Source organism: Mustela nigripes, chromosome 14 (genome assembly GCF_022355385.1).
Source record: "Mustela nigripes isolate SB6536 chromosome 14, MUSNIG.SB6536, whole genome shotgun sequence".
NCBI lineage: Eukaryota > Metazoa > Chordata > Mammalia > Carnivora > Mustelidae > Mustela > Mustela nigripes.
Window position 1 is genome coordinate 77,664,609 of NC_081570.1, and position 72,089 is coordinate 77,736,697.

The 72,089-nt window shown below is 39.2% G+C and overlaps 1 protein-coding gene across 2 annotated transcripts; it reads left to right on the plus strand.

The window, feature by feature from the left end:
* The first annotated feature begins 32,088 nt into the window (after positions 1–32,088).
* CDC7 (cell division cycle 7) lies at positions 32,089–59,512 on the plus strand. 2 transcript variants are annotated; one of them, XM_059375368.1, is made up of 12 exons: positions 32,089–32,217; positions 32,927–33,121; positions 42,211–42,294; positions 44,591–44,726; positions 47,990–48,083; positions 48,169–48,311; positions 49,166–49,418; positions 50,031–50,126; positions 50,908–51,086; positions 51,916–51,998; positions 54,613–54,762; positions 57,778–59,512. In XM_059375368.1, exons 2-12 carry the CDS (start codon positions 33,007–33,009, stop codon positions 58,161–58,163), a joined length of 1,719 nt encoding a protein of 572 aa, XP_059231351.1. In that variant the 5' UTR covers positions 32,089–32,217; positions 32,927–33,006; the 3' UTR covers positions 58,164–59,512. The 2 variants fall into 2 exon arrangements, with proteins under 2 accessions (XP_059231351.1, XP_059231352.1); XM_059375369.1 differs by having other exon boundaries at positions 32,944–33,121.
* The last annotated feature ends 12,577 nt before the right edge of the window (positions 59,513–72,089 follow it).

Genomic DNA, 72,089 nt, shown 5'->3' on the forward strand with positions numbered 1-72,089 from the left:
CTGATGACTCTGTTTAAAATGTGGTAGCATAATCTCTATGAAGTATTAATGGATTATTTTTCTTTGACACTTTCCCAACTTTTAGCATTCCCCTCCTTCATTGCCTTAGGGAAGGGGTGTTACAGAAGAAAACAGATTTTTAAAAGAACCTCTTCCTAGCTTTTGAGTTTCAAACTCTAGGACCTGAGAAAACTGAACAGATTCTGGCAGTTTTTTGAAAAGAAAAAGAAAAAGAAGAAAGGAAACAAAGATAAAACCTGGCTTCAGGCCTGCAAGGTAGGAGAGGAGACTCTGAAGAGGGAAGCAATAGGAGCTTAAAAGCTTGGGGTTCTTGAGAAAAGGGCATTTGCACTCCATCCCTTAGGTTGAATTGAGACCTGCTGGAGTTACAGAATTCTGGAAAGGTTTTGGAGAGTCAAGAATAGACATAAAGGGCGCCTGAGTGGCTCAGTGGGTTAAGCTGCTGCCTTCAGCTCAGGTCATGATCTCAGGGTCCTGGGATCGAGTCCCACATCGGGCTCTCTGCTCAGCAGGGAGCCTGCTTCCTCCTCTATCTCTCTCTGCCTGCCTCTCTGCCTACTTGTGATCTCGCTCTGTCAAATAAATAAATAAAATCTTTAAAAAAAAAAAAAAAGAATAGACATAAAGTTCTGCAAGTGGCAAGACACGGAGAAGAACAATCACCATAGACAACCTCACCCTCCTGCCCCAATGTGGTGCAGAAACCGTGGAATGCCTTGTGTGTGCTCAAAAGGTCACAGAAGTGACGAATGACCCCCACACCTTATAGAATTTTCCACTGCCCAGCATGTCATGGGAGCACCTGATGGAGAAGCAGAGTAAGTGCTACTACCCAAGAAGGGGGGCCTGGAACCCAAAGGGTTATAAGAATGAGCTTGAGAAGTGAGTCAAGACACAGCCTGCATGGATCACAGACAGAAGACCCAATGGGGTGATGGTAGCTCCAAAGTATATCAGTTTGGCCAAATGACACCAAGGATGTAATGTCTAAGCCCAACCTCACACCCTAGGCCTAGAACCTAAGTACAACCTTGGGAAAGGGGAGGGGCAACCCCTATTTAAATGAATTACGTGTTTGCGATTCGAGGAGAAGACTCAAAACAGAACTTAAATTGAGCTAGAGAAAAAGAAAGACGTTTATCTTTCTTGCACATCTGTATTTATGCATGAGGTTTGAACCCACTACCTATAGAGAAGGACATGCAAGATCACAGAATCATAGTGCAATCTACTCAAAAAGAACAATGGAGGAAGAATATAAACCAGAACAGCCTTGAGTCTAGACCTCCTTTACTCACCCAGTGAATTCAAATAACTCCCCTCCCCACCAACTCCTTTTTTTTTTTTTAACTAATTTATTTATTTCAGAGAGAAAGCATACATGAGAACAAGCAGGAAGAGGGGCAGAGGGAGAAAGAGAGAGATACAATTCTCAAGCAGACTCCCCATTGAGCATGGGCCCAACACAGGACTCAATCCCAGGACCCTGAGATCATGACCTGAGCTGAAACCAAGAGTCAGATGCTTAACCTGAGCCACCTAGGTACCCCTCTTCCACTCCTTTAAAACCCAGATCAATACACTTGGGTTTTGTTGTTGTTTTTGTTTTTAAAATTTATTATTTATTTATTTATTTATTTATTTTCAGCATAACAGTATTCATTGTTTTTGCACCGCACCCAGTGCTCCATGCAATCCGTGCCCTCTCTAATACCCACCATCTGGTTCCCCCACCCCTCGCCGCTTCAAACCCCTCAGCTTGTTTTTCAGAGTCCATAGTCTCTCATGGTTCACCTTCCTTTCCAATTTCCCACAGATTAATACACTTGTTAATATACTCCATTACCAAGTCCTTTCCACTCTGCTTCCTTAACATCATCCCCTTCTTTCTATTTCCACTACCATCTCCTTAGCCCTCATCATTTCTATTTTGCACCAAGATATTAATAACAACAGCAACAACAAGCTAACATTTATTTGGGCATTATGTGGTAGACATTGTACTATATGCTGTATCTCTATTACTTCCTTCAACAGTCATATCACTTTTTCGAAGTAGGATCTATCTTCATCCCCATTTTGCAGATGAGAAAACTGAGGCACAAAGAAGTTAAGTAAGTTATCCACAGCCATACAACTAGAAAATGATGAAGCCAGGCAATCCAGCCCAGGTTTAAATCACTGTCCACACCCCCCCTTTTTTTGTTTCCTCACTGTTCTGCATCAGTGTGTCTCCCTTCCACATTATTACTCGTAATCTTTCGAAACCATAAATCTGAACAGAGTACATCTTAAATAAAATCTCTTAATGACTACCCATTACTTTTAGCATAAAATTAAACTTTTTAGAAAAATGTACAAGAGCTGACATGATTCAGTCCTTGCCTACTTGTCCACTCCATCCCATAGCTGTGTTTCCCTGATAGTAAAAAAAATAGTTACAGTTATTCCCAACCCCAAATGAATGGACAAGACACCCCCTTCACACACACTTACTACAATTCCTATTTATTCCTTTTAAGCATCCACTTATGTGCCTCCTGGTTTTAGAAGCACCTTTTATCATCCTATCCTAAATATATAGTATTAAATTCTAATCACTAACTTTTTTCTCTAATCAGTGATTTTCTATGTTTGGTTTTTTTGCTACCTGCACTGTAAGTGTCCTAAAGTCAAGTCCATATTTTTATTGTTTGAATTGGACCAGAATGTAGGAGGTACCAATACAATTATTAAATGAAATAATCAATCAGAATATCTTTCATATCCTCATCTTTTCTGCCTATCTCAATAACAACTTCATAAATATAAATTGTGCACCTGCTAATTGCCAGGCACTTTGACATATACATTTAAGTTCAATTTTCCCAGCAATAGTGTAAGATAGATGTTATCATTCCAGTTTCAAAGACTAAGAAAACTAAAGCTAAGACATATGTACATATAGAATAGGATGCAAGGGACTCCTGCCCGGCTTAGTTGGTGGAGCATGAGACTCTTGGTCTTCGGGTTGTAAGTTTGAGCCCCGCGTTGGGCATAGAGATTACTTTTTAGAAAAAGAATAGAATGCAATAATAACATAATATTTGGAGGATATTTTGAGAATTAAATATAACACAAGTAAGTACCAAGTACCAGATCCTGAACATAGGAATAATTCAATGACTGGTAATTCATAGAATTTTGTATCAGTGGTAAATGCCAAGGTTTATTAGTGTCTCCTAATTATGTCAGTGCTGCTCTAGATCTACCACAGCTGCTCATAACTTGAAGTTAAAGTTTCGTCTTTCTCTCTGTAGGCTATTGGCTATTACATCCTTTCCTTGGTGTTCATTCTAATTCTTGGTGCTATCCTCAGTTCCCACAAGGTCCACATGTCTCATTTTGAGAGATCATTCCACAAAATGAGACACAGCTCCCCTCTAGAGACTTCTTGACCTCACTTTGGGGAATACATTCTTACATTTTTCCCAGCATTTTAAAACAATTTCCGTCCTGGCTTTAAAAAACTGACTGCTGCCCGCTTCTTGTCATTTGGGAGTTGATAAGTTGCAGCCTTGCCTAAGCACAGTCAAACTAGTACAGCTAGGGAATGCTGGGAGGGAACCAGCTGGCTCTTCTCAGATGAACGATGCAAGACTCCCTCAAATGTCGGTTTCACTTTCCAGCCCCTCTCACTGGCACCTGGAAATGCTCTTGCTCTGTAATACTAATGAGTACCATGTAATATGTCCTTCCCATGGTGGAGTGGGGTTGACTCTGCCCACCACAAATGAGCTGTCCCTTCCAGCATGCCAGTCCCAAACATGCCCAACCCTGGCGGCCTGAACTCCTCCTGACACTCCCTGGATATTATGGTGAGAAGGGAGATGGAGAGGAAAACAATCCAAAGAAAAACCGCAAGGGATCCCACACCAGCTCATACTCACTTAGAAAAGAAGATCTAAATGTGAAGATCGTAGTGTTAGAGGAAAGCACCTCAAAGCCAATTAGTTCACTGGTGATTAAACTTCTTTAGATGTGGGTGAATTCAGGAAAAATGAAAATGTTTACAGGTGTGGCAGGAATGGATTTTCGCAATTTAACCGACACTCTTTACCCCAAATTTCCTTATATCTTGTAACCCTCTCTTCACTCAGGTGGCCAGTAAAATATGAAGCATGCATTGCCTCAAAGAAAAGATGACACAGCAGGTCACAGATAATAATTCTTGGTTTAGGAGTTTCAAAAGCCTAGGCCTAGGTTTAATAACAATATTGTGTCAAACTAAGCATTTTACATGTTTTCTCTTATTTAATCCCCACAGTGATCCTATTATATGGTATAGACAGAATAATGGCCCCTCAAAGTTCTCCACAGATCTTGGAATATGTTAATGCAGCTGAGATTTAGTTAAGGATTTTGAGATGGGGACATTAGCCTGGGTTATTCAGGTGGCTCCAATGTAATCACAAGGGTCCATATAAAAGAGGGGGGTTGGGAAGGAGGGAAGTTCAAGTAATTACTCATACCAGCCAGGATCAGGGAATGTTTGATGACTTCTCTGATTTGGACAAGGTTCGTATCTTATTCTGGCCTAAGTATAGAGGGTCTCGTTTTTGCCTTGATCCCTCCCAGTTGCAGAGTAGCCTTGACTGATGCTGCTGTTTTATGAAATTGTTTATGTTCAACAGGGAAAAGTAATGTTTCCCCAATAGCACCAGGCTAACTCTCAGACCACAGGCCCCATCTTTCTTTCTAATTTTTCATACAGTTTATATAATCACCCATTTCATGTTCCATTCCTTATTTTCCTTCTGTTGGATATGTAAGTTGTTTCCAGATTTTTAGTAAAGCTGGAAATTTAGGCCACAAGTAGGGAGTTCGGTTCTTGCAATTCATGTCAAGAAAATGAAAGACCAGTCACAGCATGGGAGACAATATTTGCAAATAAAATAAAGACCTTGTATATACAAAATACATAAAGAACTCTTAAAACTCAACTATAAGAAACCAACTTAATTTTTAAAAATGAAAAGATTTGAATACTTTTCAAAAGCAGATACACATTTGGCATAAAACACAGGAAAATATGCTCAGTATCACTAGTTATTAGGGAAATGCACAATGAGATACTACTGTATACTTAACAGAATGGCTAAATGAAAAAGACTAACCATACCAAGTGTTGGCAAGAATGTAGCAGAACTAGAACTCTCATATGCAGCTAGTAGCACTTAAAGAGTACAGCTACTTTGGAAAACAGGCTGGCAATTTCTTTCAAAGTTAAATATATACCCACCATGTTATCCAGCCATTCTACTCATAGGTATTTACCCAAAAGAAACAAATATATGTCCCTACAAAGACTTGCATATAAAATGATCATAGCTGTTTTTTTTTTTAAAGATTTTATTTATTTGATAGAGAGAAATCACAAGTAGACGGAGAGGCAGACAGAGAGAGAGAGGGGAAGCAGGCTCCCCGCTGAGCAGAGAGCCCGACGAGGGACTCGACCCCAGGACCCTGAGATCATGACCCGAGCCGAAGGCAGCGGCTTAACCCACTGAGCCACCCAGGTGCCCCGATCATAGCTGTTTTATTTGTAATAGCCAACAACTAGAAAGCACCCATTCGTCCATCAGTGTGTTAATGGATATGCAAATGTGGTACATCCATTCAATGGCATGCTACTAATAATAAGGAATAATACTCGGTAATAAAAAGGAATGAACTTTTGATGTATACAACATGAATTTCAAAATAATTACACTAGATGAAAGAAAAAAGTTCAAGTAATCACTCGTACCAGCCAGGATCAGGGAATGTTTGATGACTAAAACCAAAAAAAGTACACCTATTTGATCCTATTTACATAAAACTCAGGAAATGCAATGAATCTGTAGTGAAAGAAAGCACATCAGCTGTTGGGGGGAGTGGGAAGGAGCGGGAGTGAGTGAAGCCAAAGGGGCTACAGAAGCTTCTGGAGGTAATGGATAGGTTCACTACCTTGTTTGTGGTGATGGCTTTACAGGATATACATATGTCAAAACTCATCAAATTATATACTTTAAATTCATACAATTTATAGTATGTCATTATATCTCAACAAAACTCTTTGATCTTTTTTCAAGATTTAGAGAGAGAAAGAGCATGTACACGAATAGGGGAAGGATCAGAGGGAGAAAGAAAGAGAATCCTGAAGCAGACTCCACACTGAGCACGGAGCCTGATGCAGTGCTCAACCCCAGGACCCCAAGATCACGACCCAAGCCGAAACCAACAATCAGCTGCTCAACCCACTGCGCCACCCAGGTACCCTTCAACAAAACTGTTTTAAAAAGCAGGGGACAAGTAAGGATGGGCTTCAATGAAAGCAGTGATTGTATTCAGAAATCCTATTTCTTTCCCTTTCTCCACTCTACTTTCTGGCCTGGACAACAGAGCTCTCTCCATTGACAGGGAATTTCCAAAAAGACTCAGACCTGAAATGCACCCAAATTGCATATGCACCGGTCATGTGGTTACTTTTCTAACAATCACCAGACCTGGAAACAGAAAGTAGCTATCAGGGCCCTCTGCTGGGGGTGGGGTCATAAATCTTTTCTGATGATTTTCTTGCAAGAATTTTGGAAGTAGGATTACTTTGGGGGAAGGTACCAAAAAATTTAAGGCTTAACATCCTGGAGGAAAAAGAAAATAAAAGCACACCCCAAGAGGTAATTGAGGATGGTTTAATAAAGGACGATTTTCAAAGGGGGTAAGAATTAAGGACTGATGAAAGCCCTGGGGACTGACAAGAGCAAGAAGAGTGGGGTGAGGAGTGGGGAAGCTTTTGCATTTTCCGGACCCAAAGGGCTAATGGAGAGCTGTTCTTAAACCATGTGAGAATGGGAGAGGAAATATGGGGGTAGGGCGTAGGCCTTAGGTAGGGAAGACAGTCCCAACCATATGGGGCCCGGCAGGGAAAGAGCTGGAGAAATAAAACCCCAACCTCTCTCCTTGTGCTCCTCCCCTCTCGCTTCCCAGTTCCCCACCACTGATGTGGCCCAGTCAGTAAAGATCAGCCGCCCAGGGCAGAGAACAGAATGAGGAAAGGTAGACAGTGGATGTAGAGAGAATATCCAATACAGCACTTCTGGCTCAATTGCTTTCCACAAAGCTACTATTTAAAAATTGGTATTTGCCTTTCTTAAAATACTCCTGGGAGGTGATTAATGATGGACTTCCATGCCCTGCTAAGAAACAGCCTCCTGACCAACCCTTGCCCCCACACTGTTTGCCAAGTATGTTTAATATTGTCCTACAACTGAAGTTCTCTGAAAGGCAGGACAGAAGAGCATCTGGCAGAGCCAACAGGGAATGGCTTTTTAAAGGAGTTTTTAAAGGAGCTCCAGTGGCTCAAACCACCTTAACTCCAAAGTCCAGATGCTCTCTTTCTCAAGGCTCCTCACACTTACCAAATTCATGAGCTGAACAGTTCCAACTGGATAAAACTATAACATATCAGGACACTTGGCTGGCTCAGTAGGTACAGCATACGACTCTTGATCTCAGGGTTGTGAATTTGAGCCCCATGTTGGGTGTAGAGATTATTAAAAAAAAAAATTAAAAAATATATGCATACATGTGTACATACATATTTTTGTGCTTATGTGTGTGTGTGTGTGTGTGTGTGTATAATATCAGTTCCCTTACTTTATCGTTAAAAGAAGATGCCACAGAATAAAAGAAGATAGGACATTCCACTTGAGAATGAGCCATATTAGGAAAAAGGAAAAGGAAAGCAACTGAGAAAAGATTGTGACTTCCATGTACAACACAGAGAAATTCCTTTCATTTCCAAGGTTTGGTGTCTGTTATAAAGTTATGTTGGTTGTGGTTTTTATTGGAGTAGCAGAGAGCACCACTGAAGCAGTGACCTTCTTTAGACCAGGCTTGTCTGGTTGTGTCTGCAAATCGCTCAGGCCAAATCCTATCAAATGTGGGGTGTGGAGCCTACTGGTAGAGAATTCATCCTACATAAGAGAGGGTTTCTCAAACTTCAATGTACGTAGGAATCGTGTAGGATTGTTTAAAAATGCAGATCATGAGGGGGCACCTGGGTGGTTCATTCAGTTAAGGGTCCTGGGGTTAGGCTGTATGCTGCATGTCAGGCTTCCCTGCTTCGCCCTCTCCCTCTGCAGTACCCACCCGCCCCTGGCCATGTTCTCTCTTGCTCTCTCTAATAAATAAAATAGTGTGTGTTTGGGTTTTTTTTAAGATTTTATTTATTTGACAGAGAGAGACACAGTGAGAGAGGGAACACAAACAGGGGAAATGGGAGAGGGAGAAGCAGGCTTCCCACTGAACAGTGAGCCTGATGCAGGGCTTGATCCCAGGACTCTGGGATCATGACCTGAACCGAAAGCAGACGCTTAACAACTGAGCCACCCAGGCGCCCCTCACATAAATAAAACCTTTTCTAAAATAATATAAAATAAAATAAAAATGCAAATTCTGATTCAATAGGTCTGAGGTGGGGCTGGAGACCCTGCCTCCTCACCGCCCCTAGTTAAAGCTGCTGCTGTCTGAGTGATGAGCACATGCTGAATAGAAAGGCTCTAAAACAGGGGTGCTGACTCGAAGACCAAGCCAGCAGCAGATGTGTGATGGAGGCGGATACAACATAACATGATGGGGACTAGTGGGAACTGCCGTGAACTGGGGCATGCACTCTGCCTTCAAGCTTTCAGACAGCAATACTCTGCTCTCCCAACAAAGGCAAGTCTGCAGCCGAATTCCACGCCACCAGTTTTCAGCTGCTGCAAAGGGAAAGCCTGGCAGGCAGGCATGGCCTAGTAGCAAAACCTGAATAATAAACAGGAGGACTCTTTCTTGCTTGCTCAGCATTATTTCAGGCTAGCCCCACCATGGACTCAGGTTTCTCTTGTGGAGAACAGACACTGGAACAGTGTATTGAGGTGTTGCATTTAAAAACTTTTGAAAGAGGGGCGCCTGGGTGGCTCAGTGTGTTAAAGCCTCTGCCTTCAGCTCAGGTGATGATCCCAGGATCGTGGGATCGAGTCCTGCATGGAACCCAACATGGAACCCCGCATGGAGCCCCACATGGAGCCCCACATGGAGCTTTCTGCTCAGCGGGAAGCCTGCTTCCTCCTCTCTCTCTGCCTGCTTCTCTGCCTACCTGTGATCTCTGTCTGTCAAATAAGTAAAGAAAATCTTAAAAAAAAAAAAAAAAACTTTCTAAAAGACATTTGGGCACAGTCAGTATATGACTGCTCTTTCTCTCCATATAGTAAAACACACAAGGATCAGAATGGTATTCTCCCCTAACTGCAGTTAGCTGCTACATTGGCACTTTGAAGGTCCTTCTGGAGGCACAGAGGTGGCAGTTTCAGGTTGATACTGTGATTTTCCGATCGAAACAGCAGCCGCCATGCCAGGTGAGGAGATGCGGACAGGAAGGGGGCTGAGGCAGGAGGGAGAAAAGCCACATAGTAACTGAAGTGTGTTCATGAGAAACCTGGGAGAACCCCCCAGAAATAACAGGATGGTGTAGAACGGGCGGTGTCCGGGAGCTAGGAACCTACGTTGGTAGGTAGGACAGACTCAGCCAAACACAGGTTTCACTAGAAAGCATTTCATTTGTCTTAGATGATCATTTGTACCCCTATTATTTTATATTCCACCTTCATTCCCATCTTTTGCAAAAGGCTACACTAGCCCAATTCAATAGAAATATAATATGGGTCACGTATATAATTTTAAATATTCTAGAAGCTATGTTTAAAAAATAAAAACTGCACCTGGGTGGCTCAGTCAGGCCTCTGACTCTTGATTTCGGCTCAGGACATGATCTCAAGGTCATGAAATCAAGCACGCTTCAGGTTCTGTTCCGGCGGTAGAATCTGCTTAAGATTTTCGCTCTCCCTCTGGCCCCCTTCACAATAAGATAAAATTTTAAAGTACAATTTATTTTAGTAATGTATTTAACCCAATATATCAAAAATATTACCATTTCAACATGTATTCAATGTAAAATTTGAGATTTTTTCACCTTTTTTGTACCAAATCTTTAAAATAAGTGTGTGTTTTATTCTTACAGCACATCTTCGACTCAGACTAGCCACATTTTGCGTGTTCAGTAGCCATAAATGGCTGGGGGCTACCATACGGGGCAGCACAGGATTAGACTATCCTATATCTCATCACGTAGTTGAAAAGCTTCATTTCACATGCATACTCTTATTCTATAGGATGATTTCCACAAAACATTAAATATCATATACTTGTATCCTCGAGTTTACTTTAAAATGCACTGTAATATAATTTATATGGTTGTTAATCTATTTCAATAAAAATTCATTCCAGATAATACACTTAGTGGTGACTGGGTGGCTCAGTCCCATAAGCAAAAGACAATTTCAGCTCTGGTCATGATCTCTTGTGAGATCGAGCCCCACATTGGACTTCATGCTGGGTATGGAACCTGCTTAAGATTCTCTCTCTCTTCCTCTGTGACCCCCACATTCTCTCTCTCTCAAAAAAAAAAAAAAGTCATATATTTATTTACTCATCTTCCTCAACTCCAGGTGCTTTAGTGGAGAAAAAAATATTATGGTCTGATCTTGAGCAGCCACAAAACTAAATGTTAACAGCATTAGTTAATGGAACTTAATAAAATTAACACAATTTTGTCTCATTATTTGTACTGTGTTTTTAATTAGAGGTTATTTGAAAATTTAAAAAACTGAAACAAAATGCTGTGTAGCTTTAAAGTGTTTTGGAGAGCAGTGAGGCATTTTAAAATTACCTACCTACTTTAGGTAGAGAGAATATCAAAGTAGTACTTTAAATAAGCTGTACCTAGAGTGATCATAGGCTCTAGTTTTCCAGGAATAATGCCAGTTATACCAGCTGTCCCATCATAATTATTAACGATTCCCCCTTCCACTCTTAAATTACCCCAGTTTGAAAAATTTTGTATAAAGCATTACTAGCAGGTACAACTTATACTTGCATATTTTCTCAAAAAACCCCAAAACCTTCTGTGTTGAGTTTTCCTATGTAAAATCTTATACTCAGGATAAAGAAAGAATAAAAAGCATTTCTATATGTTTTTAACTCTTTATTCCAAAACCATACTCAATAGATTTAATTTACATAGGTGAATTATAGAAAATCATAGAAAAATAGAGCCTCTTTTTTTCTGTTTCTTTTTTTAAAGATTATTTCATTCCTGTAAAATGTTCATTTCTGAACATAGCACTCTTAACAATGTGTTAGTATGCAAGTTTTGCAGAAAAGATGCTATATGGATATAAATTATTCTTCCTGCTACTAAGGTAATATTATTTATTTTTAAATAAAAAAGGGAAATACTTGAAGCAATTTATTTTTTTTAAGATTTTACTTATTTATTTGACAGAGAGAGAGAGATCACAAGTAGGCAGAGAAGCAGGAAGAGAGAAGGGGGAAGCAGGCTCCCTGCTGAGCAGAGAGCCTGATTCAGGGCTTCATCCCAGGACCCCAAGATCATGACCTGAGCCAAAGGCAGAGTCTTTAACCCACTGAGCCACCCAGGCTCCCTCAAAGCAATTTATTTTAAATCACTACAATTCACCTGGAATAATCTGCAACCAGATGGGATAGTCTAATATACTATCAAGATGGGCTTTCAGTTGTCTGGGGGGGCTGCATCTGCAAATGATTTCTCTCTCTCTCTCCCTCAGATTATATAGAAATCTATTTGATTTTCACAGAGAACTCTCAGTATGTAGATTTCCAGATTTTCCTTTTTCCTTCTTCATGTATCACTTTATGGATTCTGTACAAATTTTTTGTCAGTGTCAAAGTTTTTGTTTTGTTGTTCTAGTTAGAAGCATATTATTCTGATATTTATTTATTTATTTATTTATTTATTTATTTTTAAGATTTTATTTATTTATTTGACACACAGAGATCACAAGTAGGCAGAGAGGCAGGCAGAGAGAGAGAGAGGAGGAAGCAGGCTCCCCGATGAGCAGAGAGCCCGATGTGGGGCTCGAACCCAGGACCCTGGGATCATGACCTGAGCTGAAGACAGAGGCTTTAACCCACTGAGCCACCCAGGCACCCCTGATATTTATTTAAAAGGAATTTTTTTGAGGTGTCTAGTTGGCTCAGTCAGTGGAGTATATGGCTCTTGATCTCAGGGTTGTGGTTTCAAACCTTAAAAATAAAACCCTAAAAAAATAAAAATAAATAAAAGGAGTTTCTTCAAGAGGTGTATGATAATAGTCTTTCTTGGGCTATTGTCTCTATTTATTATTCTAATGTTCTTTAAAGTCTTTTCCAAAGGCAAGCTGCCCCTTGTCATTTTTGCTTCTGAAAAAAATCAAAGTATAACCTATCCAAACAAATAAAGAAACAAAATATATGAAATCGTGTCTCCCACCAGTATAAGTTTGGATGGGTTTCCTTGCACCCCTCAGATGAAAAAACTGAGGATTCTCTTGAGTTTCTCAGCTGTTTCTCACTCTGTGTCTGCCATATCCACTTGGACCCACCTCTGAAGTGTCCCATTGGGACTTAGGGGTAAGGAGACTAACATGAACATGAATTTCATGCTTTCTGCTATGCAGTAAGTAATCAAGTCCTTTGTCTCTGACCAAGAAATCTCATGTCTTCTGCCAGCATCCATGAAACTAACTTGAGGGCTAGCAAGTAGGGTAAAATCTGGATTCTTTACAGTTCTTGATAGAGCACCACTTCAAAAACCCTGTCAGCCACACACTTTAGCCACTCCTGCTGCAACTTGTTCCAGGTAGATCTCAGCTAATTTTGTGCAGAAGCACTTTGACAGTGCCTTTCTTCAACTTGGGATACTTCCCTCTACCTATCTGCTTTAGGGAACCTCTGATGCCCCTTTGAAGGACACCCAGAAGATCCCACTCAGCGCTCTGGGATGTGCAACCCAGAAGAGAAGAGAAGGTGACCAATGGGGAACAGAAACCAATGGATAGACACTTGTTTCCTCTTTTAACCCCAAGTAGAAAGTTCTGCAGTACATTTCTACAATGATCCTCTAGGAGGATCATTACAGGCTCATATACCATATACCAGTCACCTATAGGGGTAACCAACCCCTCATCATATCCTTGCCTTGCCTTGTTTCATATCCTCTTTCCTGCCTTGTTTGCCTGCTCCCTGGAAACCCACTGTTTAATAAATGTTATTGGTCTTAAGGAGAACCAAAAGATACTATCTTCATGTCTTGGCTTTAGTAATGATATTTTTCCGTAAGTTAACGTCCAGAATATTTGAAGAGTTATTGTTGCATCAGTGACGGGACTAAGCTATTTAGTGTAAAGAGTGTAAGATCCTGGGTTCTAACTGAATACCGATGCTTTTCAGGAGCATTAAGAAAAATGTTTAGTCCCTCTGTTAATTGCTATTACAGGACTTCCTAATCTCATATTGCAAAAGAGTACATGTAAAATGATAACCACAAAATGGCATGGAAGAGAGAACGGGTATATCCCATGAACACATTAGTTTTTAGAACCGGCTACTCAAGTTTCACTAAAAAAAATTAAATTAAATTAGAAAGGCAGGAAAATTAGAATACTGGTGGTTAAACCAATTTTATAATAAAGCGCTCCCTTTGCTCCAGCAAAATGTAAAGTTTAAGGGAACTTGTCCTACATTTTTCATAGTCATAGTGACTATCCATGGATAAACTGCAGTGGAAATGTGGTGGAAAGAAAGAATTGGCCAGGGGTCTTGCTACAAGGAACTATCTTGTAAAGTTAACTTGCTTTGACAAGTTCCAGATGTGCTGCATCTTATCAGAATTATTGAGATGCTGGAGCCTAGCATAGATCATGGAGATGTGACCTCTTGCTATATAGAAGATGAGTGATTATATAAGCAGTTATCTACTCGTAGCATCTAAAAACAGAATAGGGTTTTTATTTTAATCTTTTTTTTGGTAAGACTGCTGTTTATTTGGGATATTATGCTTTATACTCACATGTAAAAAGGCACTGATTATTTTAATTCCTGAGCCTTTGTTTTTCCTTTTCTTTTATTTTCTGGTTGCCATGCTCAGCCACTTTCTCAGCATGTCCCTCACTATCTTCAGCAATGGCTAGTAGGCAAGGGATCCTCTTCAGCTCCCTCTAGCATATTCTGAGATCACTCTTACCCTTTATGAAGAACTACTATGTTTCCAAAGAGGTGCCATAAAAATAATTTTTTAGAAGTTCATCATGTAACTTATTTTAAGACTTATCTTTGAGAGAGAAAGAGAATGCGCATGTGCAAGTGAGCAGGAAGTGGGGAGGGGAGCAGAGGGAGAGGGAGCAGGGAGCCCAACACAAGGCTCAGTCCCAGGACCCTGAGATCAGGATCAGAGCTGAAGGCAGACGCTGAACTGACTGAGCCACCCAGAGTAACTTATTTTAAATCACTCCAAATTTTAAGACACATGTGATACTCTATCCTTTTCATGTGATTAAGGGGAGAAAATGTATTAGAACATATGAGCAATGACGTAGTAAGACTTGAAACTGTTAAGAAAGATTATAATCACTGCTGTTGAAGGATGTTGAAGTCATTTTACTGGCTTTACCACAATTGCCAGCAATGCAAACACAGGAAGAAAAGACTCGGTGGAATCTTTTACCTTCACTTCAAAAAGGCACTGAGCATTTATTTGCTGGCTTCTCCACCCTCTTGTCAACATTCAACACCCAATTCACTGTCCATCCATAGTTATGCTGTGAACATTCAATGCATGGATTCCCACCATATATCCTCTATCTCTGCCTTTTGTATTTTTCTCACATGGAAAGGGTACATTGAGGCTCTCCTGTCAAGAAAAAGAAGCTACCTTTGGAAAATACTAGGCATAAATCTTAACTGTTGTAATTAACAAACCTAAGTAAATATTTGTGTCCTTTTTTCCCCTACATTAGTTGATTTAATGTATGGTAAAAATTTGTCCTGCACTCCTTAGTGACAGTTGTTTAATTTGTATATCCGTGCTACAAAACAAGCTGCTTTTCTGATAATCTAGGAATTGACAAACTTTTTTCATAAAAATTCAGATAGTAAATATTTTAGATTTTGTGAGCCACTCAACTCTGTGGCAACTATTCAACCCTGCCACGGTAAGGCAAAAGTAGCCACAGACAATGCATAAACAAGTGAGTGTGGCTGTGTAACAATAAAACTTTATTTACGGACACTGAAATTTGTTTTTTTTTTTAAGATTATTTATTTATTTATTTGACAGACAGAGATCACAAGTAGGCAGAGAGGCAGGCAGAGAGAGGGGGAAGCAGGCTCCCTGCCAAGCAGAGAGCCCGATGTGGGGTTCAATCCCAGGACCCTGAGATCATGACCTAAGCTGAAGGCAGAGGCTTTAACCCACTGAGCCATCCAGGCACACATTCTTGCTATGTGTACTAAAATGGGCGGCAAACTAGATTTGGCACAAAGTATATAATTCATAGAACACTGTTGCTCTGATATCAGACTTATTAAAGTTTATCATTGTGTTTAAAGCTTAAGAGTGAATTCTGCTTGTGGCTCCATTTTAGATTACATTTTAGCACTTTGGGGGAGGGACAGGGATTTACAACCTAACTGTAAAATTCTTTTTTGGGATAAAAAAATTATTCTACCTCTGAAAAATCACTAACACTGAACCCCAGTTGACATTACTGTATTCAACTATATCTTGAAAAACTATTTTAAAATGAATAGGTGTTTACCCATTTGAGTTTTTTTTAGATAAAACTTGACTAATTACAATCTTATTCTGGAATTTTAAAACATACAGGGATATTATAAGTTCTGCACAGTATTGATATATCATTTTAAGAATTACTCTCTAGTGTATTTCTTTTCCAGCAAAAGGACACCAAGGCAAAGGCCCTGAACTTGGATTTTCTAGGGATTTTTCAAAACGTAAATCATCTTCTTTAAAGATAACAAGCAATTTGGAAGTCAAATCATTATGACTTCACTGGAGTGAATATTCTTCCCATTAATGGCTAAACTGAAATTGTCAGCCTACTTTTAGAGTGGTACCAGATGCTAGGGTTTCAGTGTCTGGAGATGAAACTTGACACATCACAGGATTTGTTCCTTGACCTCTCAGCCCTACTAGTATTTTACTTCACAGTGGAGGCCAAAATAGAAACAAAACAAAATGAAACTCAACTTTCATAAGTTTACATTTGAATTTTAAAAATATGAATTTGGTCCTATGATTCTCCGAATTTAGTAATAGCGACAAGATTTATTCCAGAGTGTTTGAAATCTATGTTCTAAGAGGAAGAATATGGTTTTTTCTTTGTATACCACAGTCACCTTCAAGTACAGCATGTTTATTTTATCCTATAAATGTTTTTTCTTCCTTGTTAGATTTCCAGATATTTCTTACAGAGCTTCACATTCTTCATATTTTTATTTTTATTTATTTATTTTTTAAGATTTTATTTTTTTAAGCAATCTCTACCTCCAACATGGGGTTCAAACTCACAACCTCAAGCTCAAGAGTCATACATTCCTCTGAGGCAGCCAGGTACCTCTAAATATTTTTAATTTTGAAACTGGGTTACAACTACCCACAGGTTACAACTAACCACAAAGATGGACAGATGAACAGACAGACAAGACAACAAGAAAGATATTATACTAAACAGCTTTGCTTCCTTTAGAAAACAAAATCCTAATCCTAAGAGAATTACATCTCTTTAAATTGTGCTACAAAATAATAAGACAAAAATCAGTATATTCTTTCCAATATGAAGTATGGAATTATTTGTACTTTCACGTCGAATTTAAAATGAACTTAACCTGAGCCATTTATGTGCTAGCTATGTTGAACAAAACTTTTTTTTTTTAAGTGGGGAGAGAGGAGGGTGGGAGGAGCAGAGGGAGAGAGAAGATCTTAAGCAGCTCCACACCCTCGGAGCAGCCCAGCACCAGGCTTGATCTCATGACCTGAGCGGAAATCGAGCCTGATGTTTTCCAGCTGAGCCACCCAGATGCCCTAAACAATACTTTTTTAAAAATATAGTTGAGGTCTTGGTGCCTGGGTGGCTCAGTTGGTTGAGACTTTGATTCTTGAATGCAGCTTGGGTCATCATCTCAGGGTGGTGTGGTTGAGCCCCATGTCTCCCTCTGACCCTCCCCGGCTCATGAGCCTGTTCTTTCTCTCTCTCTCAAAAAATAATAAATAAATAAAATCTTTAAATACATATATACACTTACATTTATATTTTTATATTTATATAGTTGGCATCTACTGGAAAGACTGAATAACCACATTTGAAAGAATGAAGTTGAGCTTTTATCTAAAACTGTATACAAAAATTAATTCAAATGGGCCAAAATCCTAAACATAAGAGCTAAAACTAAGTCTCTTAGGAGAAAACAAAGGCATATCTTCACAACATTAGATTTGACAATGATTTCTTGGATATAACAACAAAGGCACAGTCAACAAAAGAAAAAATAGCCTAATTTGATTTTATGAAAATGAAAAAATTTTGTGCATCAAAAGACACTATCCACAGAGTAATAAGGCAACCCACAGAATAGGAGAAAATATTTGTAAGTCATAGCTGATAAAGGATTAACATCCAGAATTTATAGAGAATACCTAAAATTCAACAACATCCAATTCAAAAAATGGGCAAAGGACATGAATAGACATTTCTTCAAAGAAGAAATACAAGTGATCAACAAGCACTTGGAAAGATGCTCAACTTCACTAATCATTAGGGAAATGCAAGTCAAAACCACAATGAGTTACAAACTCATATCAACTAGAATGGCTCCTATTTCAAAACAAAACAAAACAAAACAGAAAATGACAAGTGTTATGAGAATGAAGAAAAATTAGAACCCTTGTGTACTGTTGACTGGAATGTAAAATGGGACAACTGCTGTGGAAAACTGTATAGCAGTTCCTCAAAAAATTAAAAATAGAATTACCATATAATCCAGTAATTCCACTTCTGGGTATATACCTCAAGGAATTGAAACAAGGTCTCTAAGAGATACTTGGATACCCACATTCATAGTAGCATTATTCACAATAACTAAAATGTAGAAGAAATCTAAGTGTCCACCAATGGATGAATGAATAATCAAAATGTGGTGTAAGCACACAATCTAATATTACTCAACCAAAACAAAATTCTGACCCATGACACAACATGGATAAACCTTGAGGATATTAAGTTAAGTGGAATAAGTTGGGCACAAAAAGACAAACACTGTATGATTCTGCTTATACATGATATCTAAAATAGTCAAATTCATAAAGACAGAAAATAGAATGAAGATTGCCAGGAGCTGGGGGAGGTGAGGAATGGTGACTTACTGTTTCATGAGTGTAAAGTTATAGTTTTGTAGAATGAAAAGAGTTCTGAAGGTGGATAGCAATGTTGCTCAGTGACAATAGGAATGTACTTAATACCACTGAACTGCACACTTAAAAACGGGTAAGATGGTTAAGATTTTTGGGTATTTCACTGCAATAAAAACGTTTTTAAAAAATACAGTTGACGACTAAAATACATCAACACCTTTGTAGCCAAAGAATCCTAAATTCCAATTCCAGCTCTATCACCTACTGATAGCAATTGAGCTGTTTCTAAAGCTCATTTTTCTGGTCCATAAAATAGGTTCAATAATTAAAGAATTAATAAGATAACATATGCAAGTTCTTAATTCAGTGCTTATGACAGCACTCATTATATCAATCATATCAATAATTCAAGCATACAGAAAATGGGATTGAGAAGGAATTCTTGGAGGTTTCCCTCCAAGAATTGAACTTTCTTAATTTCTTTTTTTAAAAAAGATATTTATTTATTTATTTATTTATTTATTTGGTGGGGTGCATGAGCAGGGGGAGAGGCAGAGGGAGAAGGAGAGAATCTCAAGCAAACTCTTCAGACTGAGCACACAGCCCCACTCAGGGCTTGATCTCATGATCCTGAGACCATGACCTGCGTCAAAATCAAGAGTTGGACACTCAACTGACTGAGGCACCCAGGCATCCCCAAACTCTCCTAATTTCTGTTCTGGATGCCTGAATGGGAAGGAAGTTCTGCACTTTGATCACTATAATTATGTCCCTCAATGCCAGAGGAAAATGCCCATTTTCCTCACTATTTTAATGCAAGACTAAGCTTAGTTACTATCTACCCACCTCAACTACAACCATGCCCTGAAGAAAGGGGTACAGTTTCGAATCATTTATCCCAATTCTCTCTCCGCTATTCACCAGCTTCTTCTTTTCTTTTCTTTGGCTCCATGCCCAGTGTGAAGCCCAACACTGGGCTTGAATTCAGGACCCTGAGATCAAGACCTGAGCTGAGATCAAGAGTCAGATGTCCAAGAAGACAGGAACAGACATTTCTACAAAGAAGACATCCAGATGGCCAACAGACACATGAAAAAATGCTCCACACCACTCAGCATCACAGAAATACAAACCAAAACCACAATAAGAGGGGCACCTGAGTGGCTCAGCGGGTTAAGCCGCTGCCTTCGGCTCAGGTCATGATCTCAGGGTCCTGGAATAGAGTCCCGCATCGGGCTCTCTGCTCAGCAGGGAGCCTGCTTCCCTCTCTCTCTCTCTGCCTGCCTCTCTGTCTGCTGTGATCTCCCTCTGTCAAATAAATAAAATCTTTACACAATAAGATACCACCTCACACCAGTCAGAATGGCTAAAATTAACAAGTCAGGAAATGAGAGATGCTGGTGAGGGTGGAGAAAGGGGAACCCTCCTACACTATTGGTGGGAATGCAAGCTGTTGCAGCCACTCTGGAAAACAGCATGGAGGTTCCTCAAAAAGTTGAAAATAGAGCAATTGCAGTACTGGGTATTTACTGTAAAGATACAAACGTAGTAATCCGAAGGGGCACGTGCACTGAATATTTATAGCAGCAATGTCCACAATAGCCAAACTATGGAAAGAACCTAGATGTCCATCAACAGATGAATGGATAAAGAAGAGGTGGTATATATACACAATGGAATACTATGCAGCCATCCAAAGAAATGAAATCTTGCAATTTGCGACAACATGGATGGAACTAGAGGGTATTATGCTTAGCGAAATAAGTCAATTGGAGAAAGACAACTATCATATGATCTCCCTGATATAAGAAAGTGGAGATGCAACATGGGGGGTTTCGAGGGTAGGAAAAGAATAAATGAAACAAGATGGGATCAGGAGGGAGATAAACCATAAGAGACTCTTAATCTCACAAAACACACTGAGTGTTGCTAGGAGGAGGGGGGTCGGGAGAGGATGGTGGGGTTATGGACATTGGGGAGGGTATGTGCTATGGTGAGTGCTGTGAAGTGTGTAAATCTGGCAATTCACAGACCTGTACCCCTGGGGCTAATAATACATTACATGTTTATTAAAAAAAAAAAAAGTAAAAAATCTAAAAAAGCAAATAAAATTTCCTCATCTTATAGGGAAAAAAAAAAAAAAGAGTCAGATGCCCAAACTGAGCCACAAAGGCACCTGGCACCAGGTTCTTTTTTTTTTTTAAACATTTATTTATTTTAGAGTGAGGAGAGGGAGAGAACAAGAGAGCATGTGTATGCTTGTAGTGGGAGGGGCAGAGGAAGAGGGAGAGGGACAGAGAATCTCAAGTAGACTCCATGCTGAGCACTGACTGAGCCAAACACAGAACTTGGTCTTATGTCCCTGAAATCATGACTTGAACAAATTAAAAATCAGACACTTTCCAACTATACCACCCAGCAACTCCTTGGCACTCCTTTTTTTTTTTTTTTAACATATAATGCATTATTTTTTTCAAAGGTATAGGTCTGTGATTCATCAGTCTTACACAATTCACTCACCATAGCACATACTCCCCCAATGTCTATCGCCCAGCCACCTCATCCCTCCCACTCCTCTCCCCTCTAGCAACCCTCAGTTTGTTTCCTGAGATTAAGAGTCTCTTATGGTTTGTCTACCTCTCTGGTTTCATTTTGCTTCATTTTTCCCTCCTTTCCCCTATGATCCTCTGTCTTTTTTCTTAAATTTCTCATATCCATGAGATCATATGATAATTGTCTTTCTCTGACTGACTTATTTCGCTTAGTATAATTCCCTTTAGTCCCATCTATGTAATTGCAAATGGCAAGATTTCAGTGTCTTTTGATGGCTGCATAATATCTCATTGTATATCTACACCACAATTTCTTTATCCATTCATCTGTTGATGGATCTCTAGGTTCTTTCCATAGTTTGGCTATTGTGGACATTTCTGCTGTCAACATTGGGGTACACATGCCCCCTTTGGATCACTACATTTGTATATTTGGGGTAAATACTCAGTAGTGCAATTGCTGGATCATAGGATAGCTCTATTTTCAACTTTTTGAGGAACCTCCATGCTGATTTCCAGAGTGGTTGCACCAGCTTGCATTCCCACCAACAGTGTAGGAGGGGTCCCCTTTCTACGCATCCTTGCCAACACCTGTTGTTTCCTGACTTGTTAATTTTAGCCATTCTGACTGGTATGAGGTGGTATCTCATTGTGGTTTTGATTTGTATTTCCCTGATCCAGCACCAGGTTCTTAAAAACAAATAGGCCTAGGGGTTCCTGGGGGGGCACAGTGGGTTTTAAACCTCTGACTGTTGGTTTCAGCTCAAGTCTTGATGTCAGGGTTATGAGATTGAGCCCCACATGGGATGCCACCTCCACACTCAGCACACAGTCTCTGTAAGATTTTCTCTTCCTCTCCCTCTGTCTCTCCCTGTGCCCTGCCCAGGCTCTTTCTCACTTTCTCTCTAAAATAAAAAAATAAATAAATCTTTCTTTAACAATGACTTTCTTCCTTCTCCATTAAAAAACAAAACAAAACAAATAGGCCTACTAATTAGAGGAGAAGCAGGCCATAAAGGAAGTAGTGCCTCCAGCTGTCAGACTCATGGGACTCCACACCTTGTACATACAGGGCATATCTGCCCCGAATTCTCATAACCATTGACTCCAGAGCAGCTTATTCTCTTGTTTGGGCTATTTTCTCAAAGGAGAGGTATGTCTGGAGGCAAGTGCCTTGTCAGTGACTTCTTGGATCAATGACTTTGATGGCTACTAACCCTCATCTTCAGTGGGGCAGCCCAAAAGGCAGAATCAAGGCTCAATCCATCACCCAGACAAAGCAGGACACACACAAGAAGCATCTTCTGTATCCAGGCTCAGGCTGTCCCCTTCCCTACCCCTACTCCCAAAAGGACCCAGCACTCACTGTTCTATCTCCTCCAAAAATGGCTACACAGAAAGAAGGGAAGTATTTTTCATTGGCTAATTTGTTCCTATATTCACTCATTAGAATAGTTGACTTAGTTAATATTGCTTCAACCGTTTTCTCCTGCAAAGGAGACATTGGCAACACTAGAAACAACCTTCTTGCTGTCAAGTCAGCAATGATGAGAACAGGGTTGCTACTTTTGCTTTCTTGTACACATTTTAGTTCATAAACAAACTAGAGGCTTGCTCTCTTTTCAACATCCCTCAAGGAGATATAAACACAAACAAAATAGAAATGACTTGACTGCAGCATAAAGCCTCATGAAGGAGGAGACACACAAAAAATGAAGCTTTTCCAAAAAGAGACCATTTCAGATCTATTTCAAGTTCTTGCTCCTGCTGACTCTAAACATTTATTGAATAGATCCCCCAATTATAGCCTCTTTCTCCTATAGTTTATTTTCTACACTCTCCCCAAAGTGATCTTAATAAAACTCGGTTTATATTTTTCTTAGCCTTGTTTAACACCTTTATTATCTTGCTATTACCCATTTTGAGAATAGCACCCAAGAAGGTTGGTTATGAGGTCCATTTCTACTCTCTAGCTCATCTTCCCCTAATCTTTTTCTATTTGTGCTGAAATAACACTAAACAACTTATAGTTCCCTGAACACATTTGTCTGTTTCAGTTCTCTTTCAATGGCTAAGAAAATGCCTCTTCCTTCTCCCTATTCACCTGGTGGTAAACTCATTAATTTTTCAAAACTCAGCTTGGGCTTCAATTTTCCCAGAAAAAGTTCTCCAAATCAGAGTTAATAACTCATTCTTCTGTGCACTTACTCCATTTTGCTCATTCATTCATTTGACAAAATTCAATAACATTCGGCAAATATTTACTGACCTACTTAATACATGTCAAGTACTATGCTAGGGAATCTCATTATCACCTCTGTCTCCCTGGCTAATACCCACATACAGTTTACCATCTGCCAGACACTGTTCTAAACAACATACATTTGTTCATTTATTTACCTGAGCAACAACTTTGTGAAGCAGGTACTCGTACTACCACCACTGTATAAATGAAGCAACTGAATCCCAGAGAAGTTCAGTTGCCCATGGTCTCCCTGACAGCCCAGCTTCAGAGCACATGTTCAAAACTGGCCTCATCCCTATATGAGAGATAACAAGTCCAATGAGGAAGAGCAACATTAACAAGTAACTGTAACAAATTGATAAAAGAAAGAGCATAGGATGCTATGGAAACATACACCTAGAGAACTAACCTGTTCATCTGGTGAGGTTTCCTTGAGAAAGAGGAGCTTAAAGTCAGGCCATGAAGGATGAATATGAAAACTGCCCCCTTTCAGCCCCTAGATAGACTTCAAGCCCCTTATAAGAGGAGTCCTCTTCTTAGTCTCTCTATATGGCAGGACCTATTCTATTGGCTAAGTACAACAAGTATGAGAAGGTATTTACTGAATTAATAAATTAGCTAAAAGGTTAGGTGTCTTCTACGAGCTCTACCAAGAGCTTTAAATGCATTATTTAATCTGTGGTGTTAATTCCTGCAAGGCAGTCATTTCCCCCTCTTTCATTACTAGAGAAACTGAAATTCAGTTCATTCATTTAAATATTTCAAAAATCCTTGCTGTTCCACTGCAGTTTCAGGCTTGACTCATAGACAGTTTTTAAACTTTTAAATCATTTATAGTTTTATTTTTTAAAAGATTTTATTTATTGATTTGAGAGAGAGCCAGAGAGAGAACATAGCAGAGGGGAGACACACAGGCAGAAGCAGACTCCCCACTAAGGAGGGATCCCCATGCAAGGGTTGGTCCCGGAACCCTAGGATTGTGACCTGAGCCAAAGGCAGATACTCAACTGACTGAGCCACCCAGGGGCCCTATAGTTTTTTTTTTGAAATAGTATTTCCCCATGAAATGCTAAGTGTTTTATCCAACGTATATTTCACAGTGAATGTGTAGAATTTTATAATATGGAGGTTTATTTTATGTACCTATTTGTCTTAGTCCATTGAGGCTGCTATAACAAAGCTACTGCAGATTGGTGGCTTGAACAACATTCTCACATTTCTAGAGGCTGGCAAGTCCAAGACCAAGGACCAGACAGATGAGAACATTTTCCTGGTTTTGTTGTGCCCTCACCTGGCAGAAGGGAGGAGGGAGCTCTATGAGGTCTTTATATAAGAACAATAATTCCAACTGTAGCTCTCACTCTCGGGATCTAATCAACTCTCAAAGGCACCACCTCTTTATACCATCACAATAGGGATTAGGTTTCAAAATCAACATGTGAAAGGGGGTCTTCCAGAAACATTAAATCTATAGCTATCACACTGAAAGAAAATTTCTGTTCATATTCAAAAGCTGTGTATTTGTTTTATCTTTATCCTAGGTTATCTATCTTTGAGGACGTCCTGAGTGCCTCCGCTTAATAGTAGAGGTAAACAAACAAACAAACAAGCAAACAAATAAATAAAATGGGAAGGGGATAACACTTTCAATAACTTTTCCTGTCAGTAGAAAGAGGAGAAAGAAAGATGAACAGAGTTCTATGAATGTTGTATGTTGTGCTGGGAACTTACTCTGACTTGACCACACAACTGAGAGGGACTCCCTACTTTTCCTAGAGGGAGAGGTTGCACCCAACTCAAATTTTCACCAGCCTCAAGATGTCCACCTGCTGGGTACCAGGTTTTCCCAGATAAGTTGTCTGTCATCACTTAGCATCTGTGTACACACAGATTGCCTGATGCCCAAGTAGTCTGAATTCCACTAAGTTTGTCCCCATGTGTTCCCTATGAGAAATGTAAACAACAAGAAGTCTGGATAACCTTTGCAGCAGCACAGACCCACAATCTCACTAGTAGCAAGAGGCCTGTAACTTCTCTTGCTCATCATTAGCTAATAACTTTTCCCAATAAGTTTATTCCTTTTTTTCAGACTGTGTAACTCTGGCACCATAGAATTCACTCTTAGCCACCTTGGAGGACAGCTCTGAATGATTCTTTATTTATCAAATAAAAACTTCTGCTTTACTTAGCACTCGGGAATAAAAGGTTTTGAGAGGGAGCTGTGTTAAGGGGTAGAGGATGAGAAGAGGTCTGCTGACAGGGAAAGATTTTTTAACACAACTGGATAAACATAACAGGACTTGGGGCCATATGTTACCCCATGCTACTGCCCAGGTAGACAATGGCTTAATTGTCCCTCTAACTTGCTCACTCCTCCAATAAGAAATGCACAAGCTTTGGGACATGAAGAGCAGAATTCTAAGTCCTGGCTTACCTGCTATTGTGTGAACTTATGAAGCAAGTTCAACTTCCAACTCAGCCGTTCAAAAAACTTGCATTTATTTATCTGAATCCAATTTAATTTGCCTCTGAGACATCATTCTGCTGAGATGGTAGGAAATTCATTCTTTGCATCCCCCTCTAACCCTGGTAGGAATTATGCAAAGATCCCGCGGGGTATCTTATGGAGCACCAAAGCACTAGGGAGATCACCTCTTAGTGATGAGGTACCCATTGTCCCATTGTACAGCCCACCTGGTCCCTCCCTGCTCCTGTTAACAGGGACGGGCATCTTGCCAGGCCTGGAAAGCTGTCTTCCTACAAACAGTGCTCAGACATTTCTCCACTCAAGTCTTACACCTCCCCTTCCAGTGGATAGAACCTACCAACATGGTTGTTCCTCTCTGAAGGACCCTCTGAAGGACCCCTTCCCCATTTACTTTTTCAACCTTTTTTACAGGACATCTAGAATAATAAGATTAAATCCAGCACCGTAGTCTGTAGTTTCATAGGTTAATTCCTTTTCTATCCACATTCTTTCTTACTTCCCATTTGCATTCCCTAGCTCTTATCTTTGAAGATGAAGAATTCAGAAGTTATTTTACATAGTCATTGTCTTTTCTGTAATAAAGTTTAGAACCATAGAAGGATCTATATAAAAAACCCTGTTGCAGGGTACCTAGGTGGCTCAGTCATTGCGTGTCTGCCTTCAGCTCAGGTCCTGGTCCCAGGGTGGGATCCGGCCCAGCATCGGGCTCCCTGCTTGGTGGGAAGTCTGCTTCTCCCTCTCCCACTCCCCCGCTTGTGTTCCCCACTCCCACCCATCCCCCATCAAAAAGGTCTTAAAAAAAATCCTCTTCTGTTATCAGTTGTCTAAAATCGTTGCAGAGCTTTCTCATGCCTTTGAAATAAAACTATTTTCAGATTCCTATTCCAATGTTTTCTGCTTCTGCTTCTTTTCAGTCTCAGTCACCAACCCCGTTTCTCCTTCTTGGTAATTCTTAACTGTCTCCTGTGGAAGTGGAGGAAAGAGAACAATCTACTGTTACAGGATTTCTTTTCCTTTAGTGCTCATGATACTTTTTTAAAAATTTTTATTTTTTATAAACATATATTTTTATCCCCAGGGTACAGGTCTGTGAATCTCCAGGTTTACGCACTTTACAGCACTCACCATAGCACATACCTTCCCCAATGTCCATAACCCCACCCCCCTTCTCCCAACAGTGCTCACAATTCTTGATCACGCTGCTTCAAAGAATGAAGAGGTAAACCAGATGAAGAGTGGTGGGCAGCAAAGCAGAGTTTAATGAGCAATAGTATCAGGTGACAGTACAAAGCTCCCGAAGAGGGAGGGGACCCAAGAGGGTTGTCCCGTAGTTTCTAGGGGTTTTTATGGGCTTATTGATGGGCTGTTTTAATCTGACGAACGAACCCTCCATGTGCCTATCACTCAACCAAGTTGTTATCATTTACCTATCCTGTGGGAAAGGGTGTGTGGGGTGGTTTCCAGCTAGGGGGTGTAAAATCCCTTTAAGGGTGGTTTCTTCTTATAGAAGGGTGGGGGCGGAGGAGGTTGCAGAGAGGGGCTAGTCCCTGCCTTTCTTCTGACTATCCTTCATTACTACTGGATAAACAAACTCCCTTCCTCAGAATAGGAGCTCTTTTACAAAGGATCAAAAACTCAGTACATATATTATACACCGTAAACTAATATAACACTGTATGTTAACTGGAATTAAAATAAAAACTTTAAAAACTCAGTACACATATGATGACTGCAGAAAACATTAGTAAAACACTTACCATGTGGCGAGTATGGAGTTAAGTGCTGTGAAGAATAAAGGAGATCCTTAGAAGACAAGGTCCTTCTCCACAAGACTACAGTCAAGTTGGAACATGAAATGCACAGAAGAGCAGTGTATTTCAGAGAACATGAAAGTATATTTAATAAGGAACTAAATTGTTCAACAGTTCATTAGAAAACCAAACAGCAATAGTTTACTTGTAGGTGGTCCATAAGGAGTCAACCATGAATTAGGCAAGGGACAGATCCTGAGCTGGGATATCTGAAGAAATGGAATCTTCAAACTTTAGAGGATGCAGAGATACACACAAAAGATAAAAATGAGACAGACACACGCACACACACACCTATGCAGGCTGAATAAACACGCTGTGAAGGAAAAATAGTGAAGGTATTGGTCTGACCCGAAAGAAAACTTTGTGTTACATAATTATCTACATCCCTAAGTAACAACTATTAATTCAAACCACAGGTCAACAATTATTAAATTTTTACTTAATAATTAATTGTCAATTATATGCCTGCCCGTTTGTATTATTAAACTGAATTTTATAACTAAAATTCAACAATAATTAAATCATTAAATCATTAAATCATTCTGTTTTCTCCTGGAGATAAAGATGCCTCAGTCAAGTGTCCAGTTCTTGATTTTGGCTCAGGTCATGATCCCAGAGTTGTGAGATCAAGCCCTGCATTGGGCTTTGTGCTGAGTATGGAGCCTGCTTAAGATTCCCTCTCTCCCTCTGCCTCTGCCCCTCCCTCTCCACTCTCTTTCTCTCTCCCTCTCTAAAAAAAGCAAAAAATTAAAAAATAAACCTAAACTCTAATTGTTCATTAATTCCATAGCTATTTATTGTGTCTCTACTTTTTGGACAGCACTGGGGATAGGACACGGAGGAAGAGGAAAAAATACCAAATATAAATTAAATGAGCTAACATGGGTTTACTTGGCTAGATGCTTTACCTGTCTTATCTCACTCTAACTTATTCCCTCCAGCAAATCAAGCAAGCATGTTGTCCTTCTTACATTTCGAAATAGAGATTGAGTGTCTCTCACTCAGATATTGACGAACTCATGCAGGCTACACACCTAACATAAAGCTTGTAAACAAATTGAGACACAAGATAACCATCTTGCAAATAAGTAATTCCTGTGTACGGTGTAAAAGATACAAAGGAGAGGTTAAAGATCACAGAGGTAACTGTATGATTAAAATGAGGGGAGGGGCGCCTGGGCAGCTCAGTGGGTTAAGCCTCTGCCTTCAGCTCAGGTCATGATCTCAGGGTCCTGGGATCGAGCCCCAGGTCGGGCTCTCCGCTCAGCGGGGAGCCTGCTTCCCTCTCTCCCTCTCTCTGCCTGCCTCTCTGCCTACTTGTGATCTCTGTCAAATAAATAAACAAAATTTAAAAAATTTTTTTAAAAATAAAATGAGGGGAAATAACTTTGGCAGGGATTATGATAACAAGCTTTACAGATTAAGGTGACCAATATAAATCAGTGGTTTTCACCCTGTTGCACATTGGAGTCAAATGGGGGAACTTTAAAGAAATTTGATGTTTGGATCCCACCCCCAGAAATTCTGATGTAATTGATCTGAGGTATAGTCTGGGCTTCAGAATTTTAACAGCTTCTCCCGTGATTCTAATGTGCTCGCAATGTTGGGAACCAGTGTTCTAGAACAGCACTTCTGAGGCTTTAGAGATCATACAAATAACCTGGGGAGCCTGTTTTAATGAAGATTCCGATTCTTTAGATCTGTTGTAGGGCCCAGATTCTTCATGTCTTTCCTATGTCTGTGTGCTGAAATCAACATGCATAAAATACTAATGGAACCCAGAGGAGGGGATATTACTTACTGCTTGGGGAGAAAGTGGATTAGGCAGAGTAACTGATATATCCCTGGCCTGAGCATGGGTTTTGGACTCAGGATAATACAATCTTTTTCCATCAAAATAGAGCTTTTTCTCCAGCAAAATTAACTCCCCTCTCCAATGCTATTACCTCTGTTTTCTCCAATGCTGTTATTTCACTATTCTGTGCACCATCTACTAGCTCTATCCCTTAGTTCAAGCTTATACTTCAATTACACCAATTCTTAGATTACAGAGAGAGTGCCAACCCATGGTTCCCAGTACTTTTTATCTATATATCAATCTGTCAATCTACATAACAGTATCTATCACCTTCCTATAACCTTTCCTTCCTTCTTGCCTCCCAAAGATTCCACGATTCATCATTACAATCACTTCCTTACAAATACTCTCACTTGCTCCTCTGTGTGATATTCATCCTCAGCTAAATCTAACTATTCTTTTCCATGTCTTGACTGAAGATTAATTGGGAAAATCATACCACTATGCCATCTGGACTGAGTTTAAATTGAAAATAGGCATTCAGTCCAGCTGGCAATATCACAGTCCTTACACAGTTCACCTTCTCCCTCTCAAAATAATCTCTGGTCTTCTTATCCCTCCATCCTCTTATCCCCTTTTTGCCTCACCCTCAGCTGAAGACTTCATCTTATTTTATTAAGAAAATGCATGTGATCTGGTAGGAACTACACTATCTTCCCACCCATACTCAAACCATCTGTATCTGAATTCATCTTCTGTTTTTCCCTCCTATTAAAAGGATAGGAATCTAGGTTCTTTTTTTTTTTCTATGTTCTATTCAAAGGTACCCTTATGCTTTGGATCCATTCTTTCATTCTCCCCTATAATTTCATTCCTTTAAGTATTCCCTTTTTCTCGAACATCAACAATTTCTCTCTGTACTACCATAATATATGTACCATAATATAAGCATTTATCTGCCAACACAACATTAACAAAAAACTTCCCTCATTCTATTTAACCCACTGTAGCCATCATCCTATTTCTCTGATCTTTAACCCTCGACCTCTGCCCCACCAAAAAAAAAAAAAAAAAACAAGAAATCAGACAAAGAAACAAAACCTTAAGACTTGTCCATACTTGTTTATCTTTTGTTCTTCAGTATACTTGTCTTTCTGCCTCCCACCCTGAAACTATTCTTGCCAGAGACTCTAATGATTGCTATGTTGCCAAATTCATCGGTCATTTTTGTGTCCTCACTACATGACTTCTATAAAGCATTTGCTATAGTTGACCACTTCCTTTCAACTGTAAAACTTCCTTCTCTTGACTTCTGTGACATCAACTTCTTACCTCCCAGGTTGTTCCTTCTCAGTCTCTAGCTAGCTTCTTCTTCTCCCCAACTTTGAAATGTTGGAGGTTCTCGTAGCTCTCTTCCCTGTCTATAGTCTGCCGAGATAATCTCAAGTAGTCCCAAGGTTTTTGGTTTCATGTATAAACTCTTAACTACCAATTATATGTCTCTAGCCTAGACTCAGACCAATATATCCATCTGTTTACTTGATGCTATCATTTGTATATCTAATACGCCTCTCAAACTTGATTATTGTCAATGTCTACTGACCAAAGACAATTGGGAATAAAACTGTAATTGAACAAGCTGGGTTTATTGTTTTAAGTAGGTGAGAATACACACCATGGAGAACCTTGGACATCTTAGTAAGAGGGTGTTATAAATTTGGACTTCTTAGGTGATTTAGGGAAGGATTTAAGGAAGAAGGACTTTGCTCTGGATTGGAAGCTGTAGGAGGCAAGACTAATTTTATAATTGGATATTTTAATAAGTATTATCTAGAAGGATTGAGTATTATCTACTGGGCTGAGGCTGTAAGTATAATTGGTAAAGCAGGAGCATTCATTCATATTAGCCAGGATAGGAAAATGTTTGCTCACTTTTGTGGCTCAGACAATGATTATATTTTGCCTACGTTCAGATATAGTTACAGATATAATTACAAAAATAACTTTAATTTTTGTCTTGATTTATCATGGTCATAGAGTGGCTTTGTCAGATGTTGATTTTCTGTGAATTTACACCCCCCTCCCTTACCACCTCCCCCAACATACTAAGTTCATTCCTATCCCTGCACTAGCTCTATCCCTTTCCTGGCAGTCTCTTTCCCTATTGGCTCCCATCATGGTCCTTCTTTTCTAGTCACTAACACATCCTTCCACTTTATTTACTTCAAAGCACTAATCAATATCTGGAAGAAATGTGTTCATTTGTTCTTTATTGTCCTCTCCTTACTGGAATTTTGCTTCATACAGGGTTGATGTTTTTCTGTGGTGTTCACAGGTGTAACCCCAGCCTCTAGAAACCTGCCTCACAGCAATGGGCTCAATATGAATGAATGTTTGAATGTCGCTGAAATGGCTCATTTCAGCAACAAAATCATAAACAACCAGCAGTTGCATTTTTTGTTTGTTTTAATTTAGTGGGGCACTCAGCAAAAAGAAGGGGAAAGCAGGGGGTCAGGAAAGTGACCATCTTTTACCCATAGAGTGCCCAGTGTCTTGAGATGCCACGGTACGTCAGGATACGCTAGAACTTCTAGAACCTGAGACCCTTCTGTCTCTGAATTATCTTTCCTGAAGATAGTGCTGGATCCTTAACCTTACGGTTCACTATTTTTTTTTTTTTTTTTAAGCAAAGAATTATTCCCGGGCTTTATATCTGTAACCGCTCTTTTAGCCAACCACCGCCTAGGGGAAGATACCTAGCCCTCTTGCGCAAGCGCCCAGGAGCAGATTCCGCGACTCCGAGGATTTTACAGTGCGCATGAGCAACCAGAAGCGGCCAGGCGGGAAGTGTTGCGCAGGCGCGTTTGGCAGACTCTCTAGGTGGGGAGCTCTTGGAGGCGGCGACCCAGGCACCTGGGGAGCCACAGAAGTCGTATTCCCTTAAACTGTGAGTTTCCGACGGTTTGTTCCATGGCGCGGGATTGTGAGGGATTAGAAACGAATTCTGGGTTGTGACTTCGGTCTTGTAGCAGCGCAGTAAAGCCCCCACCCCTTTCGGATCCCGCTGACCCACGGCGGGAAAGTCCTGCGCCTGCGCACTAAGCATCCCGTTCGCTCTCGAGTCCGAGGGAGGAAGGTCCTTCCCTGCTGAGCTCGCGGCCGGTGCTCCTACAGGGATCCCATTCATTCCCTTTTTTCCTTTGCCCGGCGCTCGTGGCCTGTATCGGACCAGTTCTCCATCAGCTTGCGTGGGGCCTTGGACGAGCCGCCTGGCGCTCCCTTTGAGTTGTCCAACGATTTCCTCCCTCAGGTCAAACCGCTCTCCCCACAAGGCCTAGCCCAACCCGTCCCTGCTCCCCCTTTCTCCGCCTGGCTTGTGCCGGGACTGGCAGCCGCCCCAGTTCCCACCAGCACCCTTTCCTCCACCGCCGGCCGCCGAGGCGGCTCACCTGACTCGGACGCTTTCCCCTTGTTCCCTCTGCTTGTGTTTCTGGAAAGTGAAAGTGAAGCAAATGGAATCCTGAGAAGTGGCCCGCAGGTTTCCCACCTTTGGGTATTTAAACATATGGTGCACTTTTAAATGTTTGCCCCTTGGGGACAGTGGCATTTTTTAGTGCTCGGTTCAGTGTGTGATTTAAACCTCTCATCTTCTCCAGTATTCTAATTTTCACAGCTGCTTTGTTCCCTCTGTGGACATGACCCCTTAGCTGGCATTTTGCATCCCAGTTGTTTTGTGATGGAGGCGTCTTTGGGGATTGAGATGGATGAACCAATGGCTTTTTCTCTCCAGCGTGACCAGGTTCAGGCTGATGGCTCGTTAAAAAAACCTGAGCAGAATTTTAAACTACCAGGTATGTGTTTAATTCCAAGGATGTGCAGGCAACAGTTCTGTGATTTCGATTATTTTTTGAAAGAGAACTTCCTGAATGGTAAAGTGAGTTGTATATTTATAGGGGAGCATTTTATAAATCAGTAAAACATCCTAAGATCTAGATTTAGGACTGGATTGCTGTTTAGGATTATAGACCATCTTTGTCATTTTACAGATGAAGTTGCTACGGTCTGAATATTGGTGATCATCCAAGAACACAGTTTGTTGATCCCCAGACTAGAATTTTTTGCTCCTAGGCATGTGTTCTTATCTCTACTCACCATATTGCATTAAACTTGGATTTAGAAGTCAACATTGGAGGGATTTTTCAGTTAAAGGATTGAAAAGGAGAATTCACTGACAAAAATAAATGGTTTAGCAATAGTAAAGCACTGTTTCTCTGTGTACATTATGAAGTGTTGTCTGACCCTGATCCAAACCCTGAAGTGAGGAGGAGGGGAACAAACAATGCTTGATTTTGTACACTAAAATATGCACCTTCATTCCTGCTTTAGTAGTGCCTGGGACATAATAGGCATTTAATAAATACTTGTTAAATAGCGGAGTTCCAGGTGACCATTTTTCTTTTTCCTTAAAGATAGTGAAATCTTCTTTTCCATCTTTGTTTTAAGCATATTTAATGCTTGTCCCAAAGATACTAGCTTTGACTTTCTATTCATGATATATACTTACCCACTACAAAATAGACCTTAACAATACCCTAGAAGAAATGACATCAGTTGCTTTTGCTTTTTGACTGAAACTAAACTCTTCTTTGGTGTCAAAATGAGTACCTTTTCTGATGTCCCTATTTTTGGTGATGAAAGCCACTATTACTCCAGTTACCTGTGTGATTTGTATTTGCTCCCCATATCCGGTTACCCAGCTTTATCTTCTTTCAATATATATGGCATTGCTTCTTTCCATTCCCACATCCACCACAGTGATTCGTTCCCTTATACTTTGCTCCTGAATTGCAGGGAGGTTTCTTATCTAAATTGCCTGCTTTCACTTCTTTTCCATTCTCCAGTTCATCTGGTACACTGCTACTAGAATAATCTTAAAATGCTACTTCAGAGGCCCTTGAGTGGCTCAGTGGGTTAAAGCCTCTGCCTTCGGCTCGGGTCATGATCTCAGGGTCCTGGGATCGAGCCCCACATCGGGCTCTTTGCTAGGCGGGGAGCCTGTTTCCCTTCCTCTCTCTGCCTGCCTCTCTGTCTACTTGTGGTCTCTCTCTGTCAAGTAAATAAAAATAAAATTAAAAAAAAAATGCCACTTCATCCACTTTCATGAATGCTGCCTCTCTTCCATTTTTCCTGTTCTTCACAATTCAGCTTTCCCCTCTTGTCATTGGACATATAATGCAATAGAGTCATTGTATTATAATTTTTGTATTTTTTTAGCATTCTGTGTTTTTTCTTTTTAGTTATACTGTAAGCTCCTCGAAGGCAGTATATTAAGCAGCTCCTGGTATATGTTGTACATTAGACAGAGTGTGTGAACAGATGAATCTGACTTGGTTCTAGTATTATGTTCAAGTGAAAGCTACTGTTCTAATACTCTGAAAATTTGGGAAATAAAGAAAGATGAATTTTGTTCTAAATTTCTAAAGTTTTGTGGCTTTTATGTATCAGAACATTGAACCTTATAAGCAGTACCTTTGATAATTCATAAGACATGCTGAAATTTTAGTCGTACCTTTTTTCTAATGACTCAGTAAAAGCTAAGGTTATATCAAAAACAACTTCCGTCAGGAGTAAAGCTGATGAGATCCAGGCCCATAACTGTCTCATGATCTAATATGATTTACTTTCCCTTGATGGAATAACTTTTGAAAAAGTGGGAACTTTTTATGTATCTTTGTAGTCCCAGAACCTGATAGTGTCTAGCACATAGTAGGTGTTTGAAAATACTTGAATAAGTGGTTTATTTTCTTTTAAAGATGTTATTTATTCATCTGAAAGAGAGGGCACAAGCAGGGGAGGGACAGAGTGAGAAGCAGACTCCCCACTGAGCAGGGAGCCAGACTCGTGGTTCTATCCCAGGACCCTAGATCTTGACCTGAGCCGAAGAAAGGTGCCCAGGTGTCCCAGAGCCACCCATGTGCCCCCAGTGAATGGCTTAATGCAAGGATATAAAGTAAAATACATAGTGTAATGGATGAATTAACATGATCCCTTGTTTTGGGATTTTGTCAGCTTTTTATAGCTTTTTTTTTTTTTTTTGATAAAAGATTTTATAGCTTATTGAAGAAAATTTAGAAAGTAGAGAAGGCCAAAATAAGGAAATCATATCCCACTGTACAGATATTGCCACTGTAGGCATTTTATTACAATCCTTTAGTCTTTCTGTGCATACGGAGGTATATTTAAGAAAAAAATAAATTAGGACTGTAACCAACTTATTTCTAATCTTTATTTTTTACTTAGGAATATATAACTTGAACATTTCTTACATTACTAAATCTATAGCTTGATTTAAATTGACTGCCTGATGTTTCATTGTGTAGTATGCTATGATTTAATTACCTTTTTAGTTGAAGTTTTGGATTGTTTTCCATTTTTACCTATTAAGAAAAATGCTGCAACGAACAAAGTACTGGGCATAATATTGTATCAAATGTTTATTTTCCTCTGTATTGTGGAGCTGTACCATAAGGCATGCATTTGGTGTGTTATGTGGATGCTCTTAGCTCATACTACTAAAATAGGTTGTAGTTGCCATATGATTTGCCTGGGACAGATCCAGTTTATGCCTGTTGTCACACTGTCATTATTATTAGTGGCCCTTTTCACTCTCAAGACTGCCTCAGTTTGGATTAAATTGATCTTCCTAGTTCCTAAAATGATCTTCCTAGTTTAAGAGATGTAAGTCAGGGATTACCTGAAGCTCCAGAAGAGGCATCACATATATTCCTAGTGTGTCAGTTTTACTCCTTGGTAAGTAATTTAAAACATTTCATTTATATGAGGAATATTAAATGTTTATTACATGCAATTACTTTCTAAGGTGCTGGGATAAATCAATGCATAACAAAAATCAATGCCCTCAGTCTAGGGGAAAGATAGATAATAAAATATTCAAAAGTGGTTAACATTGTAAAGAAAATAAGAAGGGAAGTGGAGATAGGGAATGTTGGAGTTGGAGATTGTGATTTTAATAAGTGTAATTTGTCAGAGAAGACATTTGAACTAAGACTTAAAGGTGGTAAAAAAAAAAAAAAAAAAAGTGAGCTATGTAGATATCTGGGGGAGAGTATTCCTGGCAGAGGAGACAGCAAGAGAGAAGGCCCTGAGGTGGGAGTGTGTCTAGCATTTAGGAGGAGCAAGGAGGTCCTTGTGAGTGGAAGCTGGAGGATAGTGGAAGTGATGGCAGAGAGGTATGAGGAGAGGAGATATTCCTTGGCTTTTATATGAAGCAAGTTATGAAGCTATTCGTGAGTTTGAGCAAAATAGTGACATGGTGACTTAGCTCTCACAGGATCACTCTGTGTTACAAATAGATAATACAGGCCAGCAATGATGAAAACAGTGAGTATAGTGGCTGTATTAAAGCCACTTGGATATATTAAGTAGCAGGAAAAAAAATTTTACGAAAAATTCTAAAACAGGGGGCACCTGGGTGGCTCAGTGGGTTGGGCCTCTGCCTTCAGCTCAGGTCATGATCTCAGAATCCTGGGATCAAGCCCTGCATCAGGTGCTTTGCTCAGGAGGGAGCCTGCTTCCCCCCTCTCTGCCTATTGCTCTGCCTACTTGTGATCTCTCTGTGTCAAATAAATAAAATCTTAAAAAAAAAGAAATTCGGGCGCCTGGGTGGCTCAGTGGGTTAAAGCCTCTGCCTTCGGCTCAGGTCATGATCTCAGTCAGGGTCATGGCATCGAGCCCCACGTCGGGCTCTCTGCTAAGCGGGGAGCCTGCTTCCTCCTCTCTCTCTGCCTACTTGTGATCTCTGTCTGTCAAATACGTAAATAAAATCTTAAAAAAAAAAAAAGAAATTCAAAACAGAGGCTAGACCTTTATGTTTAAAATATAGACATTTAATTTTTTGGCTTGTAGACTTTTCACAGTCTTACGGTAATCCTCAAAGTATGTATTCATTCATCTCTGCCTTTAGTAGTATTTTCCACTGTTTAACACTAATGCTCTCTTCTGCTGTTTACCCTCAAGTCCACTTTAGAATTGAGAATTTTGCATTGTTTGGTTGTCAGAAAGTTTTACTGTTGTGTGGTGACAGAAAACTAAGTATATTTTGAATTTTGTAACGATAGGTGAGTACACAGCTAATTAGTAGTGAGTGGTATGGAAGTGGTATGCAAGTGAGTGGCTTGTGCATTACAGTAGTTCCTTATATTTTTCTCTGCTGATTTTTTTTAAAGATTTTATTTATTTATTTGACAGGCAGAGATTACAAGTAGACAGAGAGGCAGGCAGAGAAAGAGAGGAGGAAGCAGGCTCCCCACTGAGCAGAGAGCCCGACGTGGGGCTCGATCCCAGGACTCTGGGATCATGACCTGAGCTGAAGGCAGAGGCTTTAACCCACTGAGCCACCCAGGTGCCCCTCTCTGATTATTTTTTTTAAGATTTTTTAAACTTATATATTTGACACAGAGAGAGAGAGAGAGAAAGAGAACACAAGCAGGGAGGGTGGGAGAGGGAGACGCAGGCTTCCCACCAAGCAGGGAGCCCAATGTTGTGCTCATTCTCAGTACCCTGGGATCATGCCCATCATGCCCATGACTCTAGGATCATGACCTGAGCTGAAGGCAGATGCTTAACAACTGAGCCACTCGGGCTTCCCTCTCTGTTGATTTCTAATAGTGAACCAGCATCTCTACTACTGAGTGCCAGCTCAAGCTGCAACAGAAGGAAGTTCCAAAATATGGAACTCATAGACTTGGAAGTAAAGTTTGTCTAATCTGACCTCTTTGATTTGCAGGTTCAGAAACTGGACATTAATGTGGTTTAGTAATAAGAGTTGAATTTAGGCTTTCTTCTATATCAGCACGCCAGTAGTATCTTTTGTGATAATGGAAATGCCTGTTGTCACCTGTGGCTAGAGTGAGGAAATTTTTAATTTTTAAAATTTTAGCTTAAATTTAAAGTCACATGAAACTAGTAGACAGCACAACTCTGTATCATACTACTTCAAAAGTTTTGGTGTTACCAGTCATAAATACACAAACAACAAAACATGCACACACTTTAATATGCTTAGTAATAAGAAGATTAGAAACAGGCTTCTTTTTTTTTAAGATTTTATTTATTTGAGAGAGAGAGCGCAGGGGGAGGGGCAGAGAGAGGAGAGGGAGAAGCAAACCCCAAAATGAGCAGGGAGTCCATCGTGGGGCTCGAACCTAGGAGCCTGGGATCATGACCCAAGCCAAAGGCAGATGCCCAACTGACTGAGTCACCCAGGCACCCCTACAAATAGGCTTCTTAACATATTTCATAATATATAAATATCATTGATTGTCAGATATACCTTTTAATATACTGCTCAGAAATGCTGCCGGTTATACTGACTCAATGCTTTTCTTATCACCTAGAATTTTTTATTTTATACTTTTTGAAAGAGTTCTTTTAGATCTAATGAGACCAATAACTGTGTATCTCTGGTACATACTTAAAAAGGGAAACATTTCATATCTTTCTCTTCTGAATCAGTTGTAGTACTCAGACTCACTAACATCCTCTTTTCCTCCCTCACAATATTGTCCTCTGTACATTAGTGTTGCAGAATTTCTTTGAAGAGTTTATTTTTTTTAAAAGCCATTGTTAATGGACTCGTAAGAGCCCACTTACGTGGAGTTGGCCTACGTTTGCTTTCTACTTCACCACCTTTACCACTTCTCCCCATGACCATTCGTGCTTAAGGGTTAAATGTGAATGCTCCTTTGTGATTTCTTGGATTTTCTTTAAGGTATTGATACCTGTTTTGTTGATGCTGGCTGACAACTGTAGGTTGCATCCTGATTTTTTCAGTTTTAAAAATTGTGCTTCGAAATCAAGGAAATATATAAAATTGAACATATCATTTTAGTATCTTTCATGGTACCTTTCCTCTAACACTGGAATTTGAAGCTGCTTGGAATTGACACTCATTAGGAAAGATTGTAATTGACTGTGGCAACTATGACTGCTAGAAAGCTGTCTTTTTCCCCCCAGGCCTTGGTTTTGGTTTTTAGAGTGAAGTAGTGTTGTAGCTGATAGTGAAGTAGCTGCTACTGTCTTTGGCTTCACTCTTTTGTAACTTCCCAACTTTCGGTACTGTTTTTTTTCCCCCCTACAGTTATCTCTAAATGCCCATAATGATAGTAATAATTCATTCATTGAACAAACATGCCAGGCACTTCTAACTAGGAGCTGAATGTACCATGGTAAATTACACAAATAGGGAGCTACTGATGGAGCTTATATTCTTTTTTTTTTTTTTAAGATTTTATTTATTTATTTGACAGAGAGAGATCACAAGTAGGCAGAGAGGCAGGCAGAGAGAGAGGAGGAAGCAGGCTCCCTGCCGAGCAGAGAGTCCGATGCGGGGCTCGATCCCAGGACCCTGAGATCATGACCTGAGCCGAAGGCAGCGGCTTAACCCACTGAGCCACCCAGGCGCCCGGAGCTTATATTCTTGTTATATTCTAGCAAACAGGATGATTTTATACTGGATAAGTACTCTAAAGACAATAAGCCGCGTAATGTGAGTAATAAGAGGAATGTTATTTTAAGTAGGATATCAGAGAAGACTGACCATTGAGCCAGTCACATGAAATTATATGGGGAGAAGATTTCAAGTAGAGGGAATAATAAAAGCAAAAGTGCTAAAGATCTCTGCCTACTTGTGATCTGTCAAATAAATAAAATCTTTTTTTAAAAAGTGCTAAAGAAATAATGTTAATAACAATAATTACAGGGACGCCTGGGTGGCTCAGTGGGTTAAAGCCTCTGCCTTCAGCTCAGGTCATGATCCCAGGGTCCTGGGATCGAGCCCCGAATCGGGCTCTCTGCTCAGCAGGGAGCCTGCTTCCTCCTCTCTCTGCCTGCCTCTCTGCCTACTTGTGATCTCTGTCTGTCAAATAAGTAAATAAAAATCTTAAAAAAAAAAAAAACCAACAATAATTACAACAATAAGATTACCACTGTCTTTTATTTAATATTTACTATGTGCTAGGCATCGTGTTAAAAGTTTCTCTTATGTATATTATTTCATCTGATCCTCACAGTATCTCATTAGCATGGGTACAGTTATTACCCCTTTTTTGTAGATAAGGAGACTAAGGCTCAAAGTGGTCAGCTGTATGCTCAAGGAAGGTCATATTGCCTGTTAAATATTGGAGCCAGGATTTTAATTTAGGCCTCCCATCTCCAAAACGGATACATGTAATTGTGGGTACATTCTTGCCTCTTATATTGGAAACCCATGAAGCTTCTCCACTTCACCTATGAAGTAGATGGGAAATAATTCTTATATGGATTGATATAGTGGAAAGAATACTAGACTAAATCTTCTTGGCCTGTTAAATAGTTCCAGCTGTATTTTTTAAAAATTCTTTTGAGAGAGTGAGTTTGTGCATGTCATACACATACTCACACAAGAGAGTGGCTCTGGGAAAGGGAGAAGCAGAATCCCCAGCCCAGCTGGGACTTGATCCCAGGAACCTGGATCATGACCTAAGCCAAATGCAGCCCCTTAACTGAGCCATCCAGGTACCCCTAGTTTCTAAAAGCTCTTCTTGTTGTTCCTCCCCCTCAAATTTGTCCTCTACTTACCATCTTCCTGCTTAAAAATTTTCCATGGCTTCACTTGCATTCTCTGTTTTTCCCTGCTGTAGCCACACTGAATGTCATTACTTGCCTTATCCACCTCTCCCCTCAAAATAATCCGTATCTTTACATACATAGTTCCTTGCATACAGGGTCCTAAAATGCCTCATCCATTTTTTTCACTTGGTGAGTGCTTAAAAACATAGCTTAACTGTCACGTGGAGCTTCCTGGTACCTTCAGATGCATTTGTTCCCCTCCCCTTCCTTCTAACTAGTAATATATTGCATTCCTCTATTATTACAATTACTGTCTTATATTCAGCTTTTAAAATCTGTTCTTTCCAGTAGACTGAGCTCCTAGTGAAGAGGGTTGCACCAAATTTTTTTTACACATTGCTGAGCATTTTTATAGTGTTTGTTATATGGCCAGATGATTTCACTTCCCTGAGTAGGGTTTTCTGATCTGAAAATCAGGATAATTCCTGTTCTCAGTGCTATTTTGAAGATCTAAAAAGATAATATATGTGAAAATGGTTTGAAAATGTCTTAAACCGTTATGTACACTATTCAGATTATTATTATAACTGAAAAGGTAGCTGATGGTTGGCTTAGATATTGTAATAAAATCCTATGACTCTTAAGTATGTAGTTTTCTTTTATATCCAGTAGTTTATCACAACTGGTATTACTGCCTGTCCTTATTTTAACCATGTATGTTTTTATAAAGAACTTTTATTTAAAAGTAGCCATGTATTGTATTTGCTCTCAAGGATAGAGGATACTATTGATATTGGGATAGTTCTTTAAAAATATTTCCAACATTCCTGAGAGCTTTAGTGGATATTTCTCTCTGAAGATACACTGTGAATATTCAATATATAAAACTTTCCCAAGTGTGTAACATTTTGTGTCTTTGGGGGAGAGAAAGTTTTCAAGAAGATTACATTGTGTCTTTGTCATGCCATCTAGTGATTGCAAGACAGATTGTTTATTTTTTTAATTTAGCTTCTTTATTGTGTTGTACTCTGTGCAGTGACAATGTATCTGCTAGTGTGTAATTCAAAACTAATACAAATTTGGTGTGTGTGATTCTGGAACTTACCAGTTTTATCTATTTGTTCAAGAGGTGTGTGTGTGATAGTAATCTAACAGGGTTTTAAATATTTTTATCATGATTTTGAGATTTATCATAGTTTTTTAATTTGTAATTTAATTTTGTTTTAGAATTTATTTCATTGAGTTTATTTTGACTTAAAAGTATAAAATATACTCTCATTAATTATAACTACAAATTCTTCTTCCGTGATAGGTGTTAAAAAAGATATTGAGAAGCTTTATGAAGCTGTACCACAGCTTGGTAATCTGTTTAAGATTAAGGACAAAATTGGAGAAGGTAATATAGAGATCTACTTTATTTATAAGTTTCTTTTCCTTACATTTTCCTTTGCATAATCTTGATTTTTCATTAGTATTTCCTATTGAAAAGTATATGTTTTTTTTCCCCAAAGATTTTATTTATTTGATAGAGAAATCACAAGTAGGCGGGGTGGGGGAGGGGAGCAGGCTCCCTCCTGAGCAGAGAGCCTGACGCAGGCCTCAATCCCAGGACCCTGAGATCATGACCTGAGCTGAAGGCAGAGGCTTAACCCACTGAGTCACCCAGGCACCCCTGAAAAATACATGCTTTTTAAACTTTTAAGACCATGGTCTTATTACTAATTATGATATCAGGTTTCTTTTTCCCTAGAAAGTGTGAAAGAGTAAGTATTTACAGTAAAATGAACAGTCCTATTTTAATCTTTATGTGGTTATACCATTAAAAGTATCAATATACTAATATATCAATAATTATTAAAAATGAGAAATTATAAATTCATATGGAGGAATTCGATCAAGGGAAGTCAGCTCTTTTTCCTTTTCTCCATTATAGTTAGGTTGAACCCTACATTGAAACATGTATGAAACCTAAGGTGGCAAAATAGATGAAAATAAAGTATTATGATATTTATACAATAATCAGTATAGGGTGCCTCAGTGGCTTAGTTTGTTAAGTGTCCAACTCTTGGTTTTGGATCAGGTCATGATGATCTCAGGGTTGAGGGATTGAGCCCTGCATCAGGCTCCATGTTCAGTGGGGAGTCTGCTTGAAATTCTCTTTTCCTCCCCTCCCCCCACCAAATAAAGAAAAAAAAAGGTCAGTATTAACATAAATGTCCTTGAGAGACTTGTAGTCCTGTTGACTGAATGAAGGGTGAATTTATCAAATGTGAAGTGAATGAGAAAGTAAAAGATAATAGAAGGTTTTGGTGGCTATATTGAGAAATACTTAAATAGTTAAAAACAAAAAACCTTCCGTTTACTTGTTTGCTTTTCACAATGCAAAGTGTCAGACAAGAAAGGGCTGGGTCATTGGGGGCAGAAGAATTAGAAGAGGAGATGATTTGTGATGTAAGAAGTAGAGCTTTACATCTTTTCCTTACTCTTTTTTTTTTTTTTTTTAGAAATTAAAAAAATATATATTTTATTTATTTGAGAGAGAAAGAGCATGAGCAGAGGGGAGGGGCTGAGGAAGAGGGAGAAGCAGACTCCCCAATGAGAGCCTGATCTGGTACTGAATCCCAGTGTGTTCTGACTTAGTGTTCAAAAAACTGTTCCAGCGTTGCCTGGATGGCTCAGGTGGTTATGCATCTTCCTTCGGCTCAGGTCATGATCCCAGAGTCCCAAGATGGAGCCCTGCATTGAGCTCAGTGGAGAACCTTCTTCTCCCTCTCTCTGCCAGCTGCTCCCCCTGCTTATGCTTTTTCTTTCTCAAATAAGTAGAATCTTTAAAAACAAAAACAAAAAACTCTGTTCTGGAATCCGCTGGTGTCCTCTTAACAAACTGATAGCTATTCTTGGAGGGGGAAGGGAAGGAGGGTGTTCCAAGGCTAAATAAGTTTGGAAAATGTATATATAAGCTCCCTTTTGGTTATTCATGATGTATTTAAAACACATTTAAAGCTCTGGGGGCGCCTGGGTGGCTCAGTGGGTTAAAGCCTCTGCCTTTGGCTCGGGTCATGATCTCCGGGTTCTGGGATCGAGCCCCGCATCTGGCTCTTTGCTCAGCAGGGAGCCTGTTTCCCAACCCATCCTGCCTGCTTCTTTGCCTACTTGTGATCTCTGTCTGCCAAATAAATAAAATCTTTTAAAAAAAAAAGCTCTGGAAATTTTTGTAGTAAACAAATATATCAGTTTGTTTTAACTCTGTATTTCTCAAATTTAACTGGCCACCAACTCTTTTATGTTTTCTGCTTAGTTTAATGCTGAATTTAAAAGCCTAGGTGTTGTAGGGTTTTTCCCCTGAAGACTATTAACATTTCTGTAAGAAAATAATTTCAAGTGACAGTATTACAGAAAAATACTCATTACCTTGGATTGTGACCATGAGAATATTTTTTTTTAAACCCAGGCAAACAGATTTACTATAGATCTTTGGTAAATTAATATACCCTATAAAGAACTGAGCACAGTTAAGAATTTATTAAAAATTGAAAGTTAGTTGTATTTATAAATGTTGTTACTCTAAATGTTTAATATCATTAAATATATTAATGAATAGATTAGGATAGTTTTCTGGGTTCCAAACAGTTTTTAAAATCTATTTTAGCATCAAAACCAAATATTGAAAAATTTAATAAATTGTTTTACAGGCACTTTTAGCTCTGTTTATTTGGCTACAGCACGGTTACAAATAGGACCTGAAGAGAAAATTGCTCTAAAACACTTAATTCCAACAAGTCATCCTATAAGAATTGCAGCTGAACTTCAGTGCCTCACAGTGGCTGGGTATGTAACTTAAAAATATTTTAATTGAACTGGCTGTATATAATTTTTCAGATTTTTAAAGGGATATCTAGCAGAGATGATGAGATTACCCATGAGTTGAACATCTTTCAATCAAGTGTTTCCAGTTTGGTAGCATTTTTCCTCTAACGTTGGGATGGTTAATTAAATTGTATTTTTAGAGTGGATTACCCTTGAGGCTCAGCTTGATTTCCTATTCTCTTACCACTTTTTCTAATCTTCCTGCCAAATCATAAGCCATGGTCTAGATATTTTTTAAAATATAGGGAATTCATATTTCATATCTCCTCTGTTTATGATTTATATACATAATACAAATTTTTATATTTAAAGCCTCATTTCATACTTTTATTTTGAACAGAAACATCTGGCATGTCTTTCTCATTGATCTCTCTCTTCTAGGTCATTCCTATCAACAAAGGTACATGATCTAGTATCTCCTATGTCCCTGTACTGCCATCCCTCTTCCAGCTGCTTCCGTCATGTCTTTGCTTCCCCCCCTCAGCCAGACTTCCCAAAAATGACTACATACACTGTTTTCACTTACACACCCTACCTTCCCTACTCACAGTGTCTGCTGTCCTCTGTGCTAACCTGAAGTTACTTTAGATAGAGTCAACCATGACTTCCTTTTTGGCAGTTTTCTTTTTCTATTGCCATGAATGTAGGCAATGTTTAACGTATTTTATTTGACTTCTGTACTGCCACATGCTCTTGTTTTTCTTCCTACTTTATTTGGCTTTTCATTTTCAATATCCTTTTGCCAGTTCTTCCTCTCTACCTGACATCTAAATGTTGGAGTGCCTGCTCTTGGGCTTTCTTGCTCAGGACCCTTCTCTAGGTAGTTTGTATTTCCATGTGGCTTTAAGAGTATGGTAATGATTCCCATAAGTATATATCTTGCCTCAGACCTCTTACCTGCAGTTTTGTATATACCCACCTGATTTGACTTGACTAGGTACTTGAGTACCTAATAAATATCTCAAACCTAATATTCTGTAAACTAAATTTTAATATTCCTTTGGCTACCCCAAAACCCCTGTTGCAACAGTCTGTTTTCATCAGCTCATCTCCGAATCCATCATTTGGTCTTGGCCATTTTACCTCCAAAATATATCTATAAAAACCCATCCATATTTTCCTGTCCTCTGAACCACTATCTCAGACCAAGCCTAGATTGCTAAAATAGCCTGCTTCTTCTCTTTCCCTCTGAATCCCATTGTTAGAAAACAGCAGAGTGATCTTTAAATATAAAAATTTATATTATGTATATAAACCATATACTGTTAGTTCCATCACTTAAAATCCTCCAGTGGTTTTCCTTAAAACAAAACAAAACAAAACAAAACAAAAACAAAAATTCAGCCTTATCACATGCCACTTTCCCACCTCCCTCTCTGTGCTCTAGTTTCTTGACTTCCTCAAATTTGTCTCAAGCCTTCTTCTTTTAGTGTCACTGTCCATACTGTCCCCCAGTAAGACCTCTCCCAGTTTTTGCATGCTGACCTCTCTTCTTTCTGATCTGAGCAAGAGTGGCACCACTTAAAAGATGTCTTCTTCTTAGGGGCACCCAAGTGGCTCAATTAAGCATCCGACTCTTGATTTCTCCTCAGGTCTTGATCTCAGGGGTCCTGAGTTCAGGCCTTGCATTGAGCTCCACTCTAGGCCTGCAGCCTACTTAAACAGAAAAACAAAGATGTCTTCTGAATTAAATCAGATTCACTTATATGTTATTGTCACAGCATCTTTTGATCTCTTTCAAAAACCTTGTAATCTGTCTTATGTTATTTTATTATGTTACTGTTCATTAGATAATAAACTCCATGAGGGCAGGAATGTTCATTTTAATTCAACTTCCCATTCCTAATATCTAACATAGTGTCTGCCAAATGACTGTGCCCACTAAATATTTTTTTGGATGAATGGACAAGCCAATTTCTTTGTTTCACCCCTCCCTTTATTAGAGAAAATAGGAGGATGAGATGGTCTCTCTAAAGCATAATTACATCCGTTCTAGTCACTTGAATAAAATTGTTCCTTTTTCCATATTTTAAATATTTTCTCTACCATTTTTCCTTTCCATGTACTTCAAAAAAGTGCATGCTAAAAAAAGGTCTTTATCTGATCTTGCTTCCTTTCTAGCTCCCACACTGGTTTTTCTTCTTTTCTTTGCCACATATTTCAGGCAAATTTTATGTTCTGCATCCATTGTATCCTATTTTCTCTTAAGTCCTGTTTGGCCTCTTCCCTTCCACTTAAATTGCTCTCTGAAAAATTACCAGTTAATTCCTCTTCTGCCAAACTAAAAGACTTCCCTCAGTCCTTATTCTCATGACCTTCATACTGATTACTACTTCATTTAAAACTCCTCATCTGGATGACATTCCTTTGTGGGCTTCTGCCCCTTCCTTGGTTTACCCTCCAACTTGAGACTTTTCCAAGACTCGAATTTTCTCTTCTCTCAGATTATTTTCAGAGCTTTAGGTATCACTTCTCCACAAGTACTGTCACTGACCTCACAATTCTCAAAAAAGATGTGATTTCGTATCTAGAAATTTTTATCAAAATGATGTCTTGTTTTTCAATGCTTCTTTTCCTGATTTTTCCATATATTCTGTTGGTATCCATGTTGTCTCACTCTTAGGGCTCAGAACCATGGAAGTCAACTTTATCCTATTTTCCTCATCTTTTATGATACAATATAGCATAGCAGTTAAGAGTATAGATCTAGAGCAGACTGTCCAGATTCAAATGCTGTCTCTATGCTTCCTAGTTTAGTGTCCTTTGGAAGTTCCTGAACCTCCCTATCCCTCAATTTCCTTATCTGTACAAAAGGTGATAGAGCTGTTGTGAGGATTAAGTGAATTAGTTGTTAAATGTGAAGTGCTTACTTAGATCAATGCTTGACATATAGTGAATGCTCAATAAATACTAGCTATATTTTAATTAACTTATTACTATTATCATTTTATTGGCTACTAAGGCTTGTTAATGTATTCTTATTATTCATGTTGTCCTCATTGTATCACTTCCCCAATTAAAACTATACTTATATCATGTCTGAATTATAATAACTTCATTACTAGTGCTTTTTTTTTTAGCTTGTATTAGTCAGTTAAACATGTTTTAAGTAGTTTTCTAGCATTATTTATGCATTGCTAAAATTTCATATTTAAGGAAACTGAGCATAAAATTTCAATTCATTTGACCTTTCCTCTAAAGTTCATTATGCATCTTTCCACTAGGGGGCAAGACAATGTCATGGGAGTTAAATACTGCTTTAGGAAAAATGATCATGTGGTTATTGCTATGCCATATCTGGAGCATGAGTCCTTTTTGGTAGGTTTTAATACTAACTGAATTTTTATTGGCTGAGTATTGAATTGAAAACAATTTTATGACCTTATCCATAACTTTATCTTAGGACATTTTGAATTCTCTTTCCTTTCAAGAAGTACGGGAATATATGTTTAATCTCTTTAAAGCTTTGAAACGGATTCATCAGTTTGGTATTGTTCACCGTGATGTTAAACCCAGCAATTTTTTATATAATAGGCGCCTGAAAAAGTAAGTATGAAAAGTTACCAGAAAATAATTACGCTTGAATGAATTTGTGCTATGCGGTTCATCTTGGAGGTACAGAATATACTGCATGCACAGATTTTGTTTGTTTGTTTCAATTTTTCATTGTGGTTGGGGAATGGAAATACAGTGAAAGAAAAGATAAAATTGTATTGGTAAAGCAGTGTATATTAGATACAGCATGGTTCAGTAGAAATAGCACTTAACAAAAAGAAACTTAGAAAGATTGCCCAATGATAGCTAATTTCCTGTTTCAATACTAAAGTTGTTTGTGTGTGTGTGTGTTTTTACACTGATAGAGGCATTATAAGCTGAAGACCTAACTTTAATACTGTTCAGTATACAATGGGTCATACTGAGTATGGTAGGAAGTATAGAAATAGAACTTCTTTTCTTGAATTTTATACTTCTGAGTTTTCTCTTTAACTTTCTTTAATTAAATCAAATTTTAAATCCAAGATTTTAATTCATTTTTTAAAGTTTATTTAATTAAACATTATCAACTGTGATGTCATCTCTGCTATCGTAAGGAAACAAAGGATTGGGCTTTTGTCCTGTAGTCCTTATCTGCCTTGTTAGCATAGGCCACTGGAAAAAGAGGAGAAAGATTTTTTTGTGTGTATGGGATATATCATTCCTTAATTTTCAAGCCTAGTTAATTGCTAAATCATTAGCTTGTTGATAAACTCATTTTTCTTGTTTTTTTTTTCAAGATTGTTATAAATTCTTAATTGATCCTGTAAAGAATTAACTTTTTGTATAAATATGAATTGAGTGTATTATGATGTTATTAAGCTTTGATTGTTACAAAAAAGTAAAAATGCTTACTTTTGTCTTAGGTACGCGTTGGTAGACTTTGGTTTGGCTCAAGGAACCCATGATACGAAAATAGAGCTTCTTAAATTTGTCCAGTCTGAAGCTCAGCAGGAAAGTTGTTCACAAAATAAATGCCATATAATCACAGGAAACAAGATTTCATTGAGTGGCCCAGCAGCACCTAAGGAATTGAATCAGCAGCCCACCATGAAAACTTCTGTTAAAAGGCCCTACACAAATGCACAAAGTCAGATTAAACAAGGAAAAGATGGAAAGGTTCTGCCTCTTTTATTTCTCAAATACTAATAAGGTTTTAGAAATGTACTTCTTCATCCAACAGAGGGAGATATAATACCAAGACAATACTTGCAATCAAAAAAATTATTTTTACATTTGTTACATATTAAATTGATTAGATTCCACTCAGATTTATAATGGATTGTTTTACCATTTCAAAACTGAAATTACTTGGTAGATTTATAATGTCTCTGTCATTACGTTATGTAACAAATATGGAAAATAAATTCTCCCTGCATGTTATAAAGTTCAGATTAATTATCCTTTTTAAAAGAAAACATTAGTTATAGGGGAAATATTCTGAAGTGTCTATCTCCATTTTAGCTGCACAGCAAAAATGTAACATCCATGCAGGTGGTTTTTAAATTTTTTAGTTCTTATATTTGTGGATTATGATAACATTGTATGGGTGTTAAAAATTCTGTCTAGACTATTTTCTCCTTTCACAGAAGTGTTTTGGTGCCTGAGAATGACTTGGATGCAGCTGTTTTTGTTTCATGTCACTTAACTCTTTCAAAACTGGCAGAGTACAGCTGGCAGAAAGTGTTACAGATATAATCCTTATTTTCCTTGTTTTTGTTGGTATTGTAGGAGGGATCTGTAGGCCTTTCTGTCCAGCGCTCTGTTTTTGGAGAAAGAAATTTCAATATACACAGCTCCATTTCACATGAGAGCCCTGCAGTGAAAGTAAGTAATATAGCTTAATAGTGCAATCATCAGTCAGTCGTACACTAAAGAGAATTTAGGGATTAGTAGATTAGTATTTATTATCACTAAGTTTTTAAAAAATAGAGCTTTGCTGTGGCAGACAGTATTACTGCTTTGAGCATCTTGTCAACACTTTTATTTTCTCCATTTTTTCCCCTGAACTTTTCTGGTGAAATTTTTTATCATTTTTGGTTAGCTGGCTGTTGTTACTCTTTTCTAAAGGAAAATTTAGAATATTAGGCCTTTTCTCTCATTGGCTAGAACGTGAGCTCCTAATAAATAACACTTTTCTGACACACAGTTAATAGCATAAAAACGTTTGTAAAGTTTACTAAATTGTAATCAATGTTAAATGGTTTTAAATTGACTTAAGATATCCTGTAACAGATAGATAGCATGAGCAACAAATTAAAACTCTGATTTTAGCCAATGTAATTGTGCAGTTTATAGTTCTGAAATGGAGTTAGACACTAGAACCTAACTGTGTTATACTTTTGTAATAACATAAGGAAAAGTTGTGATAAAGTATAAGTCAAGTAATTATCAATTGAGGACTATTTAGTAAATTTTAATGTGTTTATTCAACAGGAAAACCTAAAAAGATCTTAAATACTTTAATAGATAACTGTTAACTTAAAATCCAACAGCCCATTTGGCAGTTCTGAAAGTTATGTTTCTACTGTTATGTTTTATTATACTGGCATTTGAAAGTATCATGTTAAGTATCATGAAAATAGGAAATAAAACTTTTCTTTTACAGCTTATGAAGCAGTCAAAGACTGCGGATGTACTATCTAGAAAATTAGCAACAAAAAAGAAGGCTGTTTCTACAAAAGTTACGAATAGTGGTGTGATCAGGAAAACTGCCAGTTCTTGCCCAGCTAACCTGACCTGTGACTGTTATGCAACAGATAAAGTTTGCAGTATTTGCCTTTCAAGGTAATGTGTTTCGATGGTGCTATCAAATCAGCATGCTATCAGATAGGAGTAGAAACGGCATTGATTTTGGTGGGTAATTGATTTAGTGTGAGGAAAGGAACAACACAGACACTGATCAGAAGAGGTACCTTGAAGAGCAAATGATAACGATTTTCATATATTGTTCATTTGACATTTATATGCTCTTTGAAAAACACATTTGCTCTTATAGGCACAATAATTTTTGGTGGGAGCAGGGGTAGTTTTTTGGAACCTTAGGGACCAAAAAAAAGGGAACCTTTTGGAATCTTGCTGATTTAATCTTCTGTTTTCTTTCCTTATTCCCATGTAGAAATAACCAGAACTAAATAGAGTGTCTCTCTCACTCCCACTTCCTACTCTTAACCCCATAAATTCCTCCCTTCCTTTCAAAGTTTTCATGAGCTGTCATGAACCTCTGCTAACCCAAGTATATAAGAGTAAGTATATCAGAAACTTAGATTTCTGATATCACTCCCAAATGAATTTTTTTACCTCTGAATTTTGTTATATTCAATTCTGTTGTATTATGTCTTCCTGTTATGGTCCTTATCATCTACTACCTATTTTTATACCTGGAAGTTACCTTAAAATTTTTTTGGAATAAGGCCTGATAATTTGTGGGGTAGAGGGGAGAGGTAGAAATAAAACCTAGGATTTTCATCACACTGAATTATTATTTGCTTTATAAGTAACTTTTATTTGCATAGATATCAAGGCAGAATTTACTGTAACATATAAATGTTACTTTTTGGTCTTAAATAATTAAACTTGTAATATAACTAGAAAAATCTTATTTCATCATCATAAGGCGGCAACAGGTTGCCCCTAGGGCAGGAACACCAGGATTCAGAGCACCAGAGGTTTTGACAAAGTGCCCCAACCAAACTACAGGTATGTTGCACTAGAAATGAAGAACCCCATTAAGAATTGGTTATCCCAGGTATATTTTATGATCTTTGTTTTACTAATACTAATATTTTTCTGCTTTTAATAAATTATATAAGTGGTTCTAACAGTGTGGTAGTCCCATTTTTGAGATCATGCTGTTAATCAAAATTTCTACTCTTAGTGTTGTGTTTTTTTTCTTTTTCTTGATAACATTTTTTCCTATAGATTATATCTTGCTTGTCTGTTTACAAGATGATTTTTTTAAATAATTTTTTAAAAATTTTTTATGTATTATTAGCCCCAGGGATACAGGTCTGTGAATCGCCAGGTTTACACACTTCACAGCACTCACCATAGCACATACCCTCCCCAATGTCCATAACCCCACCACCTTCTCCCTACCCCCTTCTCCCCAGCAACCCTCAGTTTTTTTTTTTGAGATTAAGAATCTCTTCTGGTTTGTCTCTTTCCCGATCCCATCTTCTTTCATTTATTCTTTCCCTACCCCCAAACCCCCACGTTGCATCTCCACTTCCTCCTATCAGGGAGATCATGTGATAATTGTCTTTCTCCGACTGACTTATTTCGCTAAGCATAATACCCTCTAGCTCCATCCATGTCGTCACAAATGGCAAGATTTCATTTCTTTTGATGGCTGCATAGTATTCCATTGTGTGTGTGTGTACACCACATTTTCTTTATCCATTCATCTTTTGATGGACATCTAGGTTCTATAAGATGATTTTTGCCAGGAATTTTGTTTTGGAAGAAAAATTGTGTTTAGTAGTCTTTGCTAACTTGAGACTTGGCTGCATTTTATCTGTTTGTCCCAATACCCCAAAAGTCTTCTGTGATACACTTGAATGTGTGTTACTTAATTAAAATTATTAATTATTAAAATTATTTTTTTGTTATTGCAAAAGTAGTACAGTAGCTTTAAAGTTTTGAAAAAGGAAAAATCTACAAAAGTTACCATTGAGCCAAAACCCAGGAAAAATCTTGAGTAAATGAATGCTGTCACTGGCTTAGCTCATGGACTTTAAAGAAATACATTCAACTATTGTGTGTATTCTATACTTGCTACTGATACAAAAAGAAGGACTGAAATAGCTGCTTACTCTCAATAATAACTTGTAGAGGACAATTATAAATTATACAAGGTATTTGAGGGATACCTAACTATTCCTGTCTGAAGGGAATATGGAAGGAAATTTTATAGAAGAGGGAACCTCTGAGAAGAGATGTAAATTGTAGTGGGTGGTTAGCAATGATATATGAGCAGAGGATCTCAAGAAACAGGTCTAGTCATATAGGAAACAGTAAGTTTAGTGTTGCTAGAATGTAAGATAGAAGTGAAAGAATGGTGAGAAATAAACCTAATAATTGGGGGACAAGTCAAATCACACATGTTAAACAGCTTGGACTATAAGTGTTGGGAAATTATTTGTATAAAAGGGAAAGACATGGTATTAATTATATTCTAACTGGATCATTCTGGCAGGTGTACAGAGAGGATAGGTTTTGGAGAGTGGTGGCTTAACGGTGGTTCAAGTAAGAGATACTGAAAGCCTGAATGAGAGCATCATTAATAGGAATGAAGAGAAAGGTTAAGGATTGGAAAGGTAGAACTTGGTAGATAATTGGATGTGGGATTTGGGTTTGGGGTGGTGAAGGAAAAAGCACCCAGGATGTTTATCAGATTTGTAGCTTAGGGGACTTGAATGGGTATCAATAACAAAGGTGGAGAATAAATAAGTAACGGTTTACAAGGAAAGATAAGGTGGATCGGGGCATAATTGGCTTCAGATATTTGTGAGACTCAGAAATGTCCAACAGAATAAAAGTCAAGCTCATGGAATTCTAGGACAGTTGAGTGTCATCAGTACAGAAAAGACGGTTAAAGCCATGAGGCAGATGGAGCCAGTCAGGGAGAGAATACAGGGGAAGAAGAGATTGGAACTCTGGGGAACCTCAGCCTTAAGGCCTGGAGAGAAAGCTGGAGGAGGAGGCAGAGGTGGTGAAGAAACAAAGAAAGGCAGGTGATCAAACAGCCAAGGCAGCCAAGGGAATAGAGAACAAATAACCTGGTGATACTAGAAGGTCAACAATTAGGAGAGAAGTCCCTAAAAGAAACAGTTTCCCAACATGAGCCTGGGCTGGTCTTAATATTAACTGCCAGAATTCTAAAGATTAAAGTATGTAATTCTTGAGGAGCATCCAGATTTTTCCTACATAGCTATTTTGGGTTTCTTTTGATCTTATAAAATACATATCTACTTATTGTTTTCTAATGATGAAATATCCTTTAAACTTATTAACATGTTGCTCAAGAGAGAATACATTATATTTTGTATTAAGGAAATTGGACCAGGGTTTCTCAGTCCTGGTAGCACACTATAGCATCTGAAGCACTTAAAAAATACTGATGCCTGAGCCCTACTCCAGAACAATTAAATCAGAGTTTCTGAGTGGGCCAGGGAATCAGAATTTTTGTAAGGCTCAAGATAATTTGCACAGCAAAAGTTGAGAACTAAGGATGTAACATTGATATAAACTGACTACTGGTGATAAAATTACAGATTTGGGATTTTTTTTTAAAGTTTGTTTTCTGTTACAGCAATTGACATGTGGTCTGCAGGTGTCATATTCCTTTCTTTGCTTAGTGGGCGATATCCATTTTATAAAGCAAGTGATGATTTAACTGCTTTGGCTCAAATTATGACAATTCGTGGATCCAGGGAAACTATCCAAGCTGCTAAAACTTTTGGTAAGCAGTTTTATATTCTAGAACAAAACAGATGCCTTTATTATCTCCTATAAATCAAATTATTATGAAATTCTCTTTACAAATAAACATATTCTGTGTTTGCACAAAATTTATGTTGCTTTAAAATTAATTGCGTTGTGTAAAAAAATAATTCGTCACTTTTCTTCTATATAATCATTTAATCTTACAAGCACAAAGTGCTACTTAAATATTTAAAATTCAACTTTATAATCTTAAAACAGTATGGAATAACTCCCTGTGGTTATGGTTTGACTTTATTATATACATATTTTTAGTAGTATGTTTTAATTTGTTTATTATATATTTATTAAGCATTGGGTGTTCTTGGGCCTGACTTAAGTGATCTTAGTCTATACTAACAAGGAAATTTAATAAGAACCATAGTAGAGAAGATAATAAAATGTGTTAGTTGTTAGGTTCATTAGGGTTAGGGTAACAATGAAGAAAAATGAGCAGTTATTATGGAGTTACTATTGTAAGCCTATACTGGACAATGGGAAGTCATCTCCTTAGCTATCCAAGTTCTTACACTTCCAAAGACAGGGATATGCAGTGTACTTCATAGGGCACCTGAGAATTATCTCAGCCTTGTTCTATGACTTGAACTCAAATGCTCACCTTATATTTATTCTCCATGTACAAGGACAGTTAATGTTTTCCAGAGTGGGTGGCTGTGATTGAGTCAACATGCTACCACAAGATATATCTTCTATATATACAAAATTTTAGGCAGCTCACTTCAAAAGTAGCTGGGCTGCTTTGTGCCCAGCCCCAGGATCAGCAGGTCTTCCATCAAGGGTCCAGATCAGAATTATCTGAGAAACTTAAAAAAAAATATATGCCTATCTCACCCCACTCCTTCCTAGAAAATAAGATTCAGAAAATATGATACATAGGAAGGTCCAGGCTTGTCTGAAAAAACAAGCGATTTTGACCAAGAACAATTTCTAAGATGATTGCCTCTTACTTAGACACCATTACTATGGTCTGATCCCATCAGAAAAACTTGGTGGTGGTTGTGAAGAAACCTTCATGGTAGAGGCTTATGAAAAAGTGTTTCTGCAGCAAACTCAATCTACAACCTGTAGCTTTCTTGCACCTAGTATAAGAAAATTTTATCTGAGGTAACAGTGTGAAATACTACACACATATAAAGGAAGAGTGACCATAAATGGAAGGCAAAATTGAAACCATGGAAATTATATTCTTATACATTCTTACACATGTTTATTGTCAACTTATTGAGAAAAATTTTCATCTACTGTTGAATAACTTCATGAGAACATTATAAACATGAAGTTTATCAGAGTGAACACCAAAACATTTTGTTGAAGAGCTTAAATCTCCCCTCTCTGTAGTCAAGATTATAATGAGGATCAATAACGGAAGCACAACGTGTGATACAAAAACATTCCAGGGTAAGTGTCAGGATAGCAGGCAAGGGCTTTTAAAGATTTATCATTGTAATGCTTGTCCTCATGTTAGAAAAATAATAATGCCATGTAGTACTTGTCTCAGTTTTATTGGTAGAACTGCCGCAGCTTTTTCAGTCATAACTTACCATAGCTTTAGGCTGAATACAGAAGGACTCAAAACTTCAGTAGTCATAATTAGCCTTTAGCACCCAAAGAAATGACTTGCTTGGGATTAGCAGTGGGAGTACTTTTGCTTCTATTATGCATAAACTACCTCACTGTCTTCAGCTCCAAGAGGTGGCCCCATTGTGGATTGTCATCAAGGACTTGTTGAGTTCTGTGAAAGAAATTCAGAAGAAAAACCTTGAGCTAAAATAAATGCCTGACACATAGTCTATAACAAAATATATTTCTTAAAGATTTGAGAGAGAGTGGGGGGGAGGGGCAGAGGGAGAGAATTTCAAACAGACTCCCAGTTGAACAGGGAGCCCCACACAGGGCTTAATCCCAGGACCCTAAGATCATGACCTGAGCTGAAGTCAGATCTTAACCCACTGAGCCACCCAGACACCCTCACATTACTAAGGAAATAGAAGGCCAAGATAATACACTACTGCCTATTTGTGTGCTTGTTTTTGCCCATGTCTGATAAATCTGTCAGGAAATTGTTTGAAAAATATTCACATTTTTAAAAACTGAGATCTGGTTTGCTTATTTCAAAAACATGATCAGGACTTTATGTGGCCCAAGTACTGTCATTGAATCTAGAGCTTAAATTCTAGTGGGAGAGATGAATCTGTCAAATGAGCAGTATTGAGAAAAATAAAAAAGGAAAGGAAGAGAAGAGGGCTCAGCTATTTCAGAGATTGGTCAAGGACAGCATCTGTAAGGTTGTGATATCTGAACAATGACATGAGAGGCTGAATAATGCTTTTTTGTCTAGTCCAGCAGACATTAATTGAGATCTTCCTATGTACCAGACACTGTCTAGGCTTTGGGGATTCAAAGGTAAATTAAATAATCCCTATCTTCAGAGAATTTATAGTTTAGTAGGTGAAACACACCTACAATTATAATACAGGCCGGTGAAAGTAAAAGTACAAATTTTCACAGGTATAACAAGTTTAGAATGTTCAACTCTGAGTATCAGGCCTCACAGAGGTAATTCTTAAGCTGAATGATGATTTAAAAAAGTTGGAGTATCCTAGGCACATGGGGGAGTGCAGGCAAAGATAGGAACCATGTAGCCAGAAGCATTTGGAAGTTTGGAAGGAGGAGAGGGAATGGGAGCTACAGCTGATGACAAATGAGAGGAGGATGTGGTAAAGCTCAAGAGATGGGCAGTCAGGTGAGTCCTTCCATAGCTTAGTAAGTCACTGCTTTCTACTTGCTATGTCCCACTTTATGATTTGACCATCAACTATGCTGTACAAAACACAGCTTAAATATTAGCATGTGGTGCTCTGACACACAGTTTGAATATATCCACAAAGTGCATTATGGAGCTTGCATGATTCTTATGAGAGAGACTTCTGATATGTTCAACTAATATAAAATACATATTTTTTTTCTTTTTTAGGTAAATTAATACTGTGTAGCAAGGAAGTCCCAGCACAAGACTTGAGAAAACTCTGTGAGAAGCTCAGAGGTATCGATTCTAACACTCCCAGATTAACAAGTGATATACAAGGGCCTGTGTCTCGTGACCCAGCTTTTTCAGAGACAACTGACCATAAAGCTTCTCAACTTACACAAACACCTCAACACTCGGAAAATTTGTTGTATAAAGGGGACAGTAATGGCTGTGGGGGTAGTCTGAATACAGATACCAATTTACAAGGCTGGAATGAGGTACCTGATGAAGCTTATGACCTGCTTGATAAACTACTCGATCTAAATCCAGCTTCAAGAATAACAGCAGAAGAGGCTTTGTTGCACCCTTTTTTTAAAGATATGAGTTTGTGATTCTCATTCTTCTTATAATGTTTGCTGAAACAGGGTGAAAAAGAGTTCTTTGTAACAGCTAGAACTTCTTAATTAGAGACCAGGGCAGGATGAGTATTTTAAAATCTTAGTATTTGCTCTTTGGCAGACTCTAAAATATGGATTAAGATTACCTAAAATGCATGGGGTAGTTCTTCAGGCTAACTATATGATCTTTGACTTAGATCTACCCAAGTAGAATCAGATCTTTAGCTTCCCTAATTACCTGTCACTGCCATATACAGAAAAAGAAGCTGTTTTATCCTAGTATATAGTAGTTTGAGGTGTAAGTCTTAAAATTAAAGGATGTGATCAGGACTAAAGGAGTCAAAAGACTATTGGTTTCTTTAAACTGTGAGCTTTGTGTACTTTTAGAAAACTCAACCTGGTGCTGGTGCTCTAACCATTCTGTAGGTAAAGGAGATCATTCCCTCTTCTAAAGGCATATGTTACACTTACGAACACTAAAACAATGAAAAGATGTTGGGGGTAATATCAGTTAAAACTGAATTTAATTTATCCATTTTTCAAAGTACTTTGTTAAAGCATTTTTTTGTGTGCGAATTGACATGTTTTTTCTTAATGCTTTCTCTTGATTTTTCCACCTTCTCTTTCTTACCTAACACGTTCTTCTTGGAAATAACATGGTGCTTTCCACAAAGTTTCTGGGTGCTCTGTTAAATATTGCACATGTTTACAGTTGGGAACTCACTGCGCACAGTGGTTGTTTAAAGGGAAGCTGCAGAGCCGAAGTGAATACTGATTGTCCAAAATGCTTTTCTTTTTCTCACCGTCTTAGGTGTAACTAGGTAACTGTTAAAAGGAAAAGTAAATACAGCCTTGAGAATATTATTGGAGATTTTTTCCTCTGCGTAGTGTCATCAGGATCTCTGCATCCTATACAACTAAATTGGTTCTGCTCAGAGAACATTGGTTACTAGAATCTTGAGTGTGTTGGGAAGAGAATTAAGTGGGCGTAATAGAAGAGGGCCAGAGATGGAGGCTTATGTATTACTACGTTCCAAAATGATAGATATCATTGACAATATATCAAATTCTTTCTGTGGGAAGTAAGTCTGGGGGTATGGATCTGCTGAGAAGTTTCCCATTTAGTAGAGATACAGAGTATAGAAATGTTCTAGGGATCTAGAACATACATTTTGTTATTTTATGCATTCAAGTCAGTAATGTCTACCTACCCTATTTGGTAAGTATAGTATATACATAAACCATTACTGCTGATGTGCTCCGTCTTCTCATACTGTATCTTTAAAAACAAAATTTGAATATTCTTGAATTTGTATGTTTAATAAAGTTATTCTTTTATATTTTTTATGTCTAATGACTCATTTGAAAAATCCTCTTTAAAAAAAAAGGAGGACTACCCTTTATTTATTTATTTTTTTTTTATAAAGATTTTTTTTTATTTATTTATTCGACAGAGAGAGATCACAGGTAGATAGAGAGGCAGGCAGAGAGAGAGAGGGAAGCAGGCTCCCTGCTGAGCAGAGAGCCCGATGCGGGACTCGATCCCAGGACCCCGAGATCATGACCTGAGCTGAAGGCAGCGGCTTAACCCACTGAGCCACCCAGGCGCCCCGAGGACTACCCTTTAAAAAAAAAAATTAGAAAAGGAAATATTTTCCTTCTGAGATTGATGAATGCTCTCTCCAGCAAACAGGCAGTAGATTAACAAAAATTGACCTGGCTCAACTAATACGTGAAAGATGGAAGTAGATTTTTGTTACAGAAAAGGTGTTCATTCATTTGTAGGAAATTTGTAACATTGTAAAGCAGTGAGTCATCTGAGTAATCATAATGAAGTCTTAACCAAAAAAAAGGTTTTTTTTCTTTGTGTGATTTCACAAACAAGTTAACATATATTCTAAGAAAATTAACAGGAAGAAAAATTGAACTGTTAAAAGTGCAGGGCAGGAGATGTTTTCTAAGAAAGTTTAATATTCAGGGTGGTTCTTTCAACTTTTTATTAATACCAATATTCTATTAGTAGAGAACTTGGCTGATATGCAAAGGGAAGTGGGAGGTAAAGGGAGCCAGTGTTTTAAAAGCCATCCAGTGTTGTCAATTAGTTCTCAGGCAATTTGTTGGGAGCTATATAGATAGAAAGGAGTTTCCATACGCATATTCTTCAAGCTTTTCAGCCTTCTGAACAGCATTTAAAAATGGCATATATCAGCCTAAAAGATCTTAATTAGTCAAAATAGTCATTTTTAGGGAACAATTAAGAAGGTAGCTAGTTAATGCCATTTCCGATTATGATGGAAGTTCCCAGAATATTCAGCTTTTTATTGTCAGCTTTTAAAAATTCTTACTGCTCAGACTCTTGAGATAAAACTGTTAAGGGTGTTTTCATTTAATAAGCCTTAGACATTTAGGACTATTAATATAACAAGCTACAAGTATTGGTTTTTGAAACAGGCTGCAGCTCTGTAGCGTTTTTAATGAAACTTTTCCTTATATGGAAATGATTATGGTTGTCTTAATGACCTAAATAAAAACGTGGTTCAAGAATGATTATTCCAAAGAATTAAACTTAGTTTGTTTCAAAATCTGAACAAAAGTCATCAAGTGATGTTAATCTCATGTTTCTGGCATCAGCATTTTAGGAATAAAATAGTGTTACAGATGTCAGAATATTGATTGCGTAAAATCTTGAAACCCACAAGACATGTAGGCTTAGGTCTTAGTTATTTCTGCTGTTTATGTAATTTCAGCCCTGCACGTCACTGAAAAGTTATTTATCTTGAGAAACTGGCCAAATTTGGCGGGTAATGCTGTCTGCCAGGGTCTGCAGATGTATTGTTTCTGCCCTGTGTTGTGCATGCTGTCTGTGGCCTTTAAAGAACACTACCTAACACTAAGCAGAAATGTCAACTCCCCATTCAGATTTTTTCCTCTGTTCTTAGAACTGAGGTTGCCATTTCCTAGTCTTGTCACATTTTGTTTGAGCTGTCTTCCTTTCTTAAAAGGTGGATATTATCACCCATATAGTAGATAAGTAATCAGAAGTAGTTAATGCTGTGTCAAATTACAGCAAGATTTTCAACAAAGTAACCACAAAGTTCAGTGCTAAGCCAAGTATTTACTAGATAATGGCATTTTAGATATCTGAAATGAAAAAGCTCTGATCTTAGGAAAGCAATTGCAGATTGGGAGAGAAAATTATAAAAATGAAGTCAGAAAAGTGATGGCAAAATAGTTCAAGCTTAATATAACCTGCTAAACTTTTTTTCCCAATAGAAGAAAATGAATTAAAAGAATAAATTGCCCTTGACCATGATTTTGAGTGGCTTTTAAAAAGTTAAAATAATGTCTGACAAAACTTAAAAAAAAAAGTTTTGATAAAGAATCCAAAAGGCTAAGTGAAAATCTTATTGGTGTGTGTACATAGCTTTTACAAGGCAAGGAAGATGACTAGAAAACAGTTGTAAATGGTTTATAATTCTGATTAAAGCATGTACCATGTTCAAAATGCCCTTTTAAATTCAATACACCATCCCAGCTCTTAAGTGGCTTCCATCTTGGACCTTACCAAAGCAATTCAAGGAAAGTAATGGTTAGGCACTAGGAAACTTAATACTATCTTATGAAGGAAAATAGAGAATAACTTCTAGATTCATCTCTAATTCTAGATTTAGAGAAGGCAAATGTCACTCCCTCTATTAGGAAACCAAGATGAACCAAGGGATGATGGGCTTTTGAGATCCTCAAATCAGTAATAACCTATTGGCTGGGAGTAAGTGGCAAACATTAAAAAATGGAAGAGCTACTTGACTTAAGATTTAGAGACCATGCATGAGCGGGGACTGGGGGGTGGTGGGCAGAGACCAAGAAACCCAAGCGGACTCCATGCTGAGCATAGAGCTAGATTGGGGGGAGGAGGGGCTCCATCTCACTACCCTTAGATCATGACCTAAGTCAAAAATTGAAGTTGGTCGCTCAACTGTCTGAGCCACCCAGGCAACCCAGCACCTGGTAATTTCTTTCTAATCAGAATTTTTGCATATATTCCTTACCTACATTCTATTGATGATGTGTTTTTATAGGTGCTTGTTATGTATTCTTCGTTTGTATAAATTCCTTTTGTAACATCTCTGAAAATTAGAAATGACTCCAACTCGGACAAGATTAAGACAGTAAATCAGAAGCAGATGTATGGCTGTGTAGCCTCACTTTGTTATTTTAGCTCTGTCCATAAGCAAAAGGAGCAGGGGGGGGTGAGGAATCTAGCCACCTCCAAGTTTTTCTGGATGCTTTATTACTTTTTTACCCAGTAGAAGTTTATTTCTTCTGGCATGTTGCTGGTCTTCCTACATCCTATTCTGATTAAAAACAAAACCAACCCGTGTGTGTGTGTGTGTGTGTGTGTGTGTGTGTGTGTACACACAAGTATCTTTGGACAAGTATTAGCAATGCTCCTTTACACTTTTCCCCCAAGGTAAAATTGTGAAATGAATGGTGTTCTGTGAGTGTCCTCTTATTTTAATTTCTTATTTTGAAACTCCACAGATAAATGGCCATATGAAATGTGTGTACATAGCTTTTCTAAGGTGATGTTGAATCAATATGAAATCAAAACTCATCACTTTTATGTGTAACCACCACCATCTTACATCTCTAAGTTGTGTGTGTTCAGGAAGTATTTCTTATTTGTCCCCATCCAGTGTGACAACCAGGCCTGGCATTTATTGAGCAAGTGTTCAATAAATATTTGTTAATTGAATATATTCAAGTTATATTTAATTTGCTTTTCTGGCAAGATAGGAAGCCAAAAACCTCTCTTAATACAGGTGCCTATTTTCCTAAATTTGGTACAATTTATTTGATAGGGAATTATATAAAAATGAAATGCCTAATTCCTTTTTACATAATCTCTTATCAGTAGACTGTGCCCACCTCCAACAAATATGTAATTTGAATGAAAGCAATATTTTGATACCAGGTTTTAGGTTCCAAAGGGCCCTAAAGGGGTCTTTGAACTTTTAGTTGCCATAATCTGCAATGCCTCTCCCTCCTCTCTGTGTATCCCAAATGCATTCTTAGTAGGCTGTCTGAAGTTACATTCCTCCCTCTACAAAACCTCTCCTAAGCAATCCAAATGATCATTTCCTTGACTTCCTATACCCAGATGACAAATTTCTGGAAGGTAGACTGCTTTATGTCCTCTCCCACATTTCTTAACACATTAAGGAATCAAGTACACCGTCAAAACTGAGTCGACTAGGAACCTGACACCAGGAGGTATTTCCAAACCCACCAGTCCCAGCCTAAGGACAGCCCCTTTTGTTCTTTTTAAAAGATTTTACTTATTTAGGGGCACCTGGGTGGCTCAGCCATTAAGGGTCTGCCTTTGGCTCAGGTCATGATCCCTGGGTCCTGGGATTGGGCCCCACATCAGGCTCCCTGCTCAGTGGGAAGCCTGCTTCTCCCTCTCCCACTCCCCCTGCTTGTGTTCCCTCTCTCTGTGTCTCTGTCAAATAAATAATAAAATCTTAAAAGAAAAAAAAAAGATTTTACTTATTTATTTGAGGGAGACACAGAGAGAGCATTAGCAGGGGAAGAAAGGGGAGAAAGAGATACCCCGCTGAGCCCTATACAGGGCTGGAATCCCAGGACCCCAAGATCATGACCTGAGCCAAAATCAAGAGTCAGATGCTTAACTGACTGAGCCACATGGGCACCCAGCCCTTTTATTTTTCTTCTTCTTTTTAATCTTTATTTTTTTTTTATTTTTTTAAGACCTTATTTATTTGACAGATCACAAGTAGGCCAAGAGGCAGGTAGTGGGAGAGGGAGAAGCAGGCTCCCTGCTGAGCAGAGCGCCCGATGTGGGGCTTGATCCCAGGACCCTGAGATCATGACCTGAGCCGAAGGCAGAGACTTAACCTACTGAGCCACCCAGGTGCCCCAGCCCTTTTATTTTTAAACATCTACAAGATTGTACTGATTTCCTAACTTCCCACCCCGTCCTAGCTGTATCAATTCTAATTTCCCTCCACTCCACTTTGCTGATGTTCCATTCCCATTGCTTTGACCTCAGTAGAGACAGAACAGCTGGTGGACATTCTGTCTGTAATAACCTTTCACATCCTTATATAAGAGGAAAGTGAGCAAAAATTTCATAATTATTACAGTTGTGTTTTTACTCCTACAATGTACCAGGTGCCATAACAATCAAATTAATTTGTTTTAGGGACTTGTAAGTATGCATCAAGTACTACGGAAAAGCATTATATATGCACTTGATTATACTTTGTTAAAGTGATTCGTTTTCATACTTGTAGGACCCTGTTCATCTCAGATTTTCCCAAGACCACTTCAGGTCCAAAAACATCAGTCCTTGAATGTGTTCTGTGAATTCCAAAATTTCTGCATCTAAATTGCATTTTTAAGAATGTCTCTCAACTAGAATAATGTGAAAATGTTAGACATGCATTCTAGTTTTTTAGCTTTAAAAACATGTCTGCATTAACATGGCTTTTGAGCCTCTCTTCTGCTTTGTGAACCAACTGATGAATATATTACTGAGTAAAATGGACAGTCTTCCAACGTCTTTTAAACACCAAATAGGGCCTTAACTATTTTCATTGAGGTTAGAAGCATAGATGTAACAACTGGGAACCAAAGCCCCTTTACTCACCTTTTACCAGTTAAAAATAAAAAAAAATAAAAAATAACATGTCTAGAGACAGCATAACAAAGGAGTCAGCCAAGGCTGGCTCTTCCCTGTACTTTGAGCCTTGGTTTGCTTAGCTATAAAATGGGGTTTATATACCTACCTCATTTGATGGAGTAAGTGAGAGCATGCTCTCTAAGTGTAATGTTGACACAGTGGTTTCCCTTCCCTCCTTCCTCTTACATTTGCCACACCACATGGGGCTCTGGCCTAAGACTTTTTTTTTTTTAAGATTTTATTTATTTATTTGTGAGAGAGAGAGAGTGAGAGCGAGCACAGGCAGACAGAGTGGAAGGCAGAGTCAGAGGGAGAAGCAGGCTCCCTGCGGAGCAAGGAGCCCGATGTGGGACTCGATCCCAGGACGCTGGGATCATGACCTGAGCCGAAGGCAGCTGCTTAACCAACTGAGCCACCCAGGCGTCCCTGGCCTAAGACTATTCTTAAGTATTTCTTCCTCAACCATTTTTTTTTAAAGCGCCTATTAGGACTTTTAAACCACTGAATGGAAAATTGTCATAATCTGGAATGCTGTAAGCCTGACACCAGTAAAACCTATTTTCTGTACGTAATGATGTTCTATCCACCAGATGGCAGGAGTTTGTTTGGCATGTTCTAACAGCTGTCCAGACATGTTTGGACTAGTGTATCAGTAAGGCTATTAAAACAGAAAAGAACATACACAAAAATAATGGCCCTTATATAATTAAAAAAAAAAAAAAATTCTGCCAGGCAAAGGGGAATGAGGTTGGGGGGATGGGGGATGGTTGGCTAGTGATCACCTACCATACCCTCACCTTTTCCAGGCACAAATTTCTCATATGTTGTACTCTTTCTCTCCTGGGCTTTTTCATATCCTCCTTCCTTTGTCTGGACTACTTCACTAAACCCTGGCCTTGGTCACCTGAGTATCTCCTGTTCATCCTTCAGGGCTCAGCTCAGACATCACTACCTTTAGGAAGCCTTGACCTCTCTTTTTGAGTTCAGTGCCTCCAACCCTTCCTCCTTGATCCTCTGACCCTCCTCATCGTTTGTATCCTGTTCCAATATTGCCTCCTCGAACAGGCCTCCCAATTTACTTATCATTTCTTCCTCTACAATAGTGCTTTGGACAAGGAGACTGTCATAACGGTATGGTACTCACTCACGTGTGGAATTTAAGAAACAAAACAGGGTCATCGGGGAAGAGAGGAAAAACTAAAAGATGAAACCAGAGCAGAAGACAAACCTTAAGAGACTGAATTATAGGAAACGAACAGGGTAGCTAGAGGTGAGGGTGGTGGGGGGATGGGGTAACTGGGTGATGGCTACGAGCACTGGGTGTTATATGCAACTGATGAGTCACTGACCTTTACCTCCAAAATATATATATATATTTTTATGTATATTTATGTATAGTATATAAAATATAATATAAAGTTTTCAAAAGCGCTAAAAACAAAAACAAAACCCACCTATGGTAAGGAATGACTTCTCCCACAGCACCCTGTAGCTCTGGTCATTTCTTTGTGGCACTTACAGCATAGATCATCAATCTCTTGTATTATCTACTAGATTATAAACTTCATGACAAGAACTGCCGATTTTATGCACCACTGTATCTTCAGTGCCTACATATAGTGAGGCCTCAATCAGTGTTTTTTGGAAAGTGAGCATACATAACTTCAATATACACATATGTACCCAGTATGCTACAGTGAAGCAAATTGTTTTCTGAGGAACTTCGTGAAGCCGAGGAGACACGGTAGCTGGGCTACTATTTATATGAGACTCCCCCCCCCCCCCCCAAGGAGGGCCTCTGTATGTTTATTGTCAGCCTCTGAACAAAGAGGTGTTCTAAGCCTTCTGACCCCTCGGGAGGCAGGGGAGACCGAACACCTGGCTGAAAGAAAGCCATGTTGGAGAGATGAAGCTTATGTGTGGATTAAGGGTGAGGAGATGTCGGATATAGGACCAGTGCTGGAGGCTTCTCTGTCCCTCAGTCAGTCCCCAAGTGGAAGAAAATGCAGCGGTGCCTGCAGACACCCCAAGACACTCCCCAGCCCACCTTACCCATTCTGTTTCGCCTCCTCTCCCCCACATCAGCATCAGCATGATAGGTGCGCTAAACAATGCCCCCAGCCGCCTCGGGCTCCCCACTCACCTGCTTCTCAGGCCTTCCCTTCCTGGGCGTCCCCACGGCCCGGCCTCCTACAGCCACCAACTGAAGACAAGCCAACGGCCTGGGAGTGAGCCAGGAAGCCAGGGCGCTCCCCGCCCCGCAGCAGGTCCTCAACTGATTTCCCCTGACCCCGGGGAGTATGAGGGGCACCTGGTGCTCTCAATAAAGCCAGGTTGTTTGGATGAACCTGATGGGACCAAGATGTTTACATTCTTCTCACTCTCTCACCACCACAATGTGCGAGGGATCCAAATATGTTGCAAGAGTGTGGCCTTGGGCCCGTGGGTCTTGAGTTATGAAGTGTTGTGGCAAAGTCTCCTTGTACAGAGATGTTACCAGCAGAGGACTCTGTCCTGAACCTTAGCAGTAAGAATGCTAGAGGGCTTTCTCCCTATCTGTGCCCACAGGTTTTCTGAGGTGTCTCCCTGATGGAACAAACATCTGAAATCCTCCTAGGAGTCTAGGCAGGACTCCTCTGGCAATCTCTTCTCCTTCCCAGACACCATGTTTATCCAGGCCATCAGAGCAAGGCTTGGCAGGGGCACCCGAGCCCCCTGAACCTGACCCTTCCCCAAGTGCCCGTCTCAGGGGTGGCAGATGTTTGGATTGGCGGCTGGACTGAAGTAGGGGGAAATAAGAACACTGTTTCTTTCCACGTGGAGTCATGTACAGTTTCTCCAGCAGGTGATAAAGTTGCAATAGGAAGGAAAATCTGAACTTGAGTTTTCTGGCTTTCCTCTGGATATAAATTTTAGGGAATTTCTCCATATTGCAAAATCTTCCAGGACTTTCTCCCTCTTTTAGAGCCTTGTATTGTCACGGCTTTATCCTGCTTGGCATTCTCCGGATTTATATGCCTATCTTATCCTTGAGCCACATCTTACTGATTTTCACAGCCAACCTCATCCTTCCCCTGCCTAGCAGGGTCTCACATAGTGCTTTACACTGAGCAGGTGAGGACTGTGAACTGGATTTGGAGCTGTTTTCATCCAAGTTTTCCATTACCCACTCTGATTTGAGAGACTTTGTATTTAAAATACTAGAAAGATGGCTGTAGGAGACTCAGTTTGGGGTATATGCTCAAATCTCAATAGCTCCCTTTTCCTTTGGGGAACTCTCCAATACGTAGGAGTGGTTCCCCAGTGATCATATCAGTGTTGTTACCCCACCCCCTCCCAAACACACCCCACAATTAATCCAGGGTTTATACCTGACCATGTAGGATCCCTCAAGTTTTTACTTCCAAATATTTGAAACTGTAAGGGATTGAGCTAAGTCCTACTGAGGACTGGGATCTTGCAAGAAGATTCAGACTTCCATCCCCAGGACCACTCGTGTCCACACTTCATCTGGAGTCCGGTCCTTCAGCTCCTTCTGTTATACAAGCTGCCCCAGCATCCTTCCAGGAAGTCCCTTTTGTGCACATGTAGGCCGCAGTTAGTTCCTGCGACACATACTCAAAGGACCTGAGCCAATGCAGTGGTGGAAAAGGGCACAGAGAAAGCCTGCTGGGCTCTGAGGCCTGCCACTGCCTTCTACTTGCTGTGTGTTATAGAACAAGCCACACCTTCAGCTTTATCTCCCCAGTGATCAGGCCACCGCTGGGGAGAACACACTCAAGTATGGAGGGAGCTGTAAGCTGCAGGAATGGCAGAGGAATGGCAGGGGGCAGGAATAGCGGCCCTTCACAGCCAGGTGAGCTGGCGAGTGTCTCAGTAGTTCTCATTCTGAGAGCGACAACTAGTACAGGCAAACACCGGTAGGTAGGAAAGCAGGAGGAGTCTGGGAAGCAGAGAGCTCCCCTGGAGTTTCAGACTCCTTGTGTTAAAGTATAAGTTTTATTATTATTATTATTATTTAGGTATGACAAGGACAACCTAAAATTAGGAGAAGACTGACTGCCTTTGAAAAGATAGTTAAATTCACAATCCCAGGAGCTAGGGCACACCACACCACGGGAGGCTGTGTGGGGACACCTCGAGGCCGAGGTCAGTCAGCAAGCAGGAGGAGAGGGCCAAAACATGGGCTAGAGCCTTTACTGTGGTTTCCTTGGGAAGGAATGTGCAAGACAGGGTGAGCAAGTTTAGAGCGGGCTAGTTGGAATCATTTTAGTAGGCTCAGGGGCCTAGGGGCTGGCCCCGGGGTGTTTCAGGTGGGGGACTAGTCGCCTTGAGGGTGACAGACAGAGAGAGGAGGTAGTTAGGGTGTGGGCTCTGGATTGGTTGGTTCGCCTTTTTTTTTTTTTTTTTTTTAAGTAAGTTCTATGCCTAATGTGGAGCTTGAACTCAGGACCCCAAAATCAAGCATTGCATGCTCTAGTGACTGAGCCAGCCAAGTACCCTGCTTTGTTTTACTTTGTTTTGAAGTAAACGCTACATCCAGTGTGGGATTCGAACATCAAGAGTCTCACGCTCCAGCCAGCCAGGTGCCCCTCGCTGGACTTTGAAAGGTGCCCTCTGGGGCTAGTTGCTTCCTATCTCTAGGAATTGGCTAGCCCTGGGAGGGGCAGTCCCTCCAGGGTCAGCAAAGCCCAGAAGTCAAAGAATCACAATACAAAAAACACCCCCAAAGCAAAAAAGCCATGGCTGGGACATCCCTATAGGAGATTTGAGAGAGGAAATGGGAGGTGGGACTCGATCATGAGGCACCACAGACATTATAAGCGAAGGAGTTTGGGTTTCATTCTACAAATTCTTCTACAGCACTCTAAAGGACTTTGAAATGGGCCATAGTTATTAGAAATACTATTTTGATGTCTTTGGGCAGGACGAGGTAGAATTTAAGGATCAGATCAACAGAACCTGGTGACTTACCGGATGTTGGGAGGAGGAGAAAGAAGGAGGAAAAGCTAACTCCAGTATTTCAAGCCTTTGTGATTGGAGGATAGTATCACTATTAATAGATACGGGTGTCCGAGGAGAAGGCACTCTCAGTAGGAGACGTGGGAGAAAAGTGGGGAGAAATGTTGAGAAGGGTTTCACAGATGTCGAGAGGAGAATGGTTCCAGAACATCTGTGTGACTATAGCCAGCAGGCAGTTCCCATGTATTGTTGCTTTGTGTGATTATTTGACACTGTGGGTATCTCAACTCCCCAGCTTTGTCAGAAGAACCTTCATGGACTTGTGTCTTAATTGTCTTTGTGCTTCTTCCCCAACCCATAGCCCAGGACCTCGTTCCCTTGGCCCCTGCCCTTTGGGAGGTTAACCTAGACTATTTGTCAGAAGTCACATCCACCAGACTTGTCTGCATGAACACGGAGCCAGTATGTTTCCCTGCTTAGCAAAGGTGTCACAAGGTTACACACTCAGGACAGAGATAACAGATTAAATATCTGTGAGCACCGGCTTCCTCATTTGACAAAGAAGGGGTTTTCTAGATATTCCTTAAGGTCTTTCCTCATGTTAATATTTTATGAATCATTTCTAACAAATGTATGAATTTGAGACTTTGTGATTCTGGAAAGTAGGTACCTAGTACAACAGGGCAGTTGCCTGCTCTTGTCTTGTCCGTGTTACCATTAGGAACAGGTTTCTTCCACCTTGACTCCTACCAGATTTTGTTGGCCTCAGAAACAGTCAATCCTAATGGTGTAAGTAAGTGCCTTCCGATTCTCTCCCCCATTTTTCTTTTCTTTTCTTTTTTCTTTCTTTTTTTTTTTTTTTTTAGGATTTTTTAATTTATTTTTTTTGACAGAGAGAGATCACAAGTAGGCAGAGAGGCAGGGAGAGAGAGAAAGAGAAGGAAGCAGGTTCACTGCTGAGCAGAGAGCCCGATGCGGGACTCCATCCCAGGACCCTGAGATCATGACCTGAGCTGAAGGCAGTGGTTTAACCCACTGAGCCACCCAGACGCCCACCTCCCCCATTTTTCTAACCTCAGCCTCCCTTTATGCCTGGGTAAGCCCATCTTTTGGGTTGAGTGGCTTCCAGCTTCTGCTACAGACACGAAGTGTCTACAGGCAGAATCCAATCATGACTTCTCTGGAGTGTCTTAATTCCACTGTGAGAACATGGTGAAGATCACTCAGTGGTGAAGTTATGGTGATGAAGAAGAAAACGGGAGAGAGAAAGGGGAAAGGAAGTCACATTTACTAAGGCCCTTCCATATGTGGCCTCTACTGGATTCTTTGAATCCCCTTATCAACCACTCCAGTAGTGCCTTGTACCATATATAATATCATCAGACTTGTAAACCCAAGTTCACTGTCTCTCTTCCCATTAGAAGTGTGTGTTCCCTGAAGACGAGGACTGTATTATGTATGTCTTGTTCACTTCTCTATTCTGGATACTCACAGAGCGTAAGGAAAATGGTGGCTATAAGTAAATATTAAATGAATGAGTGAATAAATACATTTAATCCTAATAGTTCTACAAAGTAATAGTACTTCCATTCTGCAGAAGAAGCTAAGGTTCAGATGGATTTAGTAGCTTGCCTGTGGCCACATGGTTAGAGTTGGATTGGGATGGCTGATAGCAGATGACCAGGACTGGGCTCTTTCTTCTCCTGGGCATGTCCTCCATGAAGAATGCCCCAAGCAAGAGCCACCACAATGCTCTATGTCTATTCTCGGAAATGGAAATAGACCAGAGCTAAGCAAAACAGAATTTATTGGGATGATCTCAGGGGCTCACAAAATAGGAGAAAAAGTTAACAAACTGGGGCAGAGGAAGGTGTAAATAAAAGTTGAGTAAGAGTCCGAAGTCAGATCCTCTCCAACAGACTTGGTTCCCTTCCTACCCTAACTCAGCTTAATTTAGAATCCACGAGGGAGACTTTAAATGGCCAGAGGAGGGCAGCATACCTGTATTGACAGTTCCGCCAAGATTGTACATCATGGGGAGAGGAAATTCCCCAAAAAAGAACCCACATGATCTTACCAAAAAAGAATAGGAGTGAGTGCTGGGCATCCAAAAATACAGCAGGTGTCCTTTACAAACTGTTACATGGAGGACCTCCAGGATCCTGAGCCAGAAATGAGTTGTCCCCTCAAGCGGCTACATTTCCCTCTGCTCCTCCAGAGCAGAGTGAATGGAGCAAGGGAGAGGGAGTGGA

What these genes read in the sequence shown, in the direction of transcription:
- CDC7 (XM_059375368.1), top strand. Translation starts at nt 33,007, where the DNA reads ATGGAGGCGTCTTTGGGGATTGAGATGGATGAACCAATGGCTTTTTCT. An exon ending in TAAGGACAAAATTGGAGAAG is followed by an intron (nt 42,295 to 44,590) that starts GTAATATAGAGA and finishes ATTGTTTTACAG; the next exon opens with GCACTTTTAGCTCTGTTTAT. An exon ending in GTGCCCCAACCAAACTACAG is followed by an intron (nt 51,999 to 54,612) that starts GTATGTTGCACT and finishes TTTCTGTTACAG; the next exon opens with CAATTGACATGTGGTCTGCA.